Source organism: Mchenga conophoros, linkage group LG12 (genome assembly GCF_057382185.1).
Source record: "Mchenga conophoros isolate Kocher_MC1m ecotype Shallow Benthic linkage group LG12, M_conophoros_male_GT1.1, whole genome shotgun sequence".
Classification (NCBI taxonomy): Eukaryota; Metazoa; Chordata; class Actinopteri; order Cichliformes; family Cichlidae; genus Mchenga; species Mchenga conophoros.
Genome location: NC_140537.1, coordinates 13,162,989 through 13,222,925, shown reverse-complemented (window position 1 = coordinate 13,222,925; position 59,937 = coordinate 13,162,989). Strand labels below are relative to the sequence as shown.

Here is a 59,937-nt window from a genome sequence, read left to right as displayed (position 1 = left end):
TTCTGATATTTGCAGGTGTCCAGCATAGCACACAACAGGTGATGTCTCCGTGTGAGCGTTTGCTTTGACTGCTCTTTTCAGAGGATTCCTCTGCACAGAGGACCGCTTTCTTCGTGAAGAGGTGACACTTATGTAAGCACGGTGACAGCCCCGTCCCCCGCTGCGTGTAAAGTGCACATATACAGTTCACCGTATGTTTTCAGATTCACACTTACACTGTACAAGCAAAGGTGATCATTAATGTATGTAAACAATGAAGTATTTGATTAATTTGATATTAATAGTGCTTATAATAATTAATCCCCTGCCATGTTTTTTTTTTTTTATATTTTTTTGTTTTAACTAAATTTGGTGATAATATTATTTTTTAATTAGTAATTTAAAAAATGACAGATAGCAAATATCTTATTTCTGTGCCATGGAGCATTATTATAGAAGACTTGTAAGCAAACTTATTGATTAGAATGACCGTGGGTACTGTAGTTTAAGAGTCAGTCTCATTCATACCCTTCTGCTATTCGACCAGGACATCTGTAGAGCTATTTTAACGGGTTTATAACAACCGGTCATTAAAACTGGAACCAGTTTCAAATATGTGCAAGTCTAAAAGCTTTAATCTAGAAAACATCATGCTGAGGAAAAAAATACTATGGCTAATTTAGAAATGCTGTCATCACATAGTTTGTCCAGCAGAGCGCCTCGGACTCCATTGTGGCCCAGAGCTGAATACATACATATATATATTCACCAAAGCGCCAAGTTTGACTGGAAAAAGTCCCCAGCAAATCTCCTTTTCATCATAGGATTTTCATTAGAAGTGCTGGGAATTACAGAACTTTTGAATACTGCCAGCTTTGAAACATGCAGCTCCTAATTTGCAGAAACTGCACTTTCTCTGTTTTTCTCAGTGTTACAAGGTTTTGTTTCTGGAGATGGACAGCAGGCAGAGTGAGATGTTACTCGTGGAGGCCAGATGTGCACGTTTAGATGAAGCCTATCACTAGTTCTGCTTTCATGGTAAAAGAAGTCTTGTAGCTGAAAGCTCCAGATGGGCAAAGGCAGTGCAAAGACCAGCCTCGAGAGTGCTGTCCATCAAAAAACAGCCTCACATGTTTTCACTCCTCCTTTTGCTCGGCTTCGTGATATGAGAAATGATGAAACAACCTGCCTTTGGACCGCACTGGTTTTTAGATGAAGGTGCAGTAGTTAGGAGCTGCTGTCTCTAAGCTTTTCACACGTGACAAATCTGTTTCAAGGCACCTGAACTCCTTAGTTATCTCTGACCTACCAGACCTACTTAAGGCTTCTCAGTCAATAGCTTTGCGCTGCCTGGAGGATTTGGCTCAGCTAAAGTTGAACTGAGCTGCAGAGCAGCACATCAAAGCCCCACCCTCTGTGAGTCGACCAGATGTCCCATGGTCATTTTTAAACTCACACCCCGGTGCATGACATGGAGCAGTGAGCAAGCATGTAGACAGAGCTGGATGGGCCGCTTGGAAATTGGAAAAGGAAGCCTGTATTTATGAGGTGGTTTGAGGTGCTGTGTTAAGACAGGCTTAGACTGCCACTCTGCCTCTGACAGCTCTGTTTCCCCCTGAGCTGTGGTGACCAGAGACTGAGTGAGGTGAAGCAGTAAAGGCAGGAGGCCTGTCAAAGCACACTCAGAACCAAGATGGACCCAAAGTGGACTATCTTAAGCAGGTGATGCATCGAATCACATTACCAGAAGATGCAGAGCTCCAGCATTATCTTTGCTGACCTCATACTTCCATGATTAAAAACAAACAGGGAGCGCAGAGTTTATTCAAAAGCCAAAACCTCTGCTTTTCCTTCATGGGCAGCAAAAGCATGTAGGAAAATTAATGAATAAGTGTAATCTAAGAAATAAAGATGCTCGGGTTGTACTTTTTTACTGCTTACCTCTGTCAGCCTCTTGTTTCTTTGTTCCATGGTGACATCATCAGGTTTTAGAGTGCCCCACTGAGACTGAAAGCAAGAGGTTAGACGTGTGGTCTTCTCTGTGCCGCCATCTTAACAAGCCCCCGAGCTGCACTCAGAGGGAAGCCGCACATCAAATCTGTCTTTCCGTACCTCAGCTAGAGGCAAGGTGAGTGATCTCCCAGAGCAGCTCTCCTCGCCGCTCCCTCTGCCGTGGTCGGCCAGCCCATGTGAGTCAAATTATTGTAATTGAGCAGGGGTGTAGTCGGGTGTGAGGTGATCTCTCTCTTCACCCCCTCCCAGCCTCTTTTCTCTCTCTTTTTTTTTCTCTCAGTTATTTCGGCACATGTTGTGAAATGACCAGAAAGCATCTTTTTTTCTCTCCCCCCTCCCTTTCCTCTAACGCTGCCTGTAACACAGAAATCAATTAGCTCTTTTCAAGTCAGATCAAAGGCTCAATACACCGTCCAGAGCTTTCCAAAACCTCCCCGGGACAATTAAGTCTCCCTTTGGACAAGGACCAGACTGGACAGATGAAGGGAGGCTGCTGCCACTGTTCGTGTCAAGTAGACATAAACGGGCGGTTCTCTGGCCCTATTTCAATGAGCTTTCCTCTAATTGACCAGTTCGTTGTGCATTATTGTGGCAGTATGATGGTTTTAATTCTTCGTGGCAGAAGAAACACTTCATTTTAACATACTTGTGCTGTTTTTTGCCACGTGGCCAACACGGTACAGCGAGGCACCCTGAATGGCTTTGACTGGGTCTCATTTGTAGTCATTTTGAGACTGAAGACATTGCAAGGGATTATGATCATTATCTATCTTTTTGCATCTGTTTTGCACTTGGTTTTGTATCTGTTTGCTGCATTTTTTGGTCACTCTTTGCAGCACTTTTGAGTCGTCTTGCAGTTGCTTGCATCTCTTTGTGGTCGTCTGTTTGCCTTTCCGACAAGGAATGTTAAACCTCTGGGCCTGCGTCCCCCCCACCCCTCTACCCTGCGGGCCCAGTACTCTCACTCAGTAAACCACCGGTGCTGTGATGGCACAACATGCGACATCTAACTGATTGGACAAGGCAAAGTGGATGGAGTTTTCATCCACAGACAGGTGCACTGACCCTGTCCACCCTCGAAGGTGCCACTTGCATTTTATTGGACATTTATGGCCAGCCAGCATTTTTTAACAGCCACCTGGATGCAATAAAAGGCCAGCTCCTGAGCTCTGTGGCTGCCCAGAGGATTTCCCAGCAGCTCCCGCGGGACCTCTGGCTAGTTAAGATGTTTATTAAGCTGAAAGTGGTCCAGTGGGAAAACACAGCACTTCTGAGAGATTCGGGCCAGCAGTTTTCTTGTTAGTCGGAGCGCTCCCTGGAGGATTGGGTTTCTTTTCCTTTCAAACCTCGCAGGGAGGACAGGGTCAGTTCACAGGGCACGAGGTTGACCAACTGGTAACTAGGCACATGAACCCAGGAATGGAAATATCTAGAGAGCATCAAGGTCAGCTTGGAGTGATTCCCACAGTTCCAAACACCAAGTATGTCAGCTAAAAGCATCCGTGTTGTGTTTCTAGAAAGTTCAGCGAAAATACAAAGGGCTGCATCTATCTGTAACAGGTCTTAGCCTTATTGGCTGGATGAAGTTAAACTGCAAATGGCAAAGTGCACTGTACTTAAATATTAAAAAGAAAAAGCTTATATATGGCTTTTACAATGCACAACTGGGGTTATTGGACCAAATCCTCTTTCCAGAAGAGCACGGTGAAATTAGTTGTGCTTGCTGTTTGACAGATCTTGACCTCACTAAGCTCTGCTGGATCTCTAGTTCAAAGCCCCGGTCTTTAGCCTCAGGCACTCTGCCCTAATAACTTCATTTTGCCTCTGTTTTGCTTTTTGAAAATTTTTCAGCCAAATACACACACACACACACACACACACACACACACACACACACACACACACAGGAGTTTATAATAACCCATACAGGAAAAGTAGTAGTTAAAATTTCTCCTTTACCACTCGCCTTGATAAATATATGTTTGGCTCTCATCTAGTTTCAACTTTCTCTTCAGAGTCTCTGGTGAACACGTTGTGAACTGAGCCGCACAAGCAGGCAGTGATGGGTTTTTAGTGCTCTCTGCCTAATGTTCAAGACAGATTAGAAATGTTCGCCCGTGACAGATGCTGTCTAGATCTTCACTACCAGATCCACCCAGCTGCAAAACATCTGGCGGATTTCTACCTTTTTCTCTGAAGTGCAGCCTATTAATGACACACCCGCAATCATACATGTGCACGTGCACACACGCGCGCACAGCGAACACATCCACCATGTTTGATTGTGACAGGGAAATAATCACACATATACAGATGTGTGATTGTAGGGAGTTTTTTATGGCTGCTGGCCTCGCCTGGAAGATTTTCTGCATATTTTGTTGCCATTGCTGTTTTTCACATTTTAGGTATCATTTCTTTGTATCTATTGTTGCTCATGCAGCAAAACATGGATGGAGTTCTCAAACTGTTGCCATTTAAAAAGGAGCCATTCATATGTAGGTCTATATCATGAGACAGTATCTTAGCCTAGTTTAGCCACAAAGTCTGCAGTTTATTTAACAGACACAGACTTTTTTAATATTCCACATGAAGTGCTATGGTTGCTGTTAATGGCACACATTCTAAAGTCATGCCCAAACATTTTTACGAAGACAATTCCACTGAATAACACGATGAAAGGAGCTGCAGTTCTTGCTTGGGCTGAGACGCTTCTGCAATAAAGATGAAAACAACCACGTGACAACAAATACCATGCATCCTGCTCCACCACGACAATATAACATCTGTTGCTTATGTTTTAAAGCCAAACTTTTAAAGTGTTTTTTTAAAGTGTTCTCATTGTTTTGTTCTGGTACTGCACACACTCTGCACCTCTGCATGGGAAATTTAATGGCCCTCGTTGGACGAAGGCTTAAGATTCTTTAGGAACTCATCAACAGAGAAAGTCACAAATACATGTGTGTGTGTGTGTGTGTGCGTCAGATGGAGACATTTGGAGACCATGGTTTAATTTAGTTTGAAATTGCCATGCAGTAAGTTGTTCCTCATGTGTCTCAACAGCTTAGGCTCACATGAAGACTTTTTGGCCATCGCCTGTGTGTGAAGTTAAACAGAAAGGGAAGAGGGAGATCCCCACATCACAGAATAGAAAGATGTTGTTATTGCTGGGCTTCATAATGTTCATCTGTTGCCATCTGTGGTCCAACTTTGACCAGCCTTTTAAAATGTTTTGGAGGTAATCCGTTCGAAAATGAAAAGTAATCATTAGGCTTTCATGAAACATTTTGATATTTGTTTTTTATTATTTTGCATAACCCAGTGCAGAAGAGGCCTTATTCAATTTGCATTTTTGTAAAAGAAAAGAAGAAAAACTATGAATCTATGATGTGCAAGTGATAGTAATTATATTGATGTTGAAAGGAAACGTTTATTTTCTTCTTTACTTTGGCATCAATGCAGCCAAATTACAATAAGTTTAAAAAAAATATATATTAATTATATTTAGAAAAGAAAAAGATGATCACAGAAATTTTAATGGAAATAATTCAATAACTTTATGTAAATTCATGAATTAATTACATATAGTTATATGCTCCTATTATACTCTTAATCTTTAGAGAAGATTGCCATTTTTGCTTTGGTAATTAAATGCTCGGTGCGACATTAACTCGCAAGTGAGAGGTCCTTGACTTCTGCAAAAGTACACAGAAGGTGTGCATGCTTTTTGTTGTGTCTCGTGAACTGTGATTGAATAATACAAACAAAAACTCTATCAAAACAATATGTAGGATGAGGCAAAATTTGAAAAGTAATGCATAAAACACAAATAATACAATAATATGGTAATAATACAATAAGAAACATGCTTTCAGTACTTATTTATAATATATAAGTAGTAAAATAGTTTAAAAAATTATATTTATTGTTAAAACAAACAAAAAAACAGCTGGCTTTCTTTGCTGTTATAGTTATATAGTTATAGTTATAAGTTACATGTTTTTTATTCAGACTGAACTGAATAATATATTTTAGATTTGTTTTTAAAATGATGATGTTATATAATATATATATATATATATATATATATATATATATATATATATATATATATATATATATATATATATATATATATATATACACACACACACACACATATATATATATATATATATATATATATATATATATATATATATATATATATATATATATAATTGATAGAAACAAAAGAAATGCAGAAATAATAATATAAGACATTGTAATTTTATTATTAGAAGTACGGACATTGAACTATACATTTAAATTTCTTTGTAAGAATTAAAGCAAGGACTTTTTAAACATTTTGGACGCCCATAATAAGTAAATAAATGCATAAATAGAATAGAGTATACGGGTGAGAGTTCTTGTAGGACAAACATAAAGTTAAATAAATAAATAAATAAATAAATAAATAAAAACTATATGTATATACTTCACTGAAAGCCAGACACAGTAATAACAAAATTAGTTAAAGCAAAATTAAAACGCTGTGCTCACTTGGTTTTACAGAAAACATTACATCACATTATCTTTTATTACTGTAGTGTATTTACAGTACATAAATAAATAATGTGTATTAACCTGTTCTTTTGCGTTCTCGTGTTAATGTACCTTTAAGAGACGATAAAACGTTGCCGTGGATGAGCAGCCACTGTTGTACTTGTTAGTTTTGTCCAGCAAGGGGTGCTGTTGTCATTGGGATAGTGTGTATTGTGGCTCTCTCTCCAGCGTCGCCTTATAGCTGTGAATTAATATGTGTCCGGACTGAGTCAGGAGACCAGGTGCATAAATCTGACTCGATCGTGGATCACTGTCATCAGATGAGCCGGTCCGTCACGAAAACCGACAGCGCTGCGTGTAAGTGCGCCTTAAAAATGACGGTGACTTATTAAAACGTTCTTAAACGACGCTTTTTGGCTAGCAGCGTACTTTTCACAAGATTTGCTTCCTATTTTAGGAAATGTAGACAAATACAGATAGTAATAATCTCAACTTTGAATTACTGTTCATAAAAATTACATCCAGTACATCATTAGAAGTGCTACAGGTATACGCGTGTGGCTAGAAAGTGGGACTATATTTTTTACATATTAGCTTAATTCGATTACAGCTTTAATTTGCTCACTGCGTCATAGCAAATGTAGCCTAAACGCAGGTAAACAGATTTCTACCGTAGTTTTTTGTTTTTTTGGGGGGTTTTTTTAAGAAAGAAAGAAAAAAAAGTTGTATGTCAGCTTGCTGCCACGCGGGCCTGTCAGGCCATTTGTCAGGAACTCAATAAATTTGTCAGTGGAGGAGGAAGAGAAAAAAAGCAGAATTCAATAAATCATAACATAAACAAATCTAGCCATGAGTTGACAGTGCTGTATTATACTTTGGCTTAATCCTCGGGGAGCTGGGATTATCCTGCACTGGGCTATCATTTTTTGGGGGTGGTGGTGATGGCGGGGCTGCCTCAATAAAATAAGAAAGGCCGTGTGGTTCAATGTGGAGTAAAAAGCGGGAAAATGTGACAGAGTGGGTAGAAAGACAGTTCAAATGACTCCTTTGTTATCCTGCATGGTAACATTTATGTAACTACACCAACGATTTGAAGAATAGTATTTAAAATAATGGCATGTAAAATACAAATAAATAACTAAATAAATATTTAAAAGCGAGGTAAATTTAGTAGTCCTATATCCCGGCTCTCACAGGCCGATGGGGCCCTGGGCTGTCTCACTGTTTGTTGTTGCAGTGGTTCACTGACTGTTCACTGTCTGAAATCACATTATAGCTGCATGAATTTTTTTAGCCCGTGAAACCAACGAAGAAGTGCAGAAAACATTCAGTATCCCAAATTAATTTACCGCTGATTGATCGGAAATTGACGCTCAAACCTTTATAATAATCCTCCCTGTTGATCCACGAGGCTCAGCCTGTCCGTTGACTTGATGGGGAGAAAAAACAACATTTTTTTTAAGTGATCTCCCTCTGAAACTCTGTCACAGCCACAGTAATGGCCAAAAAGACAAAAGAAGAATATGACACATTTCTTCCCCAAGTTCGCTGAATCTCTCTAGGCTCAGAAACTGCCCGCTGCTGCTCAATGTGAAGGTTTTGTAGGTGTTGAAGTGCAGATCGGCAGCAACAACAAAAAAATAAAGGAAGTGTGTGTGTGAGCGTTTTTTTTTTCATTCGAGTTTAAAAAAAAGGGGGCATCGTGGAGAGCTTAGACTCATTAAAAGATCAAAGTGAGTTAACTATCAAAGTCTTCAAGCCCTGCAATTTAGGGAGCCATTATGGCTTTGGTTTGCTACCTCTGAGGATGTGAAATGCTCGTCCCAATTTCGCTGAGGTGTTTTATTTATTTTTCTAAAGAAAAAAAAATCTTATCGGCGAGCTTTGTTTTAGGAATAATTAATAATATGAGCGTTTTAGTATAAATGAGCCTATAATGGTAAAGAAAAGGGGGGATTAGATGAGGTGCAGCGCAGTATTACCGGCCCACACATGCGGGGTGATATGGATTATAGTTTTACGTTTTAAAGGTGAGACTTTGCGTCGCTGCATTGATTGTAGCCTCCGGGTTTAAGCAGAGCAGGCCGGGCACTGCTGGAGTTATCCTCTGAGCTGGAAACTGAATGAATTGTGAGCGCCTCCCAAAAACACACCGCAGTGTAAATGTAATTAAAGCAGAACGATTGTCCGTATTTTTTGTGCCCATATTTCAGTTTTATTAAATTTAAAACGGTGTTTTAATTTAATGAAATTATCGTAATTATTTCGTTCCCTTTCCTGCAGTAGGCTTTCTCTTCTCTTTTTTTTAATCGGCCTACACTGATTAATTATGATACATTAATTTTACTCCTGCGAGTGGGCTGTATTTATTTCCTTTCTTCCTTATGCACTTTCCTTATATATATTTTTTAAATTCTGCCTTAATGAAATTGAAAAGTTTGACTTTAAAGAAGGCAAAAGTTTGCGCAAAAACCGCAGTTTTATTTTGCTTCAAAGAAGAAAAAAAACTTTCCTTCCGCGATAATTCCAGTGTGGAATCACGTTTTTGCTACTTCCCCAATTGAAATGAAAATTATTATTAAAATTATTATTTATTTATTTTAATGTTTTTACTTTCAGAATTATTAAGTGAAGCCTGAAACCAGAATTACAGCGAACTCCTGCAGGAACGTTAGCCTCTCTGAGGGCGCATTATAATGATCTCTTACCTTTCCGATGGACGTAACAGTTCTGCTTAGCTTAAAGTAAATTGCCTAACTTTAGGGACCATTGCTTTCTGTTCTGCACACCTGCTGCAACGTTTTTTTCCGCCCTGGAAGGCGAGGGAGGGCTTGTCATGTAGTGCCTCATTAAAACACCGCAGGCTGAAAGTCGGCGGATTGATTTATTGAATGAATGTTTGATGTCCTCATTCACGCGAGTGACCTGGCCGATAACTGCTAAATGAATGGAGGGAGGAGAGGTATCACATGCTTTTCTTCCTTTCCTTTTCTTTAAATGTATTGATTATATTGTATTGGTAGTCCTCCGCTCCTAATGCTGCTTAGTGGTAAGATAATCCAATATAGTGGGCGGAGGTAATTGACCCCATGTTGATAGAAGCGCTGGAAGGAAACCAAGCAAACCGGGGGTGGATGACTTCATGAGTGGCAGGTATGTCCTCATTTTAGCAAGAACACGAGTCCTCCGATGAGAAATGCAACGAATTTAAATATTTATATTAGATTTCGGTGTGCTGTAAACATTTCTGCGATGGTTAAATCCATCTAAAACTGCCACTGTTGGTGAAATCTCCTCTCTGCGCCTGTGTTTTAGTGATCGGCAGCTGTTCTCTTGTTGAACAGCAGAGGGCAACGCCAACAATCTCTTCTCTGTTTCACCAAACTGGGCTACAGGTCATCGCCTTGATGCTTCACAAAGGCTGTAAGAAACAACACACAGCAGGCCTTTGGACTGAAGGTAAACACTGGCTGTGGAGATGTGATATACTGACATATGATTTTTTTTTCCGGAGAGGAAATATTGCATTAAATTATGTAAAAACAAATACCTGTTTATTTGCACAGTTTACTTAAAAATATATTGTTATTATTATTATTACGTGGAACCGTTATGACACTTTAAATAAAGTCCACAAAAAGCTATAGCTCACCCCAGTATAATATAAATATAATATTTACTATAATATAATATTTACTGTTCCCCGGCCTTCTCCATGTGTCCACTCTTTTTTTTGCCTACCCGGGGTGTGTAGCTATAGAAGTATATTACATTGTGCCACGCAGCGTGTCACGGGACACAGTGGACGATCTCATTAGCAGCCCTGTAATTTCAGGCAGGCCTCAGTGCATTAGGGTACCCCTCCGCAGATTTTTAAACATCTTGATCGCACCTTGGATTTTTTTTCTGATAATGTCTGATTTTTTTTCTATTTGTGAAATCTGAATTCATGGGTTTTTATTAATGTACCTTAAAAAGCACGTGGATTTTTTTTTAACTGATAATTTCAAGTATTTGTAATATGGGGGTTTGTTTTGTTTTGCTGTGGGATCCTCACATTAAATAATAATATTAATAATAATAAAAGTAAAATAAAGATCAGTTCTTAAATAAGAAGGTTGTATTTATTGTCAGGAAGATCGTGTCAGTTATTATTTATTTATTTATTATTTTTCCTCTCTGACCTTCCTTAAGATGAATAGCTGTGGTTGGCAGAGGCGACCTCCGTGCCGGACAGCCCGCTGTTATCGCCACTGATCGCCAGGTGCATCAGCTGAAAGGCAACAGCAGCTTCCACTGGAGACAATACACAAAAGAGCGTGGAAACACAAGCACACACATACACACACTGCCTAAATTCATATGCATTTTTTTTCACAGTATATAACAAATGTCCACTGAGTCCACGGAGGGCATTTTATGGCATCAAAAAGGCGCATTATTTAATCCACCACACAATGTAATAATACTTCAATTGTGTTATTATCTGTATTATTATTGTTGTTGTTGTTGTTATTATTGCTATGATGGCAGGTCAGGCCTCAGTAAAATATCACTTTGGGCTGTCTGCTTTAGGTTGCCTGTCTGTGTGTTGTTATTGGACTGTGTGGAGCTCACTGTACTCTGCTCCAATAGCATCCCAATAGCAGTGAATGGAGGGCTGAAAAAAAAAGTGTAGCCATGCATGCAGGAGTGGGAGGATCTACTCGCTTCAATCTCGATCTCAGACTTTTGCAGCGACAGGGGCACAACCAACCAACCGTCTCTGTTACTTCCAAAGAGTTACTGCCGGGACATCCTACACACACACACTCATACACACACGCACACACACACACACACACACACATACTATACTATCTTTGGATTTGTTCTCAACTTTTACTTCTGCGCTTTTTTCCTTGGCGAGACTGTAATCCCGTGAAGACATTTTTCCAGACTTCTCCCGTCGGCTTAGGGGCGAGAAGATAAAGCTTCCTCGGTCCTCTTATCATAACAGGTGACTGTTCAGAGTTTCCACAGTTTCTTATTAGCTTTGTCTTCCTGCACGCTTCTCTGACACATCAGGGATTTACATAGCCAGCTTTTAACTGCCTTTACCTTTTAGCCATTGCGAGCACAAAGTCGAGTTTTTCCTCCTCACAGTTTAGTTTATTTTCCCCTTTCCTCCTCCGAGCTGCAGGCTGTATCCCACACGGATCTCAGACGGCTTCCTACACAGCATTTTTCCCCCTCCGATCAGCACTGTGTGCCCGGGATTTTCGTGTCACGTCTGACCGTATTCTTATGGATATTGCAACAGGTCTGGTGTCACTGGAGCGCCTCTCCGCGGGTGAACAGTCCGAGACGTGCATCATGCTAGACGGCATTAAAATAGAAGATCACCCCCTGCGATCGGGACAAGCCACACTCGGAGTTATGCTCGGTGAGTCTTCTTTTTCTGTTGTGTAAATTACTGTGATCTGCGCGATCAAACGCTCGCTTGTGTTTGGATGTCATTATAATATTTCATTTTCTTTTCTCTGCATGCGCCCACACTGCTGTTTATTTCCTGATATCAGTTCAAAAGTATGCAAAATCGACGAAAGGTCGCACTCATGTGTGCAAATGGATATAATAACAGATCCAGATAAAGAGAAATAGCCCCTTTAAAAAATGTCTCTCTCTATATATTACTATTATTGTTGCAGTCTGGATGATGGCGTAATTCGGGCCTTATATGAAGAGTAAATAAAACCAATTACAACCCTGTTTCCTTTATAATAATATCTTAAACCTCAGCGGATTTCTTCAAACAGACTGGCAAAATCTGAAGTGATTTGGGGGCTTTTATCAGTTATCACTTATTGCAGTCCTTGATTCAGGCCTATTTCCTTTCTTTCTGACGGGAAACTCTTGTGCCTTTTCCCAGGGACTGAATGTCATCACAGATCCGTGTGTGAAGGATGCCAGCGTCCCATCTCCGACCGCTTCTTGATGAGAGTCAACGATTCCTCGTGGCATGAAGAGTGTTTGCAGTGCACCGTGTGTCAACAGCCCCTCACCAACAGCTGTTACTTCAGAGAAAGGAAACTTTACTGCAAACACGACTACCAACAGTAAGCACAGTTTCCGGGAAGGACTTTTCGCTTTCCCTCCCTCTCTGTCTCACTTTCTCCCTCTCCCTCTCTCTCTTTGTGTGCATTTATTCGCATTGTTTTGGTGATTCAGTGATTTTTTTAAAATCATTTTTTTCAAAAATGGGTACATTGGGTGGTTTCTGTTGACCTGACCCAGAGGCCTCCTGTGCGCAAAAGTGCACCTGAAACGTCATTCAGCTGTAGTATGAAATGCTATTTGAATTTTTAAAAAGATGTAACCGTGGAAATAAGGAGACTTAAACTAACCTGTTGCCATCGCTTCTTCCTCCGTTGGTTTATATTTACTTCATGTAAAATGCATATTTAAAAAAGAGAAAACGGAATTAAACCAAATGTCTTTTCGTTGTTAAGAAAAAAAAATATATATATTTAATATTATAAGAGTGCTCAGACTCGCACTCGGGCTGCTCGCATTAGCGGTCATATATTATTGTCGTGTACTTGGCTTTATTATTGTCACACTGGCCCACGATATTTCCACGTTTGTCTCTTCGCAGCGGATGCATTTATAGCAAAAAGATGCGATCCCACTCAGGCCCGAGAATATGCAGGCGTGGTGCAGTCTTGATTTTTATTTTTTCCGCTTATTGTCATACATTTTCACTTTACCAGCAGCCGCATCAGAGTTTTTCAAATATGGAAAACGTAGTCTGAGACTACGGCGCTCTTACGATTTATTTTCCGATCAGCTCCTTCATTCTTTAAATCACTTTTTTTTCATTGATGTAATCAGATTTTACTAGTTAAAATAATAATATAATAATAATATCATTATTACCGTTTTAAGTTATTCCAACTCTTCTTATTCGTATTTGGTTTATTAGAAATGCGTGGCAGGCATTTAACAGTTTATTGAAAAGCAATATGCGCAAAATATTGCACAGAATTACACCAACCTGCAAAGCTGAGGTTATAATTAAAAGTTCGGCCATGTGCAAAAGCGCGATTCGAAGTGCATAGATAAAATTATATATAAATGTATGTATAAATCTGGTGTAGTCATTAAATTTTCAGCTTTTCCAAATATCTAAACAATAATGATAATAATAATAATAATAATGATTACAATAAAAAAAATGGCTGTAAGTTAAATTGCTATACTGCGGCATTACATCAGCAGACTGAGTGCAGATTGTTCATCTGGACATTTGCTTGAGAAAATAAAACACCATAATTATTATTACAGCTAATGCTCATATATATATATTTTAAAACAAAGGAGAATTGTATTTATTTTTTGTGCAATTAGACTAGTACAGTCTTAAAACTACAAGGAATTGTCCCATTGTTTTTTTTAATTAAAAGCTACAATAGCTTTATGTTTTAATTCAGGCATAAGACAGAAATCATTTTAAAAAATGTAAGTTAAATTGCAGGTGTTAAATTTTTCCCATGCAAACACTTAAAGCAGGACGAGCATTCACTGTGAAGCAGAATAAATTAGTGAATGGAATCAGTAAATTATAACAAACCAGCAGAGATGGCAGATATAGGGAAGCAAATAGTGAGCTTAAATAACACAAGTATTACAATAGTGAGGGTTGCTGTTTGGCCTATGAGGACCCTGGGGTGGCCTGTGTTTCTCATTGCATGAGCGCTTTTCATGCTTGTCACTAAATTTTCAGCTTTTTGTGTCCGGCCTTTTTAACAATTCTACTTCGATTACCGGGACATTATGGCTCTCTGTTAGATACCGTGCAAGCAACAAAGAGTTACATCTATTGCCATGCGTGCCATTCATCCAGCTCTGTGACAGGAGTGTAGTCGGCTGATAACAATGGAAAATTCATAGCAGTAACTAGGGGATACCAGAGTCACGGCGTCACGGCTCAGAGGTGCCTGGAAGTTGAGACAGTCCGGCAGGGAGCGAGAGGGAGAGAGAGAGGGAGAAGGGATCTCTTTCTCATGCCTGCTTCAGCGTTGTCCATTTGGAGAATTTCTGAAATGAATTCGGTGTGTGTAAAAAGAAGAGATAAAGACAGACGTGCCAAGACTGGCAGGCTCTGTCTGCCTGCCTGATAGTGTCGTTTAGTTTCTGATATGCTCTTGAGGAACCATATTTGGAATATAGCTGACCATTTCCCTCTTTTTCCCTCTCTGCCTGGTGAGCTTGTGTGGCAAAGCTGATCACTGCAGCCAAACGCAACAACCTGCTGGGTGCCGTCCTGCTCTCACACACTATTATTCATCACGTCTTTTATTCTTCTCCCACCTCCTTTTTTGTTTGTTTGTTTGTTTGTTTTAACTCCTCCCAGGTTTGGTTTTGGTCTTTGACACCGACACCGACACAAGTATAGTCCCTGCCTTTTTTTTCTTTTTCTTTTTTTTAACGTTGTTTATTCCATTTGCATTGATGGGATACTTAAAGATGTAATTGGCACCTTTTTGACTTTTATGACATCCATTTAAGATGCATTTCTCAGCCCACAAACTGCTTTGGGCTGCGAAGAGAGCTCCTAGCCATACAGAGGTCTACGTGCCTAATAACATTCCTACAGCAACTGATTCATGCCCCGTAATCAGCTCTCACTAGCTATAATAAATCAAGGAATTGGCAAGCAGTCTTTTTTCACACCTTTGGAACAGGTTTAAGTGCAGACAGGGGAAAACAATTGTGTACTGTATTATTAAAACTCCCACCAACCCAGTTCAACACAACCTGCTCCATATAGTGCAATTATATAGTAACAAGATTGGATTTTATTAGTCTTTTTCCCATATGTTGGCTTTGAGAGTGTATGCACGAGTGTGTGTAACTGACCTGTGCTCGCCATTATCTGTTTTGTTATTTCTTTTGAATGAGGAATATTTTTGATGGTATTAAGAGTCCTAAAGAGGCTGTCGCCATGTGAGGTAAAATGAAAAATCAAATGTAATGTATTTACGGTAAGAATATTTTGAGGGCAAAGAGCTGTCAGTTGGACGAGAGGTGTAGTCGTGGAGGAGCAACAAGCTCAAACGAGACACGCGGTATGTGAAAGGTAGTGTGGAATCGGGCCAATCCGACCGAGTTTGTTGTGCCCTGGTGTTCGGAGGTCAATTATACATCATTAGAAAGAGAGAGATCTTTTCCCCAAGGGGGGGGGGGGCTTTTCTTCTAGCCGAGCAGATGCTTTGAAAGCAGCCGTGTAATAAGGCTTATCATTTGAACCCAAGTGTTGGACAACACCCCTGTAATGGACTGTCTTGTTAGAAACTGCTATAGGCTCCATCTACAAAACATAACATTAACTAACTATATTATACACCACGCCGCCTACTTTTGGGTGCCGCTGATGCATAAAAAGCTCTCATTTCATAGTGGATTTTTTTTTCCTCATGCTCTATAAACTTTTATTGTCTAGCAACATGTTATTTTAAAATGTTCCATTTGTAAGCCATCCAAATACATCAGCCTGCATATTTCTTTTTTTTTAATCTTTTACCTCACGTGCTGGAGGCTAAATTTAATTCAGGTCACGGTAGTATGAGCAGTAGAAAAACACAGCGGTGATGAAGCCATAAAAGAAGAGCTCCCAAAACTGGTCTTACCTCCCATGTATTCCAGGACGATCCCCCGGTGTGCTGAGAGGTGCTTTTTAGAACAGTTTGGAGCGCCCTCCTGTGAAATTGTTGTTTTTTAATTAGCCGTGCTTGGGACGCAGCAGCGGCAGCAGTGTGTGTGTGTGTGTGTGTGTGCCGGATAGATGCTGACGGCTGGGTTTCTGTGTTAGCTCACCCATTTTGTGTGCGTGTGTGTGTTTTACACTCACAAGGACACTCCCGTGTGGCCTGGCACTTGTGAACACTCACTATATGGATAGCAAACATTTAAAAAATAAAGAAATAAAAATAATTTTTTGTGCTGCCAGCGCAGCTGGGTAGTTTTGCAGTTAAAGACTGTCCTTGTGTATTTTAAAGTGCTTCACAGGCAGCTCTGCAGGCAGATGCGAGTGTGTATTACTGTTTTTTGTGTGTGGAAGGCTTCCTTAACTTTCTATTCCTTAATTCTGCCTAAAAAGGATAAAAATGTGTCTTTAGCTGCTGCTCTTGGGTAAATAAGAGAGGACCTCTACGGAGAGACAATTCTAATGTTAGAAACACAAAACTGGATAATATTGCTTCAGCTTGCTGGGATTTTTTAGTGCTCGGCAAGGAGCTAGCTGAAGCTGGCCGTTCCTCTGCAAGGAAGTATTGGGTTTTATGTCAACATGGCTCGGCCTGTCCCAGCAGCATACTAGGATGCATCATCTGTCATCTCATGGTTTACTAAATGTGCACCCCACCCCGCCCCCGAAACACATTTAGACCATTAAAAAGACCTGTTAAAGTGTGTTTATTTGCATCACTACCAGCATCTGTGGGTTTTTTCTTCTTCTTTTGTTGTCCTTTCTAGTTCCCATAAAGTGTGATATTTAATTTTTCCGTGAGCTCTACATGTTAAAAAACAAAGGTGTTGTACGTTTTTAAGTTACATCCATAAAGAGTTCACTGGCTTTGTCTGCCAGTGGCTTTCTGACATTATCAGTAAATATCAAGTTCAAGTATTTTGTTATCAAATCGAGTGATGTCATTGATCTTCCTGTTTCTAAAGGCATTTCCCCCCAGTGTTTTAGTCCTCCCTGGGTGCAGGGGATGAGTAGTGTGTGTGTATGTGTGTGTGTGTGTGTAGCAACAGTTGGAGCACAAAGCACTTTGCAGGACGCTATGGGAAGCCACAGAGGCTCAGCCACGGTAATGCCCATCACCACTTTAGAGGCCAGACTGGTGGCAAGGGATGTGGAAAGAGGTCTCTGTGGCTTTGTGTGGGGGGGCTGTTGTGCAGGGGAGGAGAAGGATCTGCAGAGGGATCTGCCTGGTGTGCTCACATTACACTGGATGATAGCAGAGGGGTGCAGAGGAACTCAGGCGTGCAATTTGTTGGTAGCCACAATTTAACCTCATCTCCTAAAGCCAGCAGTTAGGCAGCCAGTGGGACATGTCAGTCAGTCGGGAATGCTAATCAGCGACGGTCGAGAGAAAGCCCTCGACTCGGCGATGCAGGGATTTTCATTACCGGTTCCAAGTCCTCGGGCCTTCAGGTTTATTTTCACAGCGTGACAACTCTTCATAACAAAAAGTACGACAACCACAAACCATTAAATGCAATTTACAAATTAGATTTTGGCTAAATCAGTGAAATACTGTAATGGCCTCCTTAAAGTAGCCAGCCGAAAAAATACACACGCTCAGCAAATGTTTTCAATTTTGATTTCCCAGATTACATGTTTAAATCAGGACAGCAAGCATTTTCAGTAGCCGGATTTTTGCAGCTACTATAATGACTTATTTTTAAAGGACGCATCGTTTTCCACGTGCCACTGAGAGGGTGACAGTTCCTAATTATTAGCAACACTTCTGATTACATTTCAGATCTTTTCATCTTTTGTCTGGTTTTATAGCCTGGAAATAGGCCACACTTGTTCCTTCAGGCTGGCAGGTCGAACGGGCATGAGAAATTGAGACATGGCCTCTGCTGCTGGCTCGTGATATTGCCGCTGGCCCCAACTGTGTATATGTGATCCCACTCTGGAATGTTTTTCCAACACGTAGGCTTTTCACAGATACACTAGAGAGGACTGGCATCATAGTGGCAAGTGCTGCATTCAGACTGTTGTGTGCCCAAGGCTTACTCTCACACTCACGTCACACATTCTAGCTCTACATGGGAATGGGCAGAGCAGTGTGTTTGTCTACATACACCCCACGTTTTTTTGTTTTTTTTTGTGAGGGTGTGGGCGCATGTGCATGGGCACTTGCTTCCTCTCTCTCAGCCCCTTTCTGTCTTTTGTCTTTAATCTAAGCAAGATCCACTGCCTCTCATTCACACTGCGTTGTAAAAGACACATTTCAGCACCTCGTCATGTTATGTTGGTCCTTTGAATTACAGCAGTGTAGATTTATTTATTTATTTTTATTTATTTATTTGCACAGATGCATCATAACACATTTCATTGTCTTCTTTTTAACCCTTTTAATCTTCATCAAATGAGATTAGCCCCCAAATACCGGTATTCCTGCCCAAAGTGACTGACAGAGATTTGCACTTTTATCATTAAGTGTGACACTAAGCTGGTCGGAGCTTTGTTTTGAATGGAGGGCCTGACGGAAACGGGGGCTCCTAATCCTTTTATTTGTGTCAGGCCTAGAAAGAGGGAAGAATGGGGCCGGGGTGGGATTGGGCTACAGAATGCCGTGGCCCTTAGTCCCCTCAAGACCCGAGCTACACAGCCAAGTGAGCATGAGAGTCATCTTATGTGGTCTGTGCACTCGAGTAGACACACACTCACACACAGGGGCACGCATTTTTGCATCTGCAGGACAGCATGTTTCAAAGTTTGCACCAGCATCTGCGCACAGTACAAACCACACGCGGGATTTTCTCCTACCTATGCACACAATCAGAGATAGATACACACAGACACGTACCTGCGTGTGTACCTATCTCTGTGAATCTGAGCAGATACACACACGGAGCGTGTACCTGCTCAGATTCACAGCAAGCATGAGTCCTGCCTACAAGTGCATAAATTCCAGTAGCAGGAGGTTCAGTCTAGGATGAGATTAATAAAGTTTGCCAGTTCCCTGGTCGAGGTCCAGTGCAAGGCTTTTGTCTGCAGCTCACATCGGGTTGTGGGGCTTCGGCTCCTTTTGTGTGTGCACCCTTGTGGTAATCCATCTCCAGCAGGAGTCCCCTGGGGCACTTTATTTACTCATTCAACTGTTTGGAAGTCTGTTAGACTGCAGATCAGATGCAGTGAGACCAATGTGATTACTTTAACCAGCACTTGCAGATTCCTGCCCAGCATCTTCTCTCACCCTGAACTGGTTTTGCTCTGCAGGTGGGAGGGAAGGTCCACACTGGCTCATCCTCCCCTGTCTGTCCTGTTTACCGGCATGGTTTTAGGGCCTGTCCAATATCGTCTGTTATGAAAATCCTGCATTAGATATTGAACCTCCTGTGCCCACACACCGTACAGCTGATAAATCCTTTATTATCTTTGTGTATCTGACTTTGCTTTTCCTTTTTTTCTCTCCCTTGCATCTCAAAAATACAACCTTTAAAAACTGATGGCTTCCTGAATTTTTTTTGCTCTCTCAGTACGTCGTAATTCAGCACCCATAGCAAGTGTGGTGTCACAGTGTAAAAACTAACATCTATGTTTTATTGCAAACAGTGAAATGGATTTGGTTATCCATCCATCAACATAAACCCAGAGCTATGTATTTGGGGCTAACCCCCATGTTAAACCACTGCAGGCTGTCAGGGCTCTCTGAATTTACTCCTCGTGTCTTCCCCTTGGCGTGGCTGGGGAATATGGTTGCGATCAGCTGCCAGCACCGGCATCTAGAGCGAGAGCTCCCTAAACTTGCTGTTTAGAACCGGCCGCTGATTGGTGATGGCTGTCTTGGCAAGAAAAATAACTCCGTATGAAAACAGTGCAGATTGGATTTCTATGCGTCTGACTCACTCCCGTCCTCTCTGACTGGCCCCCCCACGGCAAGCCAGCATGATTTGTGCATGAGGTCCCGTGACCTATAGAAGCTTCAAAAAGCAGCGAGGGGAAATATTTGGATGATCCTGATGGGGGAGTGGAGACACGGGAGGGAGGCAGAGATGATGGGGGGGCTTGGTAAGAGCAGGGTTAAGCGATGTAAGGCAAGGCAGATGTGGAGAATCTGCAGTGCAGCCGTTATGAAAAGGGAGTGTGTGTGTGTGTGTGTGTGTATGTGGGGGGGGGGGGGGGGAATGATTCTGGGCTCTTAGCACCCATTAAAATCTCCACTGTCCTTTAGGAGAGAGCCAGTGTGTTCTGCTTAAAAAACGTGTCAAACAGGGAGGTAAAAGTGCACAGTGGGTTGGAAAGGGCTGAATAGACGAGGCGTTTTATGATCAGGTACCGTGCCGTGATACTGATCGTTTGTAACCCCCCACCCCCCCGCTGTACACCCCCGATCCCTTCTTTTCTCCCTTTACCTTTCCTCTGCTGGTTGGATATTAATATTTCCCAGAAAGTTGCTACAATACATCTTCCTGGGAATTTCCATGTCTCCAAAGCGCTGAAAAATGATCCGGTGTCTATGAAAGAGATGGATAAGGGGATACAACATTTTTTAAAAAAAATAAGATAGTTGTCTTTGTCTTTTTTTTTGCACGTGTGATTTTCTAGTTGTGTCTGAATGGAAATTTCTATATTGCCACCTCGATAAGAAAAATGCGTTGCTGCAGGTGAAGGCCGAGTTGTTTGCTCGATTCATCTAAATTTTCCTCCTCTGGCGCGCGGTATTGTTTGATTCCACCTCTTGGCCTCATAGCACATTATTTATGCGCAAAATTTGCCTCTGGGGGCAGCTCGCTGGAAACCCCGTTGAACAGAAATAGCTGTAGTAGGCTGAGGCTCAAACCCAAACTCAGCAGTTAAAAAAGCAAATCTGTGCTCCAAGGCCGCCCCAATCAGTCTTTGGCCTCTGTGCTTGTCGCTGCCTCCTCCTGAGAGTAGGTGGGTTGACTGACCACCCCCCCCAGGGTTTCTGTCTGCCTTAACGCTGGCCCTGCAGGCCCAGCATCACAGGGGGAGCGCTGTCCCAGCCCCCAGGCCAGATTTGTGATCTGAAACCAGAGCTCCATCGTTGTGTTGTGATCCCAGCTGGAGAGACAGCGCCGGGTCTGAGTTGGAGCCCTCTCGCAGTGTGCAGCCGGGGTCACTGGTGGCCTCTCGGCCTTCAGCACTCATCAATCCACTGTGCTTCTGCAAAGCACCAAGCGAGACTGAAATATTTATTGACCCCTCGTCTTTCAGTTATTCTAAGTTTCTGTCTCACAACAAATACTGCAGAAAAGAATTATTGATGAGGTCATGTAACTAATTGCATCTAGCTTAAGACAGACTGTGAATAGTAGATGAATGCTGCAAACGACTTGTAGCATCAGTAGCATCACACTGTTAAAATTCCTTCCTTTATGTCCATGTAACCGTAGCTGCTTTCACTCAAAGTCTTTATTATGGGAAGAAACCAGAAAAATTACGACTTAAGAAAAATGCCACTTTGAGTGTTTGTGGTGTGAAATGTTTATCTCATTGTATCTGATGGGTTCCAGCTCTATAGTGCATTTAGTGATGTTTCTTTGTATTCCTGTTTGAAAGTGCTTGCATGTGTGTAGCTGTACGTGCGCATCCCATGCCTGAGTCTGTCTGTCAGCCAATCACCGGACATGCTGTTGGCAGGCGATCCACTCTTTGGATTCTCCTTTTTGGTCGTGCAGCTCTGGAGGTGCAAAAAGTGGTGCATGCCACCCAAACCACCAGCTACTTACGCCCCCCCCCAATTCTCTATCATCAGCCGAGCAGCCCTCTCTCTGCTCTCCAAGCTCTCCTTTTCCTGGGCCCCAGAATCTGGGCTGTGGCCTGTGGATGAGTGCTACATCCTGGCTGTCAGCACAGGGGTTAGCTGGGGATTGGCCTGTGGTGGAAGTGCAGTATCAGGCCCTGTCTGTCAGCTCCTCGTTCGACTTCCTCCCGCCCCTCGGCACAGGCCGCCGTCAGTGGCACAAACATACGTTGAGCTGTGACTGACTCGGATCTCAGGCTTGAAAATGAAAGCATCACCCTCAGAATAGGCATATTCATAGCCCTGCCAATGAAAAAGGGGCTGTTTAAGTGCTCGGGTGTTGTGTTTTTAAACAGACCACGAAAAGCTTTGACAGATGGTTTACCATTTCACCCAGGATTTGATTTCAGGTACTTTCAACCGTTTCTCTCCGACTTCCGAAGAATGACCGCTCACCCACGGCATGCATGCGAATACAGATGCAACTTCAATGCAACCATTTTCTTCCCAGAAAGGTCCGTTCCCTTTTGTCAGACTGATTTAAGAAAAAAATAAGTTCGCGCTGGATTTTTGTGTAAGTCCTGCGAGTTTTGTGCGTGGACTCTTAACTTCACTCTGTCTTTGCATCCCATTATCTCATACGCACACAGGTACGTGCATGCTTCCACACACATGGACACACATCTGTAGCACACATGGTCGCAGATGGGCCTACACATGTCAGAGGATTTGCGACTATAATCAGATTAATTGGTCCATCTCTCCTTGGAAACATCACATATACACTTTGAGGCCTCTGGTAGCTTTCAGCTGGATGCTGCTTACACTAACCAGAAGCCAGGCAGCATGCACAAGGTTAGAGAGGTCACAGCACACTCTCTGGCATCAACATCGCTTTATGGCTTACATGTTAGAAAAATTATTATGGCACTTACAGCCTTGTTCTGTCTGACAGAGAAGGAATTTCTATCTAATACTCTTGAGGGTTCCAGACTTTCTTTACTCTCTTTTAGTTAAATTTGACTCGGAGAAACCTTTTTTTTTTTAACAACATAAACATCAAGGTTTGTGTTGCTTGGCAGAACCTTCAACCTCCACAAAGACAGTGGCAAAACATGTTTGGCCATTGGAACGAATACTATAAGTGCATTAACCATAATCCTTATTAACATTCGCCAAGCTGCATGCAGTTTCACCTCCTCAGTACACTGTGTATGTTTTTCTTGTTTCCCACAAGTATGTCTATGTGAGGGTCTATCTACACACAGCCATTCATGATTTTATTATAGGTTTTAGCTTCACCACAATTTATACATTGGAATAAGTAGTTCTCACTGTGTCTCTTTCTCCATTTCAAATTTCGCCATCTCCTCGGAACTACATAGACTTGTGCTCACGTGTATTTTAGTCGTCATTATTGTGTCTGTGGGCAACTTGGGTCATCTTTCCTGGCAAAAAAATACTGTCATGTCATTGTGCTGTAGGGTGGTGATGTCCATCCAGTGATTAAAAAGATCCACATACTGAATCATCAATACTTAATAGAGGTTTGATGTTAACACAAACACAAAAAAACATATCTTAAGTACGGTGGCCTCAATGTGCAAAACTGACCACAGGATACCATTTTAGAATAAGAATTTGTTTTCCTAACAAAAGATATTTGCAAAACTACACAATGTTTGCATTGCAAGGCTGTTTCACTAAACAAAAACAAAAAAAACAATAAAATTTCGGCATGCCAAAAGGCTTCATCTTTTTTATTTTCTACTTCCTTGCGTTTTCCAAAATGCCAACATTTCTAGATTAACATGTGAGAAAGCTGATTTCATTTCTGTTGTTTTTTAGCTTAAAAATATCAAAATATGTCATTTGTTTGAATCATTGCAGTCTGATGATAATGCAAATGGATACAAATTCACTTGTAGCACTTTTGTAACTGATTAACTTTCACCTGTATCATTGGAAGAGGGCGGGGCAAATTTCCCTGCCTGGATTGGTCGAGTTGAACCACCTCCAGGCATGCATCCTTGTTAGACAGAGATGTGGGGCACAGTATATGCATCAGAAACAGTTTGTTAAACTACATATTATCAGGTATATAATTTTGTCAGATATTCCAGACAGCAAAGTTAAGACAACAAACACTGGGAATACTGGAAATTCCAGCTGTTCTAGATTGCGTCATTGGTGTTTTTGTGCTCAGCTGGGATTCTCAGTCTGTCTTTGGCAGATTTTTCCTGTGCCGAGTCACATATTTTTAAATAAAACAATGATTTTTAGTTTGATGATATTTATTTTTCTTTTTATTTATTTATTTTTATCTGTGTTTTTGTTGTGTTTTGCATCTAAGGGCTGCTGTAGGACAAATGACTAGAATCAGTGATGATGACTGGCACAAATTTCTCAAAGGTATGAATAAATCATTTTAAAGTTAGCTAAAGGTAACCATAAAATTGGTTGGAAAGCTAATGCTAATGGATGCAAAGTCGTAATAGGGAGCTAAAATGGAAAAACGGTTAAAATACTTGGTAAAAGCAGTAATTAAATTGCTGAAATGACCACATATCCAGTTTAAAGGTAATTCAAACGAACATATTTAGAATGGGGCAGGTTCATCTTGAAGTTCATCTAACAGGCTGTGTGAGTAGAACAGAAAACCAGTCATAACTGCTGCTTTTGTAGTAGAAACAGTGTTTATGCACATGCACGCTGACTTCCAGCCAAAAGTCAGAATCGTGCATGAATTTTCTTTCGTGTTATTTATATTATCCAGCCTTAAATATCAGCGGGATGAGGTTAACCAAATCACAAACACAAAGACGGTGTTAGGTAAGCCGTCAGTCACGAACAGAGTAAATTAACCTTCACATACTTCCCCGCAATTGTCCAAATTCTGCCCGTCTGCTCTGCTTTATGTGGTAAACCTAGCTCTGCTGGCACTTAAAATGAGCGAAGCAACCCATAAAAAAAGTATTTTGCAAATTCTGTTTCGCCCGGCTCTGTTTTTTTCACACATTCTGGCATTAATAAGTTCTGACACACCCTAAACAATCACCCTCTCAAAGAGTACATCTAGCGGGGAGCGGTGGTTTGGTGTCCAGGGGAAGCCTGTGGTTCTGGAGCCAGAGAAGGAGTCGTGCCCTGCCGTCCCACAGAGATGACAGGAAGATAAGAAAGAGAGGTGGCCTCTCCACACAAAAACATCCCACCAGGAACTAACCTAACCTGGGGCAGAGATGGAGGGCTTCAGGACTCATGTCAAAATCTATCCATACTGCAAGAAAAGTTGCAGGAAAAAAAAACAAAACATTCACTTCTTTGGCAAAATCAGGATTCCTTGAAGAATGTTGACTCAGACTGTTAGTCATCCAGAAGAATCTGAATTTCCTCTAAGAGCTTCTTGCGGTATCAAAATATCTATTCTACAACAGCATGCCTCTGTATGTCACAACTTTGGCTTTGCGGTATGACTTCCCTTAACCAACAGCCACAGAACTAAAGAGGGGAGAAAAAACTAAGCACAAGCGACAGACTCTTGGCAGACACGGGCCCTGCAGTTATAACTTAGAAAACTGCTTATAGTTTGCAATATTTGAGAAGGTGAAGTGAAGAGGTAGCCGTTTCTCCTAGACGATGCGTAATGAGGGAACCGTAGGGAAGGAGAAGCAGTGAGCGGTTTCTGGAAGCGGCACTAACACAGGGATCAGGAGCATTAAAAGAGATTTACACTCTCAGCTCTTAAACAGTTTTCTTTTGCTCAATGGTTTCTCTTTCACAGATATTTCAAGGAAGTAATAAACTGCACTGACAAGCATTCGAGTGTCTTTGAAACATCCCTCATGGGCAACAGAGCTCTATCACTTCCATCACAGTGACTTGGCTCTGCGTTGTTGTTTCTGTAGCAGTCAGCTTGTTTCTGTCTGTTAACAGCATTTGGCCTCTCTCGGATATTATGATCAGCTTGTTGTTGTTTATATCGAAGAAATGTTGCGACAACCAAGTATGATACCTCAAGCGCCGTGCTTTCCCCCCCGAGGGTAACCCGGTTCAACATTTATCTCATTGTGAGTGGTGCTTTTTTGCCGTGTGGTTTCAGCCTACAGACTGTTTGTCTTGACAGTTAAATTCTTTTGAAGCTGACTGCATGGTCCAGAATGAGGCCCTGCACAGTGTAAGATGTCATACTCCCACTGTGCTGACCAACATGCTCTGTGGGCCTTGATGTGCCCATAACATTTAATGGTACTTTGGCAAATGCTAATGGAAACTCTTACGTTGCAGAGTAATCACATTTCCCTTCACTCTGGTTGTGCTTTTTTTTTTACCATAATTATTTGTTTGCATCTTCGATATAGTTTGAACTCATGGTGGAGAGAGAAAAGTGGGGAAAAATATGAATTATCTGCTAATTATTAAGAATAAAGGTGGGGATGAATAAACTTGCAGCAGGTACGTAGAGCCGCTGTCTTAATGTCGCTCTGGCTTTGATGCTGGGAGCCAGCGAGGCACTGTGAGGGAGGAAGAGCGGGGAAGGTCATGCCGTGGCACGTACATGTCTCAGTGTGGGATGAGGAAACATCTCGACCTCGCACAGGTTCAAGAAGAAAGAGCCTGCTTTTGATTAGTTACTCTGATCTACAGCGATAAACAATTCCTGTGGTCTCCTGCGCACAGAGACATCACTGGCAACAATTGCGTATTCACGGGTGGTTTGTGTTTTTGCATGTATGCTCAGACATGCAGGGTTCAAATGTGTGTGCTTTTGTGTTTAAAATGACCCCCCACGCCCACCCTTGCTTCAACAACGAAAAAATCTGTATCTTACCAAAAATGGCATATAATTTGGTTTTCCTAGTCAGATATGGAAATGGAGTAATGGGATGTTCTGATGGTCTAGAACAGGGATGTCAAAGTCATTGTACAACCCACTGTGATCTTAAGTGGGCAGGGCGAGTGAAATTCCCTTCACTATCAGTGTAAAGTTTGATTACACATTTAATCCCTGGGCTAACACAAAAAGAAGAAGTGCAATTTCAACAACTGTCTTTCATTTATTTTAATGCATGATAAGAAATGCTGCTTTGGGTTTAAAATGTAACAAAAAAGTAAGAAATGTGTAAAATTACAGAAAAGTTTTGTCTGTCCCGTAATTATAAAATGGAATTTTTTTGACAGTATTTTTTTTTTACTGTGAACCCACAGTAAAAGTCATAAAGTTCTATAGTATATAGTAAAAAAACCTAGAAGCCTTCTGTTATTTAATTATATATTACTCACTGATATTGCTGTAGTATGAATGGGAGCTTTTTAACAATAGGAAAAGCTGTAAAATGTATAAAAACACAGTTAAAATTGAAAAGTCTTCAGATATTTCAAAGCCGTCCAGTGGGCCAGATTGGAGTATTTGATGGGCAAATTTTGGCCCCCAGGCCGTATGTTTGACACCCCTGATCTAGAAGGGCATGGGAGCTGTGATTTGCAATCCAGAGGTTTTGTGGTTATTTTGCTAAGTGTATAGATAGTCACATGTTTACATAGTGGGGTAGATTTAAAAAAACAAAACAGAACAAAAACATGCAAGATGTCGTTTAACGCCAGATCTACAGTCCACAAGAATCCAAAGCTATCAGCAGAAACCAGAAGGTTTCAAACATTTCACTAAGAGAGTCTGTTGTCCTCTTTGCCCTTGCTGGTAACTGTCAAGTTTATCTGTTGCTGTACTTCCGCGCAGAGGCCTGGCATCGAGCCTCAGCGTGATAAAAACGTCTTCAGGAGGTAAGTGTTTATGGTGAGAATCCATAAGGTTAGCAGGATCAAAGCTTCGCTGTAAGAACATTAAGCGAAGAAACAAGAATAATAAACAAAACAGTCGGTTAGTCATCCAATCAGATTTATGATATGCAGAAACCATGTCAGTGAGAGGCAGATTTCTATTAGTCTCTTCTTTATTGCTGAGGAAAAAAAACACACAACAAAAACAGGCCGCTCGAGTAAATTGTAGAACAATTGCACCGTGGAGGAGAGGAAAGCATTTGAGATTTCACACCACAAATATACATAAGATCCTTTTTTGGCCATTTATATTGCTCTTGGGTTATTTTCTTTCTCTTTGCCAGGGATTGAAATGAGACACTGATTGGATGAAAACTGTGTTTGACTTTTTCAATCTCTATGAATTTCTGAGTATGCTGGGAGGGAAATGCTCACCAGCCCTCTGCCTGTCTTACGAGGAAGAGTATTTTAGCGTCAGACAAGAACCTTGTGTGTGACTCAGCGCAGGCTCCGGCTCTTTCTTTCATCGACGGGGAATGGCTGATTGGGTTGACTGTTGTAGCTGGATTTCTTCCCCTTGAATCCCCCACCTCGGTGCACGCTTTAGTGCCAGATTATACTTAGGGTAAAGTAAAAGTAAATAAATATCACTTTTTTTTAGACCTATAGGGAGTTAAATGACAGGGTGTTTTTCTTTTTATGCTTTTTTTTTTTTTTTTTTACTTGCTCACATTCAAACTGGGTTTTGGAGTTTAGCTGTGTTGCGAGGACTTGCTGCAGTGGCCACGGACACGTCTTTATTTGTGTTCCCTTTGGTAGCTTCTGCCTCACTGAAACCTGTCAGACTCTCGAAGGAATGGGAGTGGTGTACCACTCGGGCCTGCCATTCTCGTCCTGCCGAGTCATTTGCTTGCGGCTAAAGCTTTAAGTGGGAATTATTACAGGGAAGATAAGTATGGAGATAAGCCGGTCCTTGCCTGCAAGATGTATGAGGTGTCTGGACATGGCGAGAGGTGCACCTGACCTGGAAATGAATGGTGCGAAGGTGCAAGTGCAGCACATGAACCTCTTTTTTCACTCAGTCCCTGTTTTGTATGTACATACCCCCAGATCATGACACAGGCACTAGGAGGTGCAGGCAGTTATATTTTGAGGGGATTATGAGACTTTATGTGGTGTTTAGGTTAAAATAATAAAGCTATAGGGAATGTATAATTATTATTAATGTGGAAAAGAAGGAGAAGGGGGTTTAAGCTTCAGAGTCATCATTTTTTTTATTGTTAATATTTTATTAGGATCCTCCCTTTGACTGAGAATAAAACTGCAGTCCTCTCCCTGCAATATCTCCTGTTAATATCAGTACAGCTTGATTCATAAGAGCAGGTTATGAATCAAGCTGAATCAAGAATCAAGAATATTAACTTCAGGAAACAAAGCATAGTAAGTTTGATATGATAGCATTTACCTGACTATAAATAGACTAATGTTTTGGTCAGTACTGAGTTTAATTTAGGGGACACTGGAATAAGATGTGCAGCAAGTAAAAAAAAAAACATTTACATTTCCAGTCCTGGGTGGAACTCACGTCTAAAAATGTATTTTCGCTAAACTCTGAACAAATCACACTCTCACAATTGTAGGTTTCACTCCTCTGCTCGCTCTCTTTTTTCAGAAAAAAAGTGATTAGGTTGCAGCTTCGCAGAGGTGTGTGTGTGTGGGAGAAACATTCCTCCTGCTTGGTATGGTAATTCACAGCTCCGGGGTCTCTACCAGCCTTTGTGTTTTCTTTTTTTTTTCTCCCCCCAAGTTTCTATCTAGCGTTGCCTTCCCTCCGTCAGGTGAACCCGCGGCCTCTCACGATTTTTATTTATTAGACGACCCCTCACATGTAAAAAATGACAACGCTGACATGTTACAGTCGGCCGGCGCTTTCACGCATCGAGGAGAGGGCTTTGTTAAACACCCCAGCAAATTTGAGCTTTAAATTTGATGACACTTTACATGCCAGAGGAGCTCGCTCATTGGACAGCTGCCAAGACACTAAAGAGAATCCAGGCCAGATGATTATGATCAAAGCAAAGTACTCAGAGGATGATTTTATATTTACCTATCTCTATCACTTTTTTTTCTTTACAAATCCCTTCAATCCGTGGTGAAACTTGTTGTGTGCAGCACTTCACTACTTGGATCATTTTCTCTTACTCATCTGCCAATATTGCCTTTTTTCTTCTTCTCCGTCTTCTTCTTCTCTAAATCTCTTTGCTAAGAATCATTGTCAGGTAGCCAGCTGATGTCCAGAAGTGATCACCTGCTGTTATGATTGAAGCGAGTAGTAATGGTTGGACTCGCCACACAAAGAGTTATAGGTGGTCGGTCAGCTTGTCAGTCAGGCTGGGTGGTTTTTTAATCATTTCATCTTTGCCGAGGGGCTCTCCCGAGACCCCTGCAACGTTTAGCACACTGCGGCTCAGGACCCGAGGGCTTGTCTAAGCCCTGCCTGTATCCGAGCTGCCATTATTAGCTCTGCTCTCCAGAGCACAGCGCTCATCTCTCCCCTGAGAGGGCGGCTGAGAAATGAAGCGCGCTGGCTAGGCGCGGCAGCGGAGGGCCAATAGCCCGACATGGAACAGTAATTACTCCATTGATATTCCGCACACAATAACACTGTCATCTCTCATTTGCATAACCCCGCTCAGCTCGCCACAGCAGATGAATGCATATGATCTTGTCAGGAGGCTGCAAGAGTTTAGACGCTGTGCGATTGGAGGGGTTTCTTCACATCCTTTTAGGTGCCCGTTTTGTTTCAAACACACAGGATAAACTGTTTGATTATGATTAAGTTTGCAGATTGAAAGAGGAAACCACCTTTCTATCGCTCTGTGTAAACAGAGCTTTGTGGCTCAGCTGTCTTTGTGTTACCAGAACATAAACAACAAAACGGGGAGAAGAGGCAGCGGCGTATCACGTTTGCAACAGTGTGTTCGCGGATGCCAGTCTGCCGGGGGAGAATGAGAGCGTGTCGAGGGGGTGGGGTGTCAGTGGATGTCATAGGGCCCTGTCTCAGTTCTTGGTTAATGGCCATTGGTCATAGGCTGTCTCCCCTTTATTTCTTTTGCTCTCCTGCTCTATCCTCCCAGGTCTCCCACTGGAGCAGCGCCCTCAGGCACCGCATCATTTATTGCTGTCAGGAGTCACAGTGGAGAGGAGGTGGGGGAGAGAAGCGGGGCGAGTGGAAGGGGGGTGGCGGTGGGTTGCAGGAGGAAAGGGAGACAGGGAGAAGATGTGCTGCAGAGAGAATCCAGTGGAGGCAACGGGTAGAGGCAGGCACGCTAGACTGTCAAATCTCAGCCTTTGAATATTTAATGGAGCCTGGAGTGTTTATTTAGTTAGCCTGTCGATTTTTACCGCTCTGTCAATAGCGGCTCCCGTGTAGCCTGCTGATGATCTTTAGTGTCTCTTCCCCCAGGAGAGGCCAGGCACTAAATGCAATTATGGATTTTCCTGCACCGCAATGTGTTTGATATTTTTACTGATCTAATTTGCAATCTGGTAGTTTATTGTTTGGCATTTTAGTGGCGCTCAAGTGGCGAGGCAAATTTGATTTCCCCTCATAATTCTTTATAACTTCATTAATGCTGTTAGCACATTGGCACAGATCTTAAATAAAGCTAGAGAATCATCCCATGGATGAATGCATTCCTCATTTTATTGTCTCCGTGCCCCATTCTTTTTACAGATTCGGGTCCTAATTAAAAATCATCCTAGTGGTGTACTGTCTGTGTGAAATATGAAATCATAATCGGATTTGAATGGCTCCCTTCACAGAGCCCTGCGCGTTCAACCGTGTGCCTAGATCTGTTGTGGGCAGAAGGAAACAGAATCAAAACAACTTACTTTTGGTGGCGTTCAGCATCTTCTGAGACAAATGAGGGTATTAGCTACAGAGCAACAAAACTAACCGAGGCAAAATAATGTGGGTGATTGTCTCCGAGAGACAGTGCGGCTCCGCGGCTTTTCTGTAGAGCCGTAGGATTTCTAGGCCTATGACGGATGTGTTAGTTAGAGGGGGCAGCATTAGCTGTAATGCTGTTAGCATGTAGCCGTGTGAGTGATGTGCTAGTTAGATGCCCAGCAGTAGCGCTAATGGTGTTACCGTGTTGAGCCTTCAGAGGGATGCAATCGGTTAGGCTGTGATGGATGAGTGTCGTGCTGCAGAGGCCTGCAAGCCTCCTCATTCGCCAGCCTGTCAGCTTCTTAAGTGGACGTGCACAATTAGCGCTGAAATCAGAGACTACTTAATCTGATAGCAGGCTTAACGTTCAGTAGGAGAAATTGCTCATCTAGCTCGTGAGTGAATGGTGAGTGAATGATGGGCTCTAAAGGAAAGAAAAAAAAGAAGAAGACTCAAAGCAGTGTAAGCGAGAAGGGGGCTGATATGCATCTCTCTCATTCAGAATTCCTGCAAATGTACAGTAAGCTGTGCATTGCACTGAAACCCGGTCTCACCCAGGAAAACATTGATACCGGAGAGCTTAGAAGCGCTTCACTTTAGAATTTAGCAATCTGTTATCACTGTTCTTCGTCCCTGTTGATTGACTGACAAACAGACGCCGTTTGGTGTCGTCGGAAGCACAAGACACATTCCACTTCACAGGTAATGAACAGGGCACATATTGTAGTCAAATACACTTAAGCGTGGGACACGGTCATACATCAGTGAGTTTCCAAAACAAACATGGGGAATTATCAAAGGTAGCTCTCCCCCTATCAGTCATTTTATATCAACAGAACTTGTTCTCACTTGGCCCCGTGCTGTGCACAGAAACATATAGCTGTCATTACCGGCCAGATTATTAGCTAGACTCAGCTGTTCCTGTGATTAAAGCAACCGCATATTAGATTATTATATATTTGTTATACAGTATTCGATCTCATTTCAGACAATGACGTCTCAAAAAGAAATGTGTTTGAAAATTTCTTTATTGGATTAGAAAACTGTTGTTTTTGGCCAAGCGCGGCTCTTGCCCTCTTGTCAATCTGCCCGATTTTTTTTTCTCACTTATTTACAAATGTCACATTTATATATATTTACGTGATTTTTTTTCCAGATAACATGAATGTGCTCTACCTGCTAGCTATAAATTGCTGCCAGCGTTTCCTATGATTGACAAAATCATTTGGGTGAAACTCTTAACATGTGTAACCTTTATACACCAACTTAGACACAGTTCTTGTGGAATCACTCCAATTGCACAGACTTTTATTTTGAAAAAGAATTTACCACCCCCCCCAAGTCTCTAACTGAGAATTGTCATCAAATCTATTGTGACTTTTGCACTTCCCCGCTTGCATCACTTGTAGTTTCAGAGGAACACAGACCCCCTCGGCCAGATCTTAATGACAGAAGCACACATGAGAGATGTTTGTACTCCAGCCGTGTATAGAATTCATTGTCCTTATCAGCTCAGATGAGACAGGGAGCGAGACTAAGGAGGATTTCTCTCGGAGCAGAAAATGTCATTTCTCTGTAATAGTTTATGATTCATCCTCCACCTTTGACTAAATAATGAGGGATGACAATTAGAGCAGGCCATGGGAGTAGAAATCAAAGGGCTTAGATTCCCCTTGGCAGAGTCAGGCCTGTCTGAGTGTGCTCCGAGCAAACAGGATCCAGATGTCGGCGTCTGTGCTGCCATAGGCTGCTGCTGCTGCTGCCATAGCCACACAACGGGGTCTTTCTGCCAGCTAGCTAGTCGGCCAATCTCTCAACCTCCATGCTTGCAAACATGACAGGAGACTCTCCCAGTGAGAGCCTGGGACAGAGGCCCCCACTCCAAATAAAAGAATTCCAGCTCACAGAGCCAAGGGCTGCAAAGTATCATTTCTTCACGCTGTGATTTATCTAACCTTCAGTTTGTGTCTCTATCCCCTCTTTGTCTTTCCTTGTTCTTTAGTTTGTGTCTCTCCCTGCCTACTGTGCATCAGGGTGGAGGCAAAATTTAAAAAAAGGTCATGGACATAAACAGGCGCATTTTAGTAGGTGCACTTTAGCTGTTGTGAATCTGCTGAAAGAGTGCCAATTTTGTGCTTTAATCCTCAGACTTTTATTTTCCCCCATTCCCTTAAAAAATAATCAAATAAAAGCAAAACAAACAGCCAAGAGATAGTAAGGTGATTTAATGTGTCTGTTTGTGGACAGGAGGGAGTGAAATCAAGGGGCAGCGTGTTGTCACTCAGCGCGGACGCTGAATCAATGGTTCGATGCGGCAGAGAAAAGGCCGGCCGAGCACTATTGATATGTTTAACAAATTAGTCCTGATGACGGCAGGTGTGATTGTGAGCGCGGTCCTGGGGTCAGCTCGTCATATGGTGGCTAACAGACACGATATTGCCGCGTGTCCTGATCTCTCCATTCCCTCACAATGGCATTAGGGGCACCCCAGGGAAATAAAGAGTCCCACTCCCCTATCCCCAGTGCTCTTCAAATTAACTCCCCAGAAGGTTAAGCTCCCTGATTCATAATTATTCAAGCCCACCACCGCCACCAACAGCCCTCTCCACAGCCACTTCACAACCCTTCTCTTTATTTCTCTCTCTCTTTCTCTCCCTGACACTTCTCCTGAGTGGCACTTGGGTTTTTTTTTCTTTCTTTTTTTTTGTGGGAAAGCCCAGGAATTAGATTAACTAAGCCTGACCTGTGAAACGCACAGCCAGATGACGGGAGCAGGATTGGACTTGATCTCTGCCTGTCTAGCTGTCTCTCTATTCAATCTAGCTGTCTGTCTCTCATATAGTGTGTTATTGCTTGTGAGCGTCCCTATGGATGAGACATTTTCAGCCGCAGCTTTTCTGCAATTGCATATATGGCTCTCGGAGGAGCGGCCAGTGTCAAGAGTACATCTCACTTGCATGGGCTTGATTTGAATGATGTGAAGTGCGATTGGCTTTCAGCTCTCCCTTTGTGGGCTTGTGACAGTCTCGGCGCTGGTCTGCTCATTAAATAAGTGCCAGCGTAGAGAACAAAACACAGCACAGAAAGGAGGGTGTTTCCACCAACTGGAAATAGAACGGCGAAACCGCCCACTCTATTATTGCAGTTGAAGGTTCTCTGCTCTGAGAGTACTATTTTATTAATATCGGCGATCATGAGAGGAATGTTGGCAGTCAAAAGTGATACACTTCCCCACACACATGCTGATATATATCAATATACACGCAATGAAATTGCTCCATGGTTTTTGATGTATTTGCTTGTTCTGAGTTCACTTAGGCCCCAAAACCCTCAATGTTGTATAGCTAACAAATTTTGTTCCAATGATTCGCCTCACCTCTGCAATTTGATTGGCTCGACACAGCTTCTGAGGCCATGCAGATATCAACTGTTGATAGTTGCCACAGTTCTCAATCAGTGTAGATCCTCTGTGGAGGAGCTGCCTGCCTCTAAAGTCAATTGGGTTCCTGTGGAGGACGAGGTAACGTAATGAGGGACCTCTCTGACTGAGAGCTTTGCTTCTTTTTTCTACAATCACGTAATTAATCTCCTGATTCTACTACTCATCATGTCACGACAGATAGGTTTGTGGCCGGTGTATAATGGTGAAGTGCTTCCTGCGTGCCTTTTGTTTTGGACAGCGGTTAGAAAAACCCATTCTTTTACAGCCTGCAGAGGGTTATGTGCAAAACAACACTCCCTTTGGGCTCTATTAGGAGACAAAAAGGAAACACACACACACACTTCTCAAGCAGGTACCCTAATAATATGTTGGCAATTTAGATAATGACTGGGAGTGAGATAAACTGAAGTGTGTGTTACAGGTAATTGGATCTGTGGTGGTGGCTACCTAAATATCTATGGTGTTCTATACTGTGAGCTGGTTCTTCAGCCTACAAGTGAGCACTAGGTGATAGATTGCCAGTGATAAGTACTATAAGGTTTTCCAGCATACTGTAGGCGCTAATAATGGCTGATTTAGGATATTTTAGTTGCCCACACCTATCGTCATCATGAGAGCCTCAAGAAAATCAGAGCTGACTCTGGAAATCCGGCTCTGAGTGAGGCAGGCTCTACATCATTTCTCCTCAGATCCCCGGCTCTTGTGAGCACTTCCAGTTAGTCGGAGGATGACAAATACAACAACCGGGACTGTCAGAATGATCAAGTTGAGAGAGTTTGTTTCTCCGAGGTGAAGCCTAGAAAAGTTGGAGCCATAATGAGAGTTGTCAAGCTTGTGAGGTGAAGCGTGAGAGTATAGAAGGCGGTGGGAGCGTCACAAGGGTGCCTTTGGGGGAATGGTGGGCTGGATCTCCTTGGCCTTTAAAGAGATTACCTTGGCAGTGTAAGGAGCAAGTCTACCCAAAGGGTTTAGGGAGCGATAGGCCAACCAGCCCATTACCAATACTGCAGAGGACCCTCACAAGCTTCATTAATAATCTGATGATGAATCACTACTTTAATTGGGCATTTATAGCTGTTGCCTGATCCCCAGTCCTATCTTCTCATCTCAGTTCTTAATGGGCTGGTAGTTTGTTTTTATTTCATGCGATATTTTTTTTTTTCAATTCATTCATTAAGTTTTCTTATTTCATGCAAAGCGGGATGGATAAATAGGAGTCATGACTAATGTGATGCCTCTTTATAGAAGCATTCTTTTAGCTCAAAATTGTTCAATTACAACCTTTGTTTGGATACGTCCATATGGTTCAAAGTAGTGTCTGTTTTTAAGACTACACGCAGGGTCAGATTTCTCCCACTCTTAATTAGATGAGGGGATGGTGTAATTAAATCAAATTCATTATCCTCAGCTCTAGAAATCAAGAGGCTCTATTGGAAATAAGGTTAGGCTCCCCCTCATCCATCATGCCCTAACTAACCAATTTACAGGCCAGCCTTTTGCATGAGGCATTATTACCTTGTCATAAACACTTACCTTTAAAATCCTCGTATCAAGCCGTGATATGCTAAGCTTTTATCGCATTAGTTTGTGCTACTGTGTCAGCCTCTTTCTGCCTAAGATAAAGTAGGCTCCCAATAATTGTATTAGCCACATAAGGCGAAGACAGTGCAAACGACTGCTATTTAAAGCTGGCTGATAATTCCGTATAATTAAGACATAGTACAGTTCCTCACTCAGAAGAGGGACTGAGGGCTTTTCTGTGGTGAAACAATGAAAAACAGAACAGGGCTCTTTGTGAGGTGTTTTTTTTTTTTTAGGTTTAAAGCAAAAGAGGCTCCACCACCAGAAAAAAAAATCAGTCCAGCCTCACATTTATCTGTGAAGAATTTTACCTTTAGTCGAGTCTGCTGCTTCAGTTGCATGCAGAGTCTAATATTGTTAACTTGGCCACAGCGCCTCACTCCTGCAGCTGCGAGTCGCTCCGCATCCATTGTCTAGAAAACACAAAAAGCCACCATCACGATTATTCCGATGAGCCATACATCATACGGGCCGTCTTTCATAACGCCGATGTGGAAAAATGATTAAAACGCTCTCTTTTAATAAACTGTCGCGGCGCTGTTTCCCGGCTGATGTCTTTGCATATTCACACCAGATTAGCTCAGGTTTAGCATGTGAATGGTATCTTAAGGATGTGAGAATGCTGTTACTTAAAATTTATAACAGTCCACCATAGGGCCACAAGTCCTTTTAAATGCCACTCAGTGGTGGAGCCATATTCTGAAACACATGAGGCCTGTCCTCTGATCTGTGTTGGAAAGTGAATTAGTAAGCTCCATTCTAAAGCTGGTGATAGCAACGGGCTGAGAGCAGTGATTTGTTGGCAGCGTATATTACAGCCCACGGTCAGGGAGGGAGGGATCAGAAAAAGTGTGTGTGTGTGTGTGAAGGATAGGACAGGGGGCCTTATCACTCAGTGTTTACTCACAGTAAATTGAGTTGAAATAATAGTCTTTCTCTGAGGCCAAACAATGGTGCAGGCTGCAGGCCGAGGACCCAGGCTGGTGCAGAGCTGGCCCGCGCCACTTCAAAATGAAAGGCTGAGCCTGGGGCCATGGGGAGAAGAAGGGGTAGGGTGGGTGGCGGGGGGGAAGCAGGGGTGGATCTCCTTTATGTGGACAGCTACACCAGTCGCAGAGCAGGCACCCTCTGACAGGCACCTGGGTAGGACAACAGGGAGAACTGAGAGAAGCGTGGAGCTGGGAGGAGATGTGGAGGGAGGGATGCAGGAGGAAGGGGAGGGTGAAGGTGGAGTGATGAGGCCTCGGGGCTCTGTCATTAGGTCGGTGGCGGAAAGGAAGATGACTGCCCCGAGGACAGAGGAGCGACAGGTCCCGGTGGGACAGCGACCGCGACCTCCCACTCCCCTGGGTCTGTACGGAGACTGGTGGGACGTGTCAGTTCTGTTAGCCCACCCCCCAGCCTCCCCCCTTGCTTCAACACGCTCTCATAACCTCTGGCTATGGCTGAGCTCGAGAGTCTAACCTACAGAGAGAGAGAGTGAATGCGTGTGTGTGGGTAAGCAAGAGTGAAGTTGAGACTGAAAGAGAAAGGCGCACAGAGCATATCCATGTAGCGCACGGGTCTTCCTCCGCCATTGTTTCTGCATGCTTCAGCTGCACCTCAGCTCTGCCTCGTCCCCTTCATTTATCATTCTGCAACATAAAGTGCTGCCACAGCGTTATAGAAACAGCTGCTTTTTTCAGGCAGCCACGGAGAATGGGCTGCTCCCCAGCACACAAAGACACTCCTGGACCCAAAGAGAGTGTAAAATTGGTTGGTGAATGCAAACCTTTTTCCATGCTGAGAGGGCTGACCACGGGTGTCACTGTCGCGGGAGACATTGTCATCACTTCTGAAGACAAATAAGGATCCATATCAGCCGAATTGGGTGTACAATGAGTGGCTGGGGCACCGGTGAGATTGGCCTTGTTCGCAGTCAAATATGCATAACTACAGCTGCCGCGCATCATACTCTCTTGAGAATTCATATCAAGCTGTTTAAGCGGGCCTTATATGTATGAATCATCCGAGTCGAGGCATCTGTAGCTCTGTGCTCTACGGCACAATGCATTGTCAATTTGCCGAGTCCAGAGCCAAAGCAAAGGGAAAATAAACCATGTCAGTGCTCTATTAGGGGTCATAATGCAGTCACTAAGAGGCTGTGGTAAGGCCACTGAGTTGACTCGAGGTAAGCGCCGCGGGGCCATGCAGATACACTGCCGGTCGGTTCAGGGAGAGGACCAGATGTGCCGTGCCATGCTTTGCCATTCCGTTCCATGCCTTAGAGGCTCCACGTGAAGAAAAGGAAATTTTGTAGAACCGGTTCTCTTCCAGCTGGAGAGATGAGATTTTACACTCCACCAACCACATGACAGAGAAATGTTTGTTGTGCGTGTGTGGGTGGGTGGGTGTGTGGGAAAAAAACAGTGGAAAGTAGACAGAAAGAAGCAGTGAGGGCATCAGACAACTCCTCTGCCAGACCTCCCAGGGCAAAATGCATGCTTGAGTACTTTAAGTCATGAACAAAATAGTTTCGCAGTAACATTAGCTGCTACAATGGAGAGAGAATTTCCCTTTCAAGATTAAATACACAAACACCCACGTACACAACGCATGTTGCAGCCTGTACAGACAATTCCTATATTGTTCTTCTAGAGTTATTTGTATCTTGTGTGGAAGGTAGAGCTAAAAAAGAAAGAAAAGAAAATAGCGTAGGGACTAATACTGCAGGATTGCACGCAGGTATACATACTGATTCTCAAAGTAGCTGCTTCAATATGTTTGCTGTAAACTGGCTAATTATATGGCTGGTAGAGGAACTTAGACCCTTAGAATGACTAAAATTAACAAAATCTCTCATATCGGCATGGACAGTTACTTATGATAGTACACTGAAAAAGTTCTGTGACTGCGGTTACATATGCAGCTCGTTTGTTATTTTACTGTAGTCGGTAAAATAAAGGCTTTGTGATGTATTATACAGTGTCCTGATATGTTTTTGTATTCATAAAACATGTCTTTAAAGGTTTGTTTTTAACTGTAGCTCAAATGAATTTAGTTACATTTTGTCCTTTGACACTTTTCTGGATACATTATTTTAATTTTAAGTGCACATTTCGCATGTAATGTCATAAAACATCACACATTTGCATCTTGCATACAGTGAGGAATTTGGTTTCATTTATCTTTTTTTTTTTTTTACATATTTTAACACACATCTCACCTACTTGACTGATGAACATGAGGTGAAATATGTCACGTGTGTTATGTGGATATGTGTAGCCTTATGCAGAGCAAATAAAGTCTTTTCGCGGGAGTCGTGCAGTGGGCATTTCAATCTACTTTCAGCCTATACAAATGTAAAGTCCACAGAGATTTAGAAAATATTATTAACTGCATTGCTGCTGATAGTGTAGCTCTTGAAATATAACATAAACTGTGGTAACATTACACTGCTTTATATACTGTGATATAAAGGGACATGTGTTAGGGAAAAAGGATAGCAGATTTTGTTTCAGTTCATCTTTCTGTGGAAACCAGACAAGCATGAATTCATCATTTTTCACATCTGACTCCCTTGGCTGGACCAGGCATCCTTAAATCAAACCAATTGGAAAAGAATATATTTTAAAAATATATCTAAATATATTTATATGATGATGCAAAATGACCTTTCTTTCGCTCTCGACCTGAATCTCCTGGGAATTTGTAGGTGGTCTCAATAATGTAGCCGATGGTCTTTAGTGAAACAGCAGGTTTTTGGTTTGCTCTGCGGTGTGTGCGCGCCCCTCTGTCTGTTTGACACATTCCAACACTGCAGCTTTCTCCAGGGCTCCTAACTACCAGTCAGTCGCCATGGTTACAACCATATCCATGCCAGCTCTTCACACTCAAAGACATATTTGTTTGGCTAGTGTAGCTACGTTCCCGACACAAAAAAAAAAGGAAAAAAAAAACACAGCTTTTTAGCATAACACCTGCTAATCTTGGGATTTAGCTCTTTGAAGAGGATTGCTGATCAGAAATTCAAATATATTATTTGAATGCTAATCTGAATGCTAATCCGCAGCCCCCGGGTCTTAGAGCATCCTGTCTTTCAATAACAATGTTTATTTTTCATTTGCTTTTTTTTCCTTTCTTTTCTTTTTTATCTCCTCTCACCCCTGCGCCACCTCAATCCCACCGCACGTTTAGCTCTGCAGTCCATTCCCTCAAGGAATACCGCGCTCATCTTTTAAAGTATGTGACAATTTGAGAGTATCAATGATTCGGAGTCCCCTGGAGAGGAGGATTATTATCATTCGTTCTGATGAGAATTTGAGTTGACCGGTAAAGTGCTTGCTATTGATCCTGCTCTGCTGATCTATCCTGCTGCGATCGTTCAGCCGCCACTGTCTTCTGATATCAGTGAACAATGTTATACAGTAATTAAAATCCCCAACTAGCTCTTTAAAAAACACTCTTATGAAATTATGTGAGCCATATTTTCATCCATCTTCCTTTCATTGTGTGTTTTTTGTCTGTGTCTCTCCCCCCCCCCCCCCCCCCCTTGCATTTCTTGGCTTTTTTCCTAGATCTTATCTGCATGTCTGTGTATCTGTGAGGCCACATGATAGCACGTAAAGCAGATGAGTGGGCGTTCTTTAAATTATCTTTAAGTTCAGATAAATAAATGCAAAGGAGGAGGAAAAAAACAGAAAAGATAATGAAAGATAGACAAGCCTAAAATGTATACATCCTTATAAAAACTCTCACTGCTTATTGACCCTTCTAAGTAGTTAACATCTTTGCTATCACTGTATATGCTTGTGCAGTCAGCAGACTCATTCATGTTTGGTGTTCTTTAGACATCTGTTTCTATGGTGCTGACTTTTGTCTCGGTTGAGACGCGGACACAGAGAATCAAGGGCAGAGGGATCACAAACACATGGATCCGGATCTTGTGAACGACGTCTAATTCCCGGTTGCCTCACATTCACTCGCTCCAAAGTAATTTTGGGCTTAGGCCGAATCTCTGATAAGTAAACAGAGACCCCCTTATGCAACCATCCTCAGTCACAATGATCTCCAGATCATCTCTGTCCATTAAAACCTGGGCAAACACTTTACTCCACACCAATATACTAAAGACTGGAGGAAGAAAAGGATGGGAAGCACATAAGGGCTTTTTTTTCTAGACTTTCCCAGATTGTCTCTCTTTCTCCTTTTTCTACCTTTTAATCTAGTATCTTTGAGCCCTAGTAAACTCCTCAAGATGGACATTGCTTGGTTTAGGGTGGAAAGGGGTCAAGCTCCACTGGCCTCCGCACAGAGCTGTGGAATTTTTCATTAGTGCACAGCTGGGTCACAAGTGGCTCCAAAGCCGTCTTAATATTGTGTAGGCCCACAGATTAGGAGCCGGAGAAAAGAAGCCGAAGCGCGATGCTCTCCACCAGACCCTGTCTTTGCATATTTGCAGACTTGTGCTTTTGAACACCTCATATTACTGTTTGTTTTATTTCTTAGACCCAGAACCTCTGGGTCAATAGTAATTATAAAGCCCTCCAATCCAAATGTTGTTTTTTAACCATTCCAGCGCTGAATCTGAAAGCCGAGTCCATTTATTTTCTTATAATGAAGAAAGTAAAGTGTCTTAGACCGTGTTTCAAACCTCTTGTAATTATGCACATCATGATTTAATCTAATCTGTGTTATTTTACTGGACGTGAGATGCAAATTGTTTTCGCTGCTGCAACTTTTTCAAATTGACTGTTGCTTACGAAGAAAAAAAAAGCTAAACTGTAGTCATATAACATCTGATAGCCATTACACTCACTAGCCATCGCTCTCGCCGTTCTGCTCGCTCCCTCAGAAGCAGCAGTCGATCGCAGTCCTGCATAAGCACTATAGTCCCCTTCACCTCACGCAGATCAGCCTGGAAGGAGGACGGACAAACAGCGCTATTAAAACATATACAAAAAGGGTGCGAGTGATTTTTACGGGTGTCTCAGCAGGAGCAGTCCAGACTTGCTTCTCGTGTCTGTGTCGTAAAGCTGTCAAATCTATCAGTGATGGCTTCTTACAGGAGGCGGAATAAACCGCCTTTTAAATTACTGTCTTTTAAAAAAAAAATGTTTTTAAAGAATAAGTAAAAGAATAAATCTCCAAATCTCCAGTGTCATAATTTCTTCACTGACACTGTCACTCGGGGGCGTGTGACCATATTGTTTGCTCTGAGCTCTAAAAACCGTACTTAAATGCGATGTTGCACTCATTTTACATACTCAGGAAGACCAGCTGTCCAAACAGCATCGTGTGTGCTCGCCTGCTTACTCTTGTATTTAGATGTGTACTTAGCCTCCTCTGCTGCCCAATACACTGTCCTTTTCACTCCATGAGCTTTGTTCTACCTGTGTGGCAGCGGAGGATTATTTCCACGCTGTTTTCCTAGTGACTCATTAGCAGATCGGTGTAAAGGAGAGAGGCACTGGGTAAACTGATGCTGCAAGACAGAGCTTGAACACGGCATGGCACTGACTCTGTCGTATGCCATATAGCTTGATACCACACAGCAGAAACGCTCGTTTTCAACGAGAGCATAGTCGAGGAAAACTGAGACGTGGTCTGCATGTTTAGAGGCAGTCTGTTCGAACAACACGTTCTCTCTTAACTGTATTTCGGGATTTGCGTAATCTGTGAAGAGCACGGCGCATGGAATGAGATCATTTGAATAATGACTTAAGGGTTAGGATTTCTTTTTGCAGCTGTGCAGTATAGCCTCACACACAGATATGCCTGGGATGTCCGTCTAGTCATGGGGGGGTGCGGGGAGACTCGTCTGAGGAGCCGTACATTCCAGCACATAGGAGCTCATGCTGCCATAGAAATAAAGTGGCCGTATTTATTTTCACAATAGTGGACATGTGGGATAGATGATCCTGGAAACATTTGACTCCACATTCACTGTAAGATCCGCCTTTTTTTTTTTACAGATTTAGTGTAGCTCTGTTCAGCAGCTATTATCGCGCACGCTCCCTCTGAGATGCAGGGCAGGTGCATATATGCATACTCGAACACATCGAACACCTCTTCCTGCTATTATCTTTGCTATGCCAAGTGCAATCAGCTTGTCTCATTCCTCCCCTGTGAGCTCGCATGCTCCGGTGCTGCGCTTCGGTGCAGGAAACAAGCAGAACCCTGTGGCCAGAGCTACGTGATGAAGAAGGCACCTTTGGGCCATTAGTGGTGTACACATTTCCCGTTAATGTGTTTTACTTTTACCTGCTGGGAGTTTAATTAAAAAACAAAGAGCCTCAATTTAAAGGCCATTATTATGCTAATGTAGTAAGCACGGGATGGTGATTAAGCAGCTTTTAGAGCTGACTGGAGCTGGCCTTTGGGAGCAGAAGCATGGCACTTTTTATTTGGCTTCATTACTCTCCATGAATCTATGCTCCAAAGAGAAATGCTGATACTATGAAACAAGGTCAGCCACAGAGGTTGTTTATGCAGACGGCATCATCGCTACTACTTTTTAACACTTTACTGCTCACGCAGGCCGAAAGTTTGTTTCAGGCTCCTTTCATGGTGAAAGAATCAATGACACTTTATCTGCTTTACACACAAAAATATGGTGTGTTAATGTACAGGCTCCCCCTTATTCGAATCTTCTTTTATCATTAGGCCCCTCTGCAAGCAATCAAACACTCGTATCAGCCAAATTCAGATTATTTTTAGGCTTGTGTGTCTGCCACGTGCAGAGGTCAGCGTAAATGTACATAGCAAAGTAATTTTCACAATGCTGAGACGAAGTTGAAAAGGTTTGCCGTCCTCCCTTTCACATGTAGCTAAACATCTGGGGATCAAATGTTTTCTTCTATGGCCAAAGCTCTTGATACAGTTGCTACAAAGCCAATTATCCCTTATTAAGGCGTGTCTTGTGAAAAAAAAAACTAAAATAGTGGCTGTTCAACAGTTTGGAAAGTCTCTGCTGTGACGGATTAGTTTGGTGCTTTTCAGACAGCAAACAGGACAGAATATAATCTGAAAACGTGAAGGAGAAACAAGCTTTTCGTTTGATACACTAGCTGTTTGTCAAGATAATTCTTTGAGATCCACGAGAAAATAAATATTAGATAAAACAGGGCTACAGCATGTTACTGTAGCATTAGCGCATCAAAAACAGATAAGCTCTGTCCTTGTGACTCATGTTTGGTGGATTTTAAATTTGGTTGAACCAAGCTAACCATTTCCACAGGTAACTGACTTCTCCTGCATTTAAACAGAAATCAGAGTCTGACCTACAAACCTTGGTCAGTGTAAAATGTTATTGCTAGTAACTTTTTCCATATCCATTTCATTCACTGTGATGGAAAAGCCAGTGGAGCGGCAACTTGCAACAAACTTGCATTCTTTCTTATTGCCAGCAGGGGGCAACTCCACTGTTTTTAAATAGAAGTCTGATTCTGTGGAAGTGAGTGAGAAAAGGACTCTACTTATCACTTGATTTATGACCTAAGGAAAGACTTCCTCAATGATTTTATCACCTCAATCGCTAGTTGCAGCTGTGTTTGAATACATCACGACGTTTGTTTTTTATATTATGAGCCCCATTAGATCAAAAGACAACGAATATCATGTTTCGCTGGGAGAGGTCACAAAGGCTACTGCTATCTTTTATATATTCTCTGGTTTTATCCTGGTTTGTGCTGTAGTATTTCTGCTAATGTAGTCTGCCTGGACACTGGTTCTACTCACATACTTCGCTTTAAAGTAAAAAAAAAAAGAAGAAAAAAAAAGACTTATTAGCAAGAATGTGAATGAGCATAACCACCAAAAAATCTAAGTGAACTAGTCTGCCTTGAAAGTAAAAAGTCCTGGAAACATGCTCATCAGCTGTGTCAGGCAGTCTGTGAAATGACTGACTTGAGCTTTAGCCAGTAAGTCATTTTCTCCATCCCGTCCGGAGGGCCCTTTCCTGACCTGGCTCACAGGCCTCATCTCTCACCTCTGCATGATTGGCATGGCCACAGGTTTCCTGCCCAAACACGAGAGCCCATCTTCAAAGTAATAGCTTACAGCTGCTGCCGGGATAATCCTCATCCCCTCTGTCTTTGAAGGGCTGTGGTGACATAATAGCTCTGGCTGTTCTTTCCTAAATTCTTCTGCTGTCTCTGAGAGTGTTGTTCAATAGCAAAAGGGGAGTTAGGTGAGACTATTGCACGTGTTGCTAAATGTAGCGTGATTATCAAGCAGCATAAGCAGCTCCATACTCATCCCCTCTGCCCCCCTCCAACCTTCTCTCTTATTCTTCTGGTTTCCTTTTATCCCATCCAGTCCTCCTGATGCTTATCACTGCAGCAGAAGCATTAAATGTAATGTCTGTAGAAGGGCAATCACTGGCAACATGTGGTGAGAGCTTAAGATGTTGTCACACTTTAAGTTGCCCATAATCTGCTCAAAGGGAGCGTGGATAGTTCTCCAAAGCGCTTGCAAAAACAGAAAGGATAGAAGATGAACGACACAGAGGCCGACGTTTCTCAGCTGCACTTTACTCACTTTAAGTGTTCACTTGTTTCTGGCCTTTGCCCACTTTATAATTGTTCTTTTTGTGTGTGTGTGGAGGGGTTGGGGGGTTGGGTCCTATCTGCTGTTGTTGATGCTGCATTTTGTGCATTTTCTTGCAAGCCTTACAAGCCTCAGCAGTGTGATAATCTGTCACGGAGAGAGAGCGACATCCTTAGAAAAAAAAAAAGAACAGACAAGGGATTACAGGTATGTGGACACAGGATTAAAAAGAGGGATGTAATGATTCCTCCGGGAGTGAGGTATGTGCTGAGATGGCCTCTTCTTTTCATTTATGAGTCCCGTCCCGGGGAGGCCTGGGTAAATATTGACAGTTCTCTTGGCTTGAGATGCAGCCATTGATCCACACGGGAGGGTCTCATCACTTGATCTGTGCGCTCAGGTGTGGGAGGAGGAAAGGCGAGAGCCGGGACGCGACTGTCGCGCTGGTGGTCCCCTTTGTGGTGTCTTTTTATACTGATGCTGGTTCACCTCTGCAACACTGGGAGTCAAGTTACCGAAAGCAGCTCAACGTCCAGAAAGTGGATTTTAGGTGGATACAAGCTTTAATGTGATTGGTCACTGGGATCAGCTAGAGGGACAAAGTGGTAATTGATCACTTAAATCAGTTCAGGTCTGATTTTCAGTCGCAGCTACATCTTCTTTGATATCTTTAATATCCCTGTAGATCAGTGCAGGGAGCGGTGTCTCTTTCTTGGTGCAGTTTCCAGTTAAATACCGCCTGTTGATATGTTTTTCTCTCTATATATAAAATAATCATTTACATCTCCCTCTCTGTCTCCTGTTGGCAGCGGCCTGTTCCTCAAACCACTAATCAGGTAATGTTAGGGAGGTTGAATGGCGTGCCTCCCTCTGGTCAACCTTCACTGCTCACACAGTGGTGTTGTTTTAAAGAGCATTCTTTAGCAGCTGAACTTGGAAAGGTATTAAAGTGGGATTAGGCTCCTCCACAATCCACTGCTTGTGTCATTCAGGGAGTTTGTGTTCTCCGCTGCCACCTCCCCACTCCTCCTCTGTTTGATTGTGGCTAGCCGCAGGAGTGGGACTGACTGTGCCTTTCAAAGGAGAGGGGTAGGGTTAAATCCCTAGTCCACTGCTCCCTGCTAATTCTCCTTGTTCCTTAGAGAAGGATTTACTTCTGCTGCCAGCTTCTCAAAGGCCTTCTCTGCCCATCCGAAAAGTCGGCGTTGCCTTCCTGTGGAGGTGTGGTTGCCATAGAAGGGGCGTCATGCATGGCTTTTCCATCTGAACCCCACTGAGAAAGGGGACCGGGGACTGAAAACAGGCAGAAAGTCCGGATTAGACCCGAGGACAAAGCAGGACAGGAAGATTCCAGAAGGGACGAATGGGAATTACAGCAGCAAAAATAATGCAAAGTGACAGAGAGGGGAAATAGAAAAATAATGGCTTACAAGATTAGACTCGGCAAAGGAGAAAGAAGAAAGGAAAGAGGGCTGAATGAGAATGTTTTCATCTAGATGAGAAGATTTTAGAGAGCGGTTGTAGGTGAATACGGAGTGCTGGACATATCAAAACCGCGCTAATAAGTCATTTCCTCAACTTTTTGCGCTCTCTCTGAGCCTAAGCTGGCAACCTTTAGCCAAACAGACTTAGAGCTGGGAACTTTGTCTTGACAAACCCATCGCCTCCTTAAGATGAGCCCAGCCTATAACGATCCTTCTAAAACCTAGAAACTGGCCTATTAATGCGCCGTTTGCGGGAATAAGTCAGTGTTTAAAATGTTTTCTAATGTTCTAAATGTTTTTTCTAATTTATTTTTTATAAGCCAAACTGGGTAGTTTGTTTAGAAAACCGATCCAGGTTGGCAGGTCAGTTAAACAAGATCCATGTTTGTTTGAGAAACATGCCGAAATTTCTTTTTCAGGGGATTATCCTAGAGGTTTTTCCATAGTTCAATAATAATCTTCTTAACTTATTGTAATAAATGAAAGATTAAAGGATTTTATGAACCCAGAGAGTGCCTGGGCTGACATCTCTGTTGTTTTATAAAGAAAAGAAGATGCTCTGTCTAACCATCCTTAGTTTATGGATCCAGGTTGTAATGCTCATTATGATGAATAGATGGATGGATATCTCGAAACTAGTAAAATAGGCTATTAATTGTTGTGAAGTGATTACGATGTTATAAAATGTAGCTCTCCCGATTGCGATCTGATGAGCAGCAGTGAAGCAATTATTTTAGAAAGCTGCAGAGGCAACAACAAAAACCAAACTTGCTACCAGCGTGCACACAGCTGTTCATACAAATGCATTTACATGTGTGAACACACACACGCACGCACACACCATATCACTACTCAATCAGTACCTATAACACCATTACCATAACAAAACCACCCTTTGGTTTCCCCTCTTCTCATATTTACACATTATATTCATCACTATCGCTCAACCCCGTCCCGAACCAGCAGATGATGTCAATTGCTCCTCTCACTACCTCCCTGCCTTGCACAATGAAATAGATGTTCACCACAAATAGATAGGCGGTTGCCAGCTGTCTTCCAGACCAGGGCAAACAAAGAGGCCACTAATAAATCCAGCTTTACGGCTGGACAAGATCAACCACACTCCCTGCCTCCTTGCTCCATTTAATGTGGCTTCTTCTAAACAACGGAGGGCAAATTAAATGCCACTCAGTCACCAATAAAACAATGCAAACATCTTCCTGAAAGCACATAAAAGAAGATGGAAGTGTTGTCTAGGAAATGGTGATAGAGGCAGTGTTGCGCCACAGAGGCACGATATTAGACGGTAAGATGAGATACAGACAGACCAGGCCCACTAACCAGCAATGAATCATGATATGATATCTGATGCATATAGAGCATTGTGTGGATATGAAAGAAATGCATAAACTGCCAACAAAGGCTTGATTAAGATCATCAGGGTTTAGTAGTTGCTGCACTGGAGCATGATCTAGCCTGTTTTTTTTTTTTTTGGGGGGGGGGGGGGGGGGGGGGGGGGTTTGGTCAGGCTTGTGAGGGGGTTGGGGTCAGTCCCCATGACTGAGCTCACTTGGAATGATGCAAGGCTGGGCTCAGCCTAAAATTTTAACAGATGACTAGCTGCCAAAGGAGGCACCTCTTTCGCTGCACGGCAAACACTGTAACCCTGGACAATTAGCAGATAGGCAGAGATGTAAGTTGGTAAGACCTGTTGAACATTCAGGTCCCCGAGGAAGAATAGCTTCAACTCTCATCGTCAACGTAATTACTGTCGGGTGAGAGAGGTCCCTGCAATATTTTCAGTTTCCGAATTTAAATTATGTTTGTTGAGATAACTTGAAGTGGCACATAAATACTTTCAAATAAATCTTAAGATATAAGGAACGGTGGAGGGAAACCAACGCTTAGAAATTACATTCAAATTAAAGATGATTACAATGCAGAAAAATCTAATTAACACCGAATGCAAAAGTTAAGAAGTAGAACTTTACAATTGGCAATTAAAGTAGGCAGATATATAAAGCAGTGTCTATTTCTTTTTTTATGTTGGTGTTGCCGAGGATGGATTACATTTTGTGTTTCATTGTCCTTTGCGCAGTGATTAGACAAACTATTCGTTTGATAAGATCCAATTGAAGAAGCCTGATTTGTTATGTTTGGTTTCGAGCCTTTGTTTTGGTGAGGTTTATAGAAGTTCCCTGGCAGTTGAAATAACTACATCCAAAACACCAAAACGGGCTAGATGGGACTATGCTTATGGAAGTGTGAATAATAATTTGTCGTAAAGCCTTCCAGGCTATTGTTAAATATTTTGTAAGGCCAAATGAGCTGGACACTACACAGGACCAAGATACTGAAACAGTCATAATCAAACCAGATATAAGTATACAGTGGTGTGAAATAGTGTTTGCCCCCTCACTGATTTCCTAGTGTTTTGCATATTTGTCACACTTTAGATGTTTCCGGTCATCCAACAAAATTTAATGATAGACAAAGGTAACCAAAACACACCAGCAAGTCCACCTCTGAATGGCTTAAAAAAAACTTTGGAGTGACCTAAGCCCTAACCTGAATCCGATTGAGGTGCTGTGGCACGACCTTAAAAAGCCGGTTAATGCTCAGAAACCCTTCAATGTGGCTGAATTACAACAATTCTGCAAAGAAGAGTGGGTCAAAATTCCTGCACAACGCTGTAAAAGATGCTTGACTGCATCCAGTTATTAGGCTTATGGGGCAATCACTTTTTAACACAGGGTCGCGTAGCTTTGGATTTTCTTTCCCCCTTAACAATAAATACCTCCATTTAGAAAATGCATGTTTTTTTACTTGTGTTATTTTTATCTTTTTCACAAGTGCTGCTTTGAACAGCAAAATTCGGTTTGGGTGTTCTGTTTAAATCACCACACTTCCTACCATATTCTCTTTTATTTCTTTATAGGTTGTTTGCAACCAAGTGCAGCGGCTGCATGGAGAAAATCGCCCCCACAGAGTTTGTGATGCGTGCTCTGGAGTGCGTCTACCACCTGAACTGCTTTTGCTGCTGCGTGTGCGACCGCCAGCTGAGGAAGGGCGATGAGTTTGTTCTGAAGGAGGGTCAGCTGCTTTGCAAGATTGACTACGAGAGGGAGAAAGACTTACTCAGCTCGGTCAGCCCGGATGACTCAGACTCAGGTGAGCCTTCTGCACCCTCTCACACAAGAGTGAGAACGACACTGTGGTGCGATCGTCAAATGGCACCAGGGTGTTGTATTCTGTATGCTCTGTCCCATCACAGCTGTGGCCACCTAAGACGTCCTCCACGAGGAACCTGGTTCTGAATCTTACTGGATTTAGTTTTAGTTTTGTTAATAGCAAAGGAATAAAGCAGTTCTAGATACTAGATGTATTGACATCTGAGGTCTTGCTTACAGCCCAGGCCGTAAAAGGTCTAGCGTAGCTCCATCTGCAGCTTTTCAGTGGCTGATTTTGTAGCATTCATTCGAGCAGGGAGCGTAAGTTTATGATACAGTAGGAAGTGGAAGCAGGACAAAGCCAAGCCACCCTGTATTAATGGTGCTCCATGCGTGGGCAGGATCTGGTGCTGGAAAGAATTAAATCACTGTATCACGGTGAGTGACAGAGGGATTTGAGGCCTTTCTGCAGAAAGCCTGCACCTCCACTCTTATCAGCTCTAGTGTTCCTCTCCTATAGCCTCCATACACATTGAGGCATCTTGCCAAGCCTCGCTGTTCACTACCATCTGGCTCGCATTTAAACATGCACAAAAGCAGGGAATTTGTCAAATACATCTGTGCCTGTGTCAACTTTTGTCAACTTGTGGGAATATTTGCTCCACGTCTTCCTCGTTTGCTTGTATCCCAGTGTATCGCACAGGCATGTCTTTTGTGCATGTCTCAGAATTTAAAGATGGAGAAAATGTTGACATGAATAGAGGTTAACCTCGGCATGTGGCAGATGAAATGTAGGTTTTCATTGGTTACATATCAGAACCAGATGACAGGAGACAATAAGCCATCAAGCATGCGCCTGCGCCCTGAAGTCATTGGGGTTTGTTAACAGCAATTGTAGTTTTGATTTGTAAACACTTTCTTTTAGCCTCATATGAAAAAAAAAAAATTAAATGTAATAACTGAATAATAAAAATTCTATCGTCATTTGTTTTTTGTTTTTTCAGCATCTACTAGCAATCAGCTAAAGGATGTGACCAGCCCAAACCAGTTTATGTATAAAGCATTATGTGGTGTTACATTATATAATATTGCATCATGTGCAGATATTTAGCCTATTACAACTTGCAATTCAGTAAATTAGCTTTCAAACTACTGTCTTATTTGAGTTGGTCTCATACTCTGTTCAAACCATGCTTGCTGGCTTCACAGGTTCATAGGTTGTGGAAGCAGATTAGCAGGTCAATTATTTTCAGTTATTAAACAAAATCAGGTCTCAGGAAACGGAAAACTCTATGAAACATTAATTATTTATCCATCCATCCATCCATCCATTCGCTACCGCTTATCCTTTTCAGGGTCGCGGGGGGCGCTGGAGCCAATCCCAGCTGTCATAGGGCGAGAGGCGGGGTACACCCTGGACAGGTCGCCAGTCTGTCGCAGGGCTAACACATTAATTATTTATATTTTGCTCAATTTTAATTACTCTAAATCCAGATAGAGCTAATGGTGTAAATAAATTAGTGATGAAATTGTTGCTATTCTTTAAAGAATTAGACAGAAAAATACAAATTCAAGTTCTGTGAAATATAGTCCTTCTTTTTGTTCCATTATGTTTACAGTTGTTCATGTTGCATTTTATTTAAATAACTGTTATATTATTATATAGTCTGCGACACCATGAGTGCAGTGGGTTGCTGCATCAGAAAGATAGGTGACTTCACTGAAACAAGTAAAAACTGTGAAGCAAAATGGACATTATCTCGCCTAAGCAATATCAATATCAGTGGGTGCTTGTCATAATATTCCCTGATAACAGTGAAAAGTGAATATGGTGGGGCTTCCCAACAGACAGCTCTGTCCCAATTTAACGTCTGAACACACACACACATATATATATATATATATATATATATATATAAATGACAGCAATTTTACTGACCCAGATTTTAATATCCTGCCCTTGACAGTTAAAGTTTAGCAAAGTGTATAAATTCCGTCATTATTTTAAGGTTAAGTTTGAATCGAGACTATCTTACATATTGTGTTGCAGGAGATGCATTTCCCATATGTACTCATTGCCTGTTTCATGTTGCACTTGATGTAGTACTCTTATCAGAGATTGATTCTGTGTAAATCAGAGAAAGCTGAGAGTAATAATTTACTAGTGACATTGTGTCCAGTTCAGTGACAAATGTGCATATTTCACTGTGCTTTCCATAGATGTCTGTAGGTCTAATCATACATGAGGCCTTTTCCTTTTGTAATAAATTGATAATGTATCAAAAACACATGTGTCTCCTTTGATTAGGCACTTGTGGTGTGTGAATCTCTTGAAATAGGGAAGAATGAAAATATATTTATCAGCAGACTGTCATAGACAAAAAAAATAAGGGTGTAGGCAGTTCAAGCTTGTGCTCATGATACAGAGAACTGATTCTCTTTACAGAGAAAAGTGACGATGAGGAGTTGGACATCAAGCCAGAGAAAGGCATAGGGAGCCAGGGGAAGGGGGATGACAGCAAGGATCCAAGGAGGCCCAAAAGACCACGAACCATTCTGACCACTCAACAGAGACGGGCCTTTAAGGCTTCTTTTGAGGTCTCTTCAAAGCCCTGCAGAAAGGTAAGACAAAGCTTTAATAACCAGCTGCAACTGAGTAAAGAAAATCTGAGATTTATGTTTTTTTAATTCCCTGGTAAGGGTTTAGATAGAAGTTGAGATGCGAACCACGAGCCCTACAGTAGTTTGACAAATAAAATTCTCAAATTAAAAAATCTCCCCCACCTCAAAGCTGAGCTTTGAAGTGGCAAGCAGCATTCTGTTCTGTGTTAACCGAGGCAGTCTGGTGTAACGCACTCCGTCTGCACCAAATGTCACACTGAGATAGGAGAACTCCCTCCATAGCCCGGGCCCTAAAACAGGCGCTGCACTTGGTCCGAACTTTGAAGCGGCAATAACCAGTAGGTCCAAAAAGACCACTGCATTCAGTCAGCATTGACTTAAAAGTAAATCAAAGAAGCAGTGCGGCTGTTAGGAACTGTGGCAGTTATGTTAAGGCGGAACGGGATTTCAGAGGGCTGTGAAGCGTTTCGGTTTTTTGTGTGATGCTCACAGTATTTTGTTTGGATTTTCAGGTGAGGGAGACTCTGGCTGCAGAGACAGGACTCAGTGTTCGGGTGGTCCAGGTGTGGTTTCAGAACCAGAGAGCTAAGGTGAGAGCAAATACCACAAAACAAATTGCATTTTGTGTCCTTACCCTACCCACTCCCAAAAAAAGCAGCTTCGGTCCATTTTAGAGTTCAGCTAGTAAATCACCACAACTATGTGTGTTAAACTTATCACTGCATTCCTTTTGCAAATGCAAAAGAGCAAGGAGCTGCAAATCTAGCTCACTCTTGCATTAAATGTCTACGCCCTCCTCTTTTCTGATGATTATCTTGTGAAAACCTTTGATATTTGACAATGAAGTGCGCTCAGATACAGATTTTACGCAGTTCATTCAAGGGTGAAGAGCGAGGAGCATCCTTTTTAAATTAAAGAGAGCATGTTAGTTTTGGGAGTTCCTCACAACTTTGACTCCTTCGTTTCAGATGAAGAAGTTGGCAAGAAGACAGCAGCAACAACAAGAACAACAGAATTCTCAAAGACTTGGCCAAGGTACGATGCTCCACATACCCTGCAAACACAATGGAGGCCCATTGTCTCTGGCAGCCCCAAGCTTAAAGTGATATTTGTACATATCTCCAAGTAGGTCAAGAGTGTTTGTATCGCGGCAATAGTTTGTTGTTGATGTTGACATCGGAATAGGGAGAAGGTGTACCAATTGCTTAATCTCAAAACAGGAACTTTTCTTCTCTCGCTTACGCTGCGCTCTAATCAAAGCTGTATTTGCTACTGATGCTGAATTACAAATTACAAATATGTCACTGTGTAAACAAGGGCACTTCACATGAAGGGTAAAATGGAAATTCAGTTTGGAAGCCAAATGAAATGAATCATCATCATTTCACCTAACCACTATAAAGGAAAGCGAATGGGGATGGGCTCCAGTGATGAAGCCACAAGAACTTTGTGTCCCACATTCAGTTAGCCAAGAGCATTGTTTGTAGAGGGAAATGGGAGAGAAGCCACAGCGAGGACTACCGTATGTTTCCATAAAAACAACAAGGGCGAGCAATCCACATATTTGGGGTACAAATAGGAATCTATCAGGAAGTACCTACTCTGTAGTTTTCTCTTGGTCAGCGTCACCGGCTCTCTGTTTGCGTAGTGGCATTTAATATTTTGCAGACTCATCTGAAGTCTTCTTGTTGGCTGTATTAACTTTGCCCCTTTGCTTTCATTGCCTTGCAGAGGTGATGTCTAATCGAATGGAAGGGATGATGAACTCCTTCACACCGCTGGCTCCGCCGCAGCAGCAGCTGGTCGCCATGGATCAGAATGGTTACAGCACAGACCCGTTCCAACAGGGGCTCACCCCCCCACAGATGCCCGGGGACCATATGAACCCATATGGTGAGCATCTACCCCACCCCCCACCCCTCCATTACACACACACACACACACACACTACTACACCCCCCAAAAACCCCACTGCTGCTTACAAAGCGCACACATGCCTGTCCCTTGATCAACCTCAAAGCTCCCCAGTGTGGGACATGTGCTCAGGCCACAGCCCCCTGATTTAAGTTGCTCACAGAGAAGAACGAGCAGCTTCTCCTCCCACATGAGATAACACAAGTGTTCTCATAAGCCGTTGGGTTTTGAAGTGTAATTTCAAATCTGTTTAATATGGTTTTAACTCCTTGCCCCCAGCCCCGTTACTGATGATGTTTCCGAATGTTGGTAAAAACATGTGGTCTATGTGGGCAGCTTAAGATAAAATGCACTGCAAATAATGATTGAAGACCGTGTGAGCTAATGAATCAGAATTGGAAAACAACAAGTCTCAGATTTCTGTTTGATAAAGGAAGGAATTAGAGCGCAAACAAAGGCGGGAGGGGGGAAAAGAAAAAAGAAAAAATCAGTCAATCAAGTGTTAGTCCACAGGATGTAACTGGAATAACACATTTTCGAGCGATGTCCTCAACATGTCCCAGAGGGACCATTTCCTGAAGTTCATAACTTCCTTATAATTTGCCTCCATTTAGTTCTCTTCGGTAGTAAGAACCAAATCCCCAGTCTCATCACTCTCCTTTGGTTTGGGGAAAAGAACAATATTGGCAAGGCATTAAAAGATATGTCTCAAAACACTGTCCCCATTTTGTGCAACACTATCATTAAGATCCAGAGTGTAATAAAGTTAACTATTCCCTCCAGAGAAATAACATGTTGAGGTTTTATGAAAGGCGTAAACAGTTGCTATTAACCAGATCTTTTAGGAGGATGCCCCTTGTTTACATGCTCCCTCACAGACCGCAATTGTCCCAGTGAGCGCAGCAAAAAGTGAGCTTTGATGATATCTAACAAAACAGTTCTCACATTTGTGATGACACATAACAGCAGTTTCTCAAAGGGACTATTAGTAATTATAATTTCCCAACGCTGCTATAAATCTCAAATACAAGATTACACCGATTTCACAGCCAGAGTAGGGTGTTGTGCTCTTTGAATGACGCCTTTGCCTCTGAATCCTGACGGCTTTTTCCGTATCCGCTCTCTGCAGGTAATGATTCTGCATTCCATGACATAGACAGTGACACGTCCTTAACCAGCCTCAGTGACTGCTTCATGGCATCGTCAGAAGTCAACTCCTTGCAGGCCCGCGTGGGGAACCCCATCGACCGCCTCTACTCCATGCAGAACTCTTATTTTGCGTCATGAAAACAGAAGAGGAAGCTAACATTAGCGCAGAATAAACTGCCCATCTCAACCTGAAGAGCGATGGATGGCCAGGACCTACGCTAACATGGACATGACAGAAGAAACACCTCCTTGCAGTAGCTCCTGGTTATGTGTGGAAGCTTACTGAAAAGATAGTAAAACCACTTATTGTAGGACAGTGACGATTCCTGGGGGAAAGACTTAAATATTGTTAGAGATTATTTGGTAGGATTGCTTATTTGTCACAGGAAATATTACTCTTTTCTTTGTTCACTTAAAGGAAATAAGTAGATATTGAAGCCACTGATTACACACTCTCAAGCCAAATAACACAAAGAATTTATACAGTGCATGATCAATTGTAAACAAAAAGTTTTTGTAAGCTCCCCCCTCCCTCCCTTCCTCCCCCAGTTAAGATGTGGTGTTTGGACTGTTTCTTCTTTCACACTACATGGGATTCCATGTTCACCGTTAGCATTTTGATCACTTTCCATAGGTTTAGATATTGTGTTAATAGTAAATAGGTGCAGCATGTCTGCAAGAGTGACTGTACATTTGTGTATGTATGAGAGAAAGAACTGTTTAGCTGAGACAAAAGTGGAGAATTTGGTGGACAAGTAGGATCAGTGAAGTGTAAATACTTTCCCCAGGCAAATTGGATGTGCATGTTAAAAATGGAAAGCATTCTATTTATTTAACTATAACAGGCTCTTGAAGGTACATATTAAAACTGAAAAGCTTTATTTAAAAAGGAGAGCATTTTTGTTGAGGAATTAGTGAGTTCATGAGTATCACAGCTCATCTGTATACCTTTTTAATATGAAGATTAACCCTCTTGTTTTTGTTTTATTCAGCCAAGCTGTAAATGGGCAAAGTTGCTATTTATTTCATACAGACCATAAACCTTTTGTTGTCATTGTCCTATGTGCATTATCAAAATGTTAAAGTTGCTAATTGACCAAAGTCGACTGGTTTGATGAATAAACAATGTCTTTCTCCTGATAATGTTAAATAAATACCATCAGTGACAAGTCATCAAGTATTACCAACTTTTGGGGCTCAAAAATTAAGCCAGTGTGGGAGTGCCAAAAACTGCAGTTGCTCAAATGACAACTTGAGGCTAATTCCAAAAGAAAGTCAGTCCTTTTGATGTTTTGCAGACATGTGATTAACCCTCTGATGTTAACTTGTCTATCATTTTGGACATGTGACAGTCATGGTATGAATAAGGCCCCAATCACACCGGCCTAGAGAACTGTCTGTGACCATCCAGTAATCTTTCGTCGTGAGGGGAAAATTAGTATTGCCTGACTGGTTATTGGTAGTTGCTGGAGGTTGATGGCAGTCGCTGGCAAAATGATTGTTAAAGCCCCAGTCACGCAGGCCAACAGACCTGCCAGTGACCCCCTTTCAAACAATGGTTGCTAGCAAAAAATGTGTATTCCCCAACTGGTTGGCAAGCATACTAGCATACTGCTGCAATCGTGGTTTGAATGGAAGTGGCAGAATTGTCTACACACACCGGCCAGCTAGTCCCTGAGCTGCAGTTAAACTGTGAAAAGTTTTTCATGTTTGTCTACAAACACTTGTAAACTACTAGCTGAGCTGTAGTAAAACCTGAAAAAGTGCAACACAAACCAGAAATGGAGACCATCTGTCTTCAAAGTAAAAATTGAAACATGTTGGCTGCAGCACTGAGGCTCAACTTTTACTTTGAAGATGAACCTTCTTTCATTTCTGGTTTGTGTTACAGTTTTTCAAGTTTTTATATTGCTCAGCTAGTAGTTAACAAGTGTTTGTAGACACAGGAAAAAACTATAGGCAACTGTGGAAATAACAACCGAAGCTATCCCCAGGACCCAGAACTAATCTCTCTCAGCAACAGCCACTGTTGCTGCTGCCATCTAGTCAGGGTAAAACACATTTCCCTAGCAACCATGGTTGTAACATGTGTAATACAACTGACAACTCTTGATCAATGTGTGTAGGATGTCACTCGAGAAACTTTAATAGACTTTGAATCATGGTATTAACTTGGTTAGGCATCAAACACCTAGATCTAGAGACCAGTAAGTGAACCTCTAGAAATCTCCAATCACTAGGGAAAAATTTGGTATATTGCCCAATTCGTTGGCTGCTGCTAGTTGAAATTGGTCCCAACAAAGGTGCTGCACCAAAGCCCTTTTTGTGATTGTTTTGGTCACTAGCATTTTGCTGGGGTCACCTGTAGTTTCCATGGAGGACGTCAGCTTGTCTACAAATATCCACCATTTATTCTCCAACCTGTTCAGAAAATTGAAGAAGTGCAATGCAAACTGGAAACAGAGACTGTTCACCTTCAGAGTAAAGGTTGGGCCTCACTGCTACAACTAACACATTTCAAAGGCCCAATTTTGACTTTGAAGATGAACAGTCTCCATTTATGGTTTCCATCATACTTTACCCAGTTATACTAGAATTTGGTGAATACTTTGCCAGTGTTTGCAGACAAGTTGCTGTCTTCCTTACAAAGTGCTAGTGACCAAAGCAAGAAGGTTTTCAGTGCAGCCCCGTATACCTCTCACAAATTGCACAGACTTTTCCCTAGCAACTAGTGGGGGTTACTGACTGGTCCATAGTCCTGCATGAATAAGGCCTTAGCAAGGTGAATCCATGACTGTATGGGTGCATCATGCAGACACAGATATCTCCAAGTTGGTGCAAACATAACATAGAACCCCCCCCCCCAAAAAAAGAATAATAATAATAATAATACCACAGTGGAGCAAGTATGGAGAGTTAGTGCAGTATCTGTATATCATATGTTTGTTACTTTCACTAATGTGCAGGTATCTGTGTATCCCAAGGAAAACATCTAGCTGACCAAGCTAGCTAGCCTTAGCTTATAACTCTGTGCTACATATCCTTAGTTTTTCAGTTCTGTGAGAACAGTACTCTATATTCACACTATTCTCAGCACGTGTGAGCTACTTCAGTTAATGGCCTTTATGCACAATTCATTAAATTCATCTTTAATTTTTAGCAGCATTATCAATGGTTCTCGAAAAATAATAGACATTATTGGTCCCAAAAAGTTCAATCCTAATAAAACTGGTGGTCACTTGACTTTTCTTTTAGCACCAATACTTAATTTAAATGCTTCTGTATTTAGTAAACATTA

General features: G+C 42.2%; 1 protein-coding gene across 4 annotated transcripts; it reads left to right on the top strand.

Moving 5' to 3' along the window:
- Positions 1-6,727: 6,727 nt before the first annotated feature.
- lmx1bb (LIM homeobox transcription factor 1, beta b) lies at positions 6,728-57,812 on the top strand. Of its 4 annotated transcripts, none has more exons than XM_085293797.1 (11): positions 6,728-6,891; positions 9,930-9,993; positions 10,729-11,533; positions 11,837-11,959; positions 12,446-12,632; positions 50,723-50,955; positions 53,401-53,576; positions 54,089-54,166; positions 54,545-54,611; positions 55,308-55,469; positions 56,620-57,812. In XM_085293797.1, exons 4-11 carry the CDS (start codon positions 11,890-11,892, stop codon positions 56,775-56,777), a joined length of 1,131 nt encoding a protein of 376 aa, XP_085149923.1. In that variant the 5' UTR covers positions 6,728-6,891; positions 9,930-9,993; positions 10,729-11,533; positions 11,837-11,889; the 3' UTR covers positions 56,778-57,812. The 4 variants fall into 4 exon arrangements, with proteins under 4 accessions (XP_085149923.1, XP_085149921.1, XP_085149922.1 ...); XM_085293795.1 differs by having other exon boundaries at positions 9,850-9,993; XM_085293796.1 differs by lacking the exon at positions 6,728-6,891 and adding an exon at positions 9,142-9,687 and having other exon boundaries at positions 9,850-9,993.
- The last annotated feature ends 2,125 nt before the right edge of the window (positions 57,813-59,937 follow it).

Bases quoted from the DNA above. Each gene is read 5' to 3' on its own strand.
- lmx1bb (XM_085293794.1), top strand. From the start codon at position 11,821: ATGGATATTGCAACAGGTCTGGTGTCACTGGAGCGCCTCTCCGCGGGT. The intron at 50,956-53,400 runs GTGAGCCTTCTG...TTCTCTTTACAG, and splicing joins CCCGGATGACTCAGACTCAG to AGAAAAGTGACGATGAGGAG. The intron at 55,470-56,619 runs GTGAGCATCTAC...CGCTCTCTGCAG, and splicing joins GGACCATATGAACCCATATG to GTAATGATTCTGCATTCCAT.